This window comes from Cupressus sempervirens, chromosome 8 (genome assembly GCF_028749045.1).
Source record: "Cupressus sempervirens isolate cs-2001-9-10 chromosome 8, ASM2874904v1, whole genome shotgun sequence".
Taxonomy (NCBI): Eukaryota; Viridiplantae; Streptophyta; class Pinopsida; order Cupressales; family Cupressaceae; genus Cupressus; species Cupressus sempervirens.
In genome coordinates, this window is record NC_143125.1 from 10,366,002 (window position 1) to 10,438,090 (window position 72,089).

General features: G+C 35.4%; 2 protein-coding genes across 2 annotated transcripts; both read right to left on the bottom strand.

Moving 5' to 3' along the window:
• Positions 1 to 8,176: 8,176 nt before the first annotated feature.
• LOC149541320 (uncharacterized) lies at positions 8,177 to 9,125 on the bottom strand. The gene is made up of 3 exons (XM_089795592.1): positions 9,021 to 9,125; positions 8,590 to 8,779; positions 8,177 to 8,475 (listed from the first exon to the last, which is right to left on the bottom strand). The coding sequence occupies exons 1-3, from the start codon at positions 9,123 to 9,125 to the stop codon at positions 8,177 to 8,179; spliced, it is 594 nt and encodes a 197-aa protein (XP_089651718.1).
• Positions 9,126 to 10,354: 1,229 nt separating this feature from the next.
• On the bottom strand, positions 10,355 to 50,491 carry LOC149541321 (APO protein 1, chloroplastic-like). The gene is made up of 3 exons (XM_089796609.1): positions 50,253 to 50,491; positions 11,557 to 11,951; positions 10,355 to 11,373 (listed from the first exon to the last, which is right to left on the bottom strand). Exons 1-3 carry the CDS (start codon positions 50,334 to 50,336, stop codon positions 10,539 to 10,541), a joined length of 1,314 nt encoding a protein of 437 aa, XP_089652735.1. The 5' UTR covers positions 50,337 to 50,491; the 3' UTR covers positions 10,355 to 10,538.
• Positions 50,492 to 72,089: the final 21,598 nt, after the last annotated feature.

Here is a 72,089-nt window from a genome sequence, read left to right on the forward strand (position 1 = left end):
TCAAAATTGTCCAGATGACCCAGTGCTGCTGAAGAATTTGGTTTTCATTAAGCATCAACTAGGATTTCTTCATAGATATAAGATCCAAGGGCAAAGGATTCGAGAAAGAATGAATTGGCTTAGAGATGGTGATATAGGGTCCAATTTTTTTTAACATTTTAAGGGCAAAACAAAAGGCAGAGAAGATTGAGAATATTCAGATAGAGAGTGGTAAAACTAATGATTCAAAGGTTATTAAGGAAGCATTTTACAATTTTTATTCTGATGTGTGTGTGTGTGGAGCGGGGCTATTCGGTTGAAATGATGAAATAATATTGTCATTGCATGAGGTTGTTAGAAGAGTTGTGGAGAGATTGATAGGTTATTTTTACTTTGATTATGAATATATAGTTAGGGTAAATAGTTAAATCACCAAACTTTTTTTAATCTTTACTTGCCCTAGCCAATGTCCCTAAGAATCATATTATTATTGTTGCTCGGTCATTTTCAAACACAAAAGCCTTAAAGGCTTGGAACAAGTTGTTATGTGTATTGATGAGAATATGAGAATCCTTTTTCCTGAAGTATTCATGTAGGCGAATATTGAAAATTTGGAATAAATTGCAAGTTGCACATTTGTAGACCCATTGTGGTGTTTATCGCTATACTTATATTTGGATCTTTCATGTATAGTTAGTAGTTAATATTATACTTAGTTTCATTAGTAAACAATCAACTTTGAACTATCTTCATTGGCACTTGTGTTTATTTTTCCTCCACTTATGTTTTGTATTGCTAGATGATAAGGGATTACCATGGTAAAGACTTACAATAGTACTTTGAAATTTGATCCGGTTCTAATATAGTAAAATATGGTTATATTTAGAAAGCTTGAGCATTAGATAGATATTTTAATAAATAATCTTTTCAAGTTTACATCTATGGAAATAAGTGAAAAAGAATCATGTAGAACCAAAACTATAGGTGAAAAATATTTTGTTTTAAACATTAGCTCCTTTAGTAAGTGTATCTGGTTAGATTCAATTTAGCATGACAACTCATCCAATAAGCTCAATTGGTATATCTTTAAATTCCTTGCACATGATAAGGATATCATAGTAGTATTTATTTAAATTAAATTAAGAACATTGTTTAAATATTTTGTTTGACTCTTTGATAGATAATGGCATTTAAAGTAAAGACTATGATCTACTATTATTTTGTCCTCTATTAATCCCTTAACAAAAGATTTTAGCCTTGTGGTTGAAGGTGCAAATGCTCTTGGATCAGGAAGTCAGTTAATAATTGCACAAATATTATCAATATTGTCTTTGTAAAGAAGGGAAACCTTCATAGCCCTTTCATAGGGGTATTGTCTATGTAAAGAAGGGAAACCTTCTCAATTCTTTGGTAGGGTTATTGTTTAAAAACACATATAACATTTGTATAATAATATAAATAGAGGAATGCTTGCTAAAAGTCTCTATTTTTTCAATGGGTCGTCTATATTTTCTTGAACAATTTCCCCCCAATGCTGGCACTTTGAACAAAGTAAAAAAGTTGCAAAAGTTTTTTTTTTGAAGTAATAAAATAATAGGACCTCTCTCTCTCTCTCTCTCTCTCTCTCACACACACACACACACACACACACACACACACACTCATTTAGAGGGATTAAATGTTGATTTCAATGACAAGTATGTTATTTCCTTATACTTTATTTGTTTTCCATTTGTAGGAATTTTATAGGATACTTGTGGTGGATAATTATCATTGGAATAAATTAGTCTCATGTTGGGTTTTTTTTGGCTTTATTGGTAAAGGTGTACCATGTTTCTTCCTCAATAAACATTTCGTATTGACTGCAATTAGACCACTACAAGAACTTTAGTATTATTAGTCTAATGTTTATAATACTCTTCTTTTGTTGTAGGTGCTAGCTATTTGTAAACTAAAAGTTTGAAATTAATAATATACTAGAATAAATTGTTGACAAAATCATCAACTGAAGCTAATATGTGTTTATTTAGAAAAAATTAAAAAGAGCTTCGTAATAATACAATTATATAGGCCTTAAATTATGGGTCATTTCTTGTGCAATTGAAGAAAATAAAGTTTCCTTCTATTTGTGTCTAGGATAGAATGTATGTATGTCTTGGAAGGAATCTATACTAATTTGTACAATCTCTCGTCACATTTCCTAAGATGAATATAAAGAATATTTGATAAATATCAACATATTTGAAACATTGTAAACCTTGTAGTATTATTTCTTGCATACAATTTTGTATATTTCATCTCTAGATGATTAATTATGTGTTTTTTATGCGTACTCTTTGATACATTTATGGTTAAATCATGCTCCTATGTTTCCTATCTTTATTAATCCTCTCTTGTAAATTGTATAACTTTGTTATCTAATTCAATATGCATGATTCCTTGGGAGAAAATGATTTAATTATCGTTTAAATATCAAAATCATGATCTATTGCTTTGAAGTTGGTTTTTATATCTTTGAGTCATTATTCAATTACACAAAATAGGAGAAGTATTGTTGATGAATATTATTAATAGCAACATTTTGTGAATCATGTATGTGTGTAATGATCTTGCATATATTGCAATGATATTATTATTAGCATTTCCAAAAGGTTTATGTGCAATTGCCTTGTATTCAACCTATGAAATTTTTTGGAGTTGAAAACTTGCTCATGATATAACTGCAAAGGTACTTAATTATTTTAGCATTTTGCACTTTTAATACCATAAATCATCATTTCTAGGAATGTCATCTTTGAAGATGAGTTGAAAGCACAAGAGAGCTTATCAAGTCTCGCCCATTTTCTCTTAAACCTCCATAATTTGGATGAGCTTTAGTTTTACTTACACGTGAGAACCCTAGCTTTGACAATCAATTTGTGCTCTCTGAGTTTGGAGCAACTACTATGGGGCCAACATCTGCTTCGTGAATTCTAAACTTTGGTCCAAAACTTCTTTTTTGCCACATCTAACAGTCTATTCTAAGTTTTATGTTGTTTGAGGGTTGTTTCCTTGGTCATCGCCTCTATTCTAAGGCTTCCGCAATGTCTTCTCTGCCCATTGATTGATTTTGTGTTGCTTTATGTTAACAAATTTGTTGTGTCTAACCTTTGTGTACCTTTTAATGGCAATGGCTTGGTCTAGAGCTTATTAGCATGACACCCAAGTATGCTTATGTTTTGTTGATTACAGTTTATCCAAGTTATGGTGTCTATGTTGGTGTGGAGTATGACTTTCTAAGGTCAAGTATTTCTTTTTTTTTACTCTTTATTTGTGTTCAACCTAGAGCTTATGTGTAGAGGGTAATGTGGGATCTCTTGGTTGACCTTCCTTCATGTGGTAGTTGTAGTGACTTACACAAGATCTTATGTAACCATGGTCAACTTGAGGGCCCCCTTTCGTTAAGTTAGAAAAAGCAATGTAAAGGAAGTGCATTTTCGTGGTTGTATAGCCACGGGCCTTTTGTTATACGTGCCATTCACATCATGGAAAGGGCTTTGCTGCTTTCTTATTCTTGCTCTACACTTGTTGTGGCTTGTGGACAAGAGGTGGTTGAAATGAAATATTTTACACCCGTTGAAGTTCAATATGCAAATTTAGTAATTTTTGGCCTTCCGTACCAAACTTGCAGAAGAGGGTTTTGATGTTTTAGAGGCCTCTCACTATTGGTACTACTAAGTTTTTGCCTTGTGCTGAGGATCTCTTTATCACGCACTTCATTCTCCAAAGGACTTGGAGGTGGTGTTTACTGGCGGGGTGTGTCGTGGTAATAACAAGCCTCTCTCAAACCAATGTTTTGATCTTTCAACCCTACAAGTAAATCTTTCTAACCTGCCAATGGAACATAGAAACTTTGGCTGATTTGGTGCTGAACAAGTTGTAGGTTTGTGAGAATCACTCTCTTTCTACTAATCCTTGGACTATGTCCTTCAGCCCTCTTATTGAACCCCACAATGTGCGCTCAGCGTGGGTTTGTCTCTCCAACCTTCCGCTCCATTTTTGTGAGATTGTTTGCTTTGAGGCCATCAGAAACCCTATTGACAATTTCTTGAAGGCGAATGCAGCTGCAGCTTCAATGAGCCACTCTACCTTCGCTTACGTTTTAGTTCACATGGATATCTCCACACCACTTTCGCGGAATATCTCCACACCACGTTTTAGGCCTTATGAGAGCCTTCTTTTTTTATGTCAGCAATGCTTCTTTATTGGGTATATGGCTGAAGACTTTTCTTTTACATCGTAAAGGTGTTGCTACAGAATGCAAATGAAGATCATTTGATTATGTCGGCTTTTGAATCTCACATTGATTCTACCTCTGAGGACTCCTCATAAGTTGATGATGAGGATGGAGCTCATGTTTCATATCTGGGTGATGCGGATCAAGATTCAGTTGCTAATCTATGTCATGCTCCTGCCGCAAATTTACGTGATGCCCCTGCTACGATTGATGTGGCCCCCACTAGCTATGTGGACCATCCCTCACCTCTGTTTCTCCTCCTACTCAGCTCTAAGCTTCTACTGCCATTGTATAATTTCCTCAGCACTCTGGCTATTGTGCTAACAGCTGCAAAAAAGAAGTTTCTTTTGTTTGGGATCCTAAGGATAGCATCGCATGGAGAATTGTCCAATGAAAGAGAAAGAATTGTTCTTCAAACTTGTGCTCTTCTCCACTAGCGGTGAGAGAGGGTCCTTCCCACCCTTGAGGAAGGCTACTAGCCTTTGTGCTAAGTGTATTGTTTATTTTGTCTTTGGCAACATCCGTTACGTTGTTAATAAGTCATTGATGGCTTGTAAAATTCAGCACCCCTATCTCAGTGCTTTTGTTCTCTTTGACTCCTTTGGCCTCAGCTTGTGCAAGTGTCATCCCCCTTTTATCTGGCAAACACAACCATATCCAAGCTATGATATGACATTCTCAACCAATCCAACTATTATCCAAATTGGATTATCTTGAATTTTGGGATTCAGATCAATGTTAAATTTTTTAGGCAACAAACATCCCAATAGGAAGTGTTAGAAATGGAAAAAGAAATATGTAAATAAACAATACCAGGAAAGAATCTAAGTGAGTAAATGCATGAAAAGATATTACCATAAAATAGGAGAGAGAAAGCTTCAAGCTCCAACACCATGAGACAAGATATTTGGAAAGGGGAAAGCAAAGAAAACCCCTTGTGATATTATGAATGAGGCATCAAAAGCCTAAGAAGGAGGAGAGAGAGATAGAGAGCAATGCTCATACAATATTTGAGAAGAGGAAGAAACCTCATTGTTAAATGAGAGAAGAGGTTCATCTCTTAAATAGAGATGAGAGAGAGGAGTTAGAATGTAACTCCCATGTCTATGAATGCCACCATTCATAAGTGTGTGAGGCCAAGTGTGAGATTCCTCTTAAGGAGGAATAATCTAAACTTAGAAATTACAATATATATTTGTCCTCACATATTCCACTAGATGACAAAATAAGATGTAGTGGAAAAAGGACAAAAAAGAAATATATTAGGATACTTTGGCTTATATCCTAATTATTACAACAATAAAGAAAGGAGTTCTAACCTTGGTTTATAAATACACCAAGGAAAGATTACAACTTCTAACACCCCCCTTTAATCTTTATTTGGGGTAATTACATCAAAGGGAATTAAACCCATAATTTACAAAAATCTGCAACTTAATCTTCAATATGAAGTAATTTGATTGTCTTCAAGCCATATGGAACATTTGTAGATCCAAGAGAAGTACATGAGTCCTTTGAATGTGATCAAGTGGAAGCATAGACACATCTTCATATCTGGAAAACCAAGAAGGTTCCTTGATGGATCACCTAAAAAACAAAAAACAACAAGACAAATATCCACAAGTAGAATGCCATCATATATGCAAATTCGAAATCCTTTTGAATAAGGATAATAAAACTCTCATAGAGAAACAATGAGTAAAACATGTTACCACAAAACAATGGAGATAACCTGATATCAAGATAAAGTATATGCTCAAAAAATTGTCAAGAAGGACAAGTAAAGCTTGATCAATGCTCTCATGAAAAGAATATTATACTAATGCACAAATGACCACAGACAAGGCCAACTAATGATTCTTGCATCAATCTTGCATCAATCACGTGGATATAGACAGTCCACTTAATGAATCATCCCACTGCAAGCGAATGGGGGCGTCCCTCCATAACATGCATGACTCATGATCTAAGCAATAATGTATGCAAATCATTATCACATTAATATATGAAAATAACATAAAGGAGAGACATGTTGATCAAAGTAGAATTATCATGAGTTTTGTTAGGATAATCAAAAGAATGGATTATGATGATATAACAACATATTGCCTTCAAATTGGATCAAATCATCTGAATTTGGAGAGAAAACTCCAATAATAGCATCCTCTTCATTGAGGAACAGAAAATGGAACAACATGGAGGGAAACTCCATAAAAATATTATCCTATCAAAATGGAACAGATAGGATCAAATGGAGGGAAACTCCATATAAAATGAGTGCATACCAATATAAGATGGAGGAATACTCCATGGGCCAGATAAGAAAACTATGTATCAGTTATACTGAGGGGACCTACATAGTTATCCTTGAAAAAATTGGCTCCCTATGCAACTCAAAACAAATATCATATAAATCATGTATATCAATGGTATAACACCATAAGGTGCCAACATGGGCATAGAACAATGCTATAAAAGCATAAAACTGCAACCATGTGCAGATAGATCAATCAAATCATTAAATAATGAAGGCAATAGTGTAAGATTACTCATAATCCAATAAAATAAAATGATGTAAGGAAGATCAACTAAATATAGATATCAGGTATAAAACTCCATTAAGGGTAAACATGGGTATGAAAATTATAATAGCTTGTATATTTATCTTAGTATATATGTGTGCACCATATATATTTGAATAAATATACGAAAAGAGATTGGTTAAAGAAAATAATCACCTTTCCATACTTAATATTTTGGAAAGTCACAATTTATAACAAGTCACAATATTTACCTTGGTTCAAAAGAACATAAAGTCATGGGGCAAAAAGATCTCCCCATTTTTCTCATACTATGCCTTCAAGATTGGAAGTGATTCAAAAAGAATTTTTTTTTTTTGAATTAAAACATTAAGAAAGATATAACTAAAAAAAACTTAGTAATTAATAATAGAGGTCAGATCTGACAGATAAGAATATACTAAAAAGAGTTAAGAAACTTTTCTAAAAAAAGTTTGAATAAAAGCTTGTAATGTGTAAGAGAGATTTAAAATAGAATATTGCACTTGTCTGACAATGAATGATTACATGCCAAAAATAGGTTGACAAGAGGCAATAATAAAAGTAAATGATGCTCCTGTCAAGAGCTAAAAAAAGAAAAAGAATCCTGCATGGAAAGACAAGAAAATGTTACCTCTGGCGCCTCTGTCAAGAACTAAAAAAAGAAAAATAATCTTGCACAACAACCATCCTTTTGCCATTTAAGACTGCCCGGACAGGGGCAAGCTTTAACTTCACACCAAAATCTCTAATCTTTTGTGATGGCTCCATTCGCCAAAATGGCTCATCTGGGTGCAAATTTGGTGTTTTTGTTCAGTCTTTTGGCTGTGGCTTATTGTGAAGAGGTCGACTATGGTTACCGTCTTGTTTCAATCGGTAATGGTCCTGATGGGAGCTTGATTGGAAGCTTGGAACTCATAAAAAATAGCAATACATACGGTCCTGATATTCACACTCTTCGACTTTATGTCAAGCATGAAACGGGGGCTCGAGTAAGAGTTCAGATAACGGATGCAGAGAGGCAAATATAAACCCAAACGTAATTACTTGGGGTACAGTGATTGCAGGGCATGCTCAACACGAGAACAACAACGAAGCCCTAAATATTTTTCGTGATATGCAAATCGCTAATGTGAAACCGGTTTCTATGATAGTAGCAACTGTTTTGCCTTCCTGTGCGCACTTGGCAGCTCTGCACTCTGGCAAAGAGATTCATGGTTATGAAGTCAAAAGTCATTTGGAATCACATCGCCCTGAAAAAAAAAGTCATTTGGAGACATTTCATCTGTAAAGAAAACTTAGATTTACACAAGCAATTAATTGAGACAACATTACCAATGTTTCCCAAAATACAAGATATCTTTCAAGTCAATGAAAACTGCTTCCGAATGCTTGTCGAGGCCCCAACGGTCTGGAGGAACATGATGTGGGTGGATTTTTTTTTATGCCCTATTTGCAAGTCTAAAGTTGTAATGGGGACGGTGCTACTTTCATCCCGATCAAAGAATTGTGCACTTGATATTGAAGATGATCCCAGAAATTTCTGCAGACGCATCTGACCATCAGCATCAACAATCTTCTTATCCTCGTCAAAGAATTGAGAAGAAGATATGGATTTTGCACCTGCAAACTTCCGTTGTGCCTCACCAGTTTCTTCAATCTTCTATGGTCTAGGGCGGCTAGAACCTCCTGATTTACGGTTCCCTGACAGACCAAATTCAGAGAACAAGTCCATACTGGTGGATGGTGCTGGAACATGACTAGAAGAAGTCTAGCCATCATAATTAGTCAGTGATTGCTCTTCTGCATAAGTAAAACGTGAGGTTCGAGGAGGCTTTGACTCTGTTACTGAACTTGTTGCAACTGGTGTTACAATGGGGAGTTCATATGGCTTTTGATCATAGAGATTCTCATTTGGCTTAGCAGTTAGCTTCTTTACTCCTAAACCTCCTCCTGAGTTATATGACTGTTATATAGTGTCATGAAAAATACTCACTGGTAGACACTATCATGTGACGATATCTTGCAAATGGGCATGCTTGCTATTGTTTCCTAGCACATGCATGCTATTTTGTTGTTTTCGGATATTGCTAGGTCAAGACAAGGAAAGCCCACTTGAAAAAATATTGCTTGGGTAACAAGATCTTCAAGGGGTTTGGGTAGAATCGGTTTGATCCTTTGCTAAGAAGTAGAGGCGTGTTAAATACCTCTTGGAGACAGGAAGGCCAAGAAGCCAAGGAGAAGTTCTCCAACGAGAATCTACGAGCGAGGGTTTCATGGTTCGAAACCCGAAGACGTTTGATTCTTAACATCCTGAAAAACCATGGCTGATGGGTTGCCAACCTACATAGGCCCTGTGGGAGGCAGGAATGGGCCTGGATTAATCGAATTCAGAGGCTTCTTTTAAAAAAAATGTTACAACTGAATGTAAAAAAAATAGAGGAAAACTCAAGAACAATAGTTCTATAGCCTGCGAGCTTTGCAAGCACAGCCAACATTTTAGGCAAAGGAAAAATTGGAAAAAAAGATTTCTTTATCAACAATATATTAAAACAAGAGTAAAAAAAAATGATATCTAGATAGGAAAACCCTTTTGGCGGCAAGCCTGCCAAAGGGGGTTAGATGAAAACTAATAGAAAATAAGAAGTAACCTGCACAAATTAAAGCAAACAGGTTTGGCGGTAAACCAGCCAAACTAAAAAAAAATTCAATTTCTTCCATCTTAAGAAGATTAAAGAAGAAATTAGTGAAATCTCTCTCAAGAGTCTCCTTCGAATCGTACCTTCATGCAAACACTCAAAAAAAAGATTAAACTGCTCTGATACCATGTTAGAAATGGAAAAAAAAATCTGTATATAAACAATACCAGGAAAGAATCTAAGTGAGTAAATGCATGAAAAGATATTACCATAAAATAGGAGAGAGAAAGCTTCAAGCTCCAACACCATGAGACAAGATATTTGGAAAGGGGAAAGCAAAGAAAACCCCTTGTGATATTATGAATGAGGCATCAAAAGCCTAAGAAGGAGGAGAGAGAGAGATAGAGAGCAATGCTCATACAATATTTGAGAAGAGGAAGAAACCTCATTGTTAAATGAGAGAAGAGGTTCATCTCTTAAATAGAGATGAGAGAGAGGAGTTAGAATGTAACTCCCATGTCTATGAATGCCACCATTCATAAGTGTGTGAGGCCAAGTGTGAGATTCCTCTTAAGGAGGAATAATCTAAACTTAGAAATTACAATATATATTTGTCCTCACATATTCCACTAGATGACAAAATAAGATGTAGTGGAAAAAGGACAAAAAAGAAATATATTAGGATACCTTGGCTTATATCCTAATATATTACAACAATAAAGAAAGGAGTTCTAACCTTGGTTTATAAATACACCAAGGAAAGATTACAACTTCTAACAGGAAGAAATGGAAATGATGGTTCTAACATAATTTTGAATGTCATTAGCACAAGGAAAAAAATATGAAACATGAATGCCTATATAGTTTTTGTAAGAGAATGCAAAAGTACATGAGACGGATGATTTCAAAACGATATTGGACCACTAATAATTAATATTACATACAATGTCAGTCTATTTCATACATTTGGAGTCCATGGAGGTTAAGAATTTGGGTTGAATAAGACCTCTCTCTAACTTCCCATCTGTCCAGAATATACTAAAATTAAATGGAGGAGCCATACTTGACACCAAGCCACAACAAGAGTTAAGCAACCATTTCTGCTTCTTGCGAATCTGGAATTGCAATATCTACCCTCATCATAGGTTTGAATCTCTCAGGTATTGCTGCACCTGCTTGTACACAAAGCTCTACAATGGCAGGACCTTGACCATAAAATCTCCTCAGGTGATGCATAAGAGGAGGACCAGCCAAATCACGGACATGATAGACATATTGTGGAGGCATTAAATCATCAAGAGTTGCTTCTTGCCAGCCATGTTTGCCATCACGCCATTGATGCTTAAAAGCTCCACAAAGTCTGACCCTATGGCCCAAAGGGCCAACATGCACTTCTGAGCAATAGCCACATGCCTTAACAGGATATTTCTTTAAAAGTTTGCTCACACCACCCCTAATAGTATCAAATGCCTGAAGTGCTGTTTCTGCGATTAACAGAATTTCCTGTGAAGACAGAGACGGAGGACTGATTTGTGGACGAATTCCAGATGGATCCAATTCTTCACTTAGTCCTGCTTGGTTTGTGTGCTTGGGTTCATCCATAAATCCATTGGGATCTACTACTCTGTTTCCAATCATATGCACTGGTTTCTTTCGTCTTCTCGATGGATATTGTGGAAGATCAACACCCGCTTGGATGCAAAGCTCAACAACTGCCGGTATTCTATCTATAGTAAACCTGTCATCATGACTAATGCGCTTTCCTAGACGGTCAAAACGGTGGAAAGACTCAATAGGAACAAGAATATCATCAATGTAACCCTTTATCCACACATGTGATGAATTTCGAGCTCCACTCCCTGATCCTTGGCAATCTCTAATCTCATTGCCAATGGAACCAATATGCACATTTGAACAGTATCTGCATCAGAGTACCAATACCTTCAAACTTTAGAGATTACCGGAAGAGTAGCTACAATCTAATCACATCTTGTTTACGTGATAGATTTTTAATTTCATTGGCAACAATAGCTTTTGCATTAATATCTGACATGATTAGATAAAAATGAGACTAAACATGATAAACAATTTCACAGTATTTTACCTGCAAGCAAAAACAGGAATCACATCTAGCAGCTTCACAAGGTTCTTCACCAAGGTTTTTCTTGCTTCCAACACCTGATAAGCAACTGGTACCAAGTCAGGAACCAGTAATCCATTTTCTGGGGCTTCCAAAACTCTTTCTTCCATTTTCGCTTCCTCTAGCTTATTACTCTTTTTGACTATTCGTGCATCACGTATTATCTCCTTGAAAGGTCTGGGATATGGTTTCTTTTTCCGCTTTGGCAAGACAGGTGGAAGGTCCACATTCTGATCATATTTCACTGCGTTGATAACAATTCCAACTGACTGAACAGATCTTGAAGGAAGTAGATTACTTGGGATAGTTTTGGAGAGAGCCGAGATCAATTTTCCTTCATCCTTTGACATATGCTGACCCTGTAGCAACAAAAGTACCAGCAAGCACTGAAGCAAAACAATGGATATACAGGGCCACAAAAAAAAGGGAATAAGATCCTAAATTATAGTAAATCTATGTAAACATTTTCTTAAAAAATATAAGAGATCGTATCCATTAGTTCAGTTTTTCAAAGTTATGTGTCAAATGAAGACTCGAGGTATTTTTATTTCAGATTCAAGTTTAAGCCTCATTTTAATAAAAGAAACTATATCTAGAATTAAAGATTGCAATATCCAAGCTGTGTTCAGAACTACATAAGGTCTTCAGGGACTTGGATTCCACATTTATTCCATAGAGGCAAAATTAAATTTACAATAAAAATCATGAAAATTAATCTCGATTTAGCTGATTTTGTTATTCTTACCTAAGAAAGGATTGCCAATCCGTTGCCTCTGACAATGGACCAGACTTTTTAATATGCTAATATGATATTTACCAACCATCTCTCTCGTATCTGAATAATATTGCACTCAACCTATGCAAATATACCTTACTATAATCAAATGCCAATAATAACAAATAAATTAGACAAAAGGGATAGAAAGATAACTAGAACTAAATGTAATAAATATTTATAGATTCAATCAATTTTATAGAATGCACTGGCAGCTCCTGGAAATTGAGAATAAAGACTGTAAAGAAAAATATATTATATCAGCACCAAAATTTGATCCATTGATGAAGCAAGTCAAGGATATAAAAGTAGGATAAATGACCCCTTTGATAGTGAAGTGTAAATATAATAAGAAATTCTGAACATCTAATATGCTGTTTTTTATGGGTGTTTGTTTAACTGCGGGCAGTGGCATTGCCCTCCAACCATAGACAAACGGCTGTTGTCTCCCCCAAGCACTATAGAATCATAGATTAACATATTATTTGATTTTCTGTAGTATTGTGTATTTCAATTTCCAAGAAAGGAAGATATAATCTTCCTTTATAACTATAGGTGGTGCCCCTTCACCAAGGGTTACCACTCTTCACATGTGGCCCCATTAATATAATAAATGACTCTTAATTAATTATATAATTATATTATTACAATCGATATAATTATTATATTATCACGACCTTTATGTTATCTATGTCAGCTTGAAGGAATACAACCATAGCTACAATAACATTAACATTCCCTCTTAGCTAGGGAAGAATCCTCCTCGATATCTTAGTTATGTGGTGATATCCACCATGGCTACTCCGAGAGGGTGGGTCCATCATAGCTACTCCTGCGAATGGAAATGCAAATGAATACAAGTGCTCATCATAGAATCCGATGGAGGAGCATCCTTGGGCTGTTGGCAATCTTGCATCACCCAAAAAGATATTTGCTTTATTTTCTATTCTCCTGTTTCCTGTTTGACAATTTGAGTTGGCGATCACTTGATTTCCCATTTCAGATTCCGCAGGCTTAGCTTCTTATTGTGGACCTATCTTGGATAATTATCCTATTTTCGCATAAATTAATGTTAGAAATGTTTGGAGTTATGTTTCATCTTCTCGGGTGCTGATTTCCTATGTGGTTCTTCTAATGATGCATGGTATTTTGCTTCTTCGAGGTTCATCTCTTTCCGCAAGGTTTCATGACTTTGCATATAGTTTCTTGGATCATGTGAGGACCTATATCCAAGGTTGCGGATGTTCTTATAATGTGTTATGTATTTGGTCATTAATTCATTGTGGGTCAGTCCTATATTGTATAACATGTTTCCTATTTTAGGAGAATGTGAACTCAAGCAACTCGTGTATCAAGATGGCTATATATGTAATATATGTGTCTAGTAGGACAGGATGGTCAACATAGAGAAGGGAGTGGTAGTTGAGGCTCGAAGTATAGGAGTTGGTCTCTAATCTAAAATGTAATGCTCGTAACTGGGAAGGCCTCACAGCTCGACATGCATGGTGTCCATTTGATCTAATTCAAGATCTATTGATGATAAATTGGCTTGTTTTCAATTCTATCTTGTTGTACTTCTGTTGTGTTAAATTTGTTGGGGGTTACGATCATCTCCTTTGGGGATACACTAGCCTTGTACTGCATCAGATGGTATTAGAGCAAGATTGATCTAGTTGGTGACTTATCAGAGCGTGGTTGATCTTGGTGGACTTGTCAAGACCTAGACTTCTTGGGTGTGAGGTGGAAGGTCATGGTTCTGGCTCACAATTTCAGAGGAGTTGCACAAGTTGTTGGTAACCTGTTACATACTTGCTAGCTTCTTGTTGGTGAGCAAATCATTGAAGATTAAGGCAGTTGCACCTTGTTTTGATTCAATATGCCACCTAGAAGAATGAATCCTAGGAGGTTGAAACATATGTTTGAAGAATTTAACACAAAGATGAGAAATGAGATCCGTAATGTCTTGAATGGCTTTAGGAGAAATCCTGAAAACATAGTTACACTGCCCAAGGGGACAGGGGGACAACGGAACAAGGGGACAAGTTTTCGGGACAAGAGGACAGAGAGGCCTTAATTTGGGGATGGTGGGGGAACAGCAGGGTGTTGTATATACTATACATATGGTATTTAAAATGCTAGCTATGAAAAAATGTATTGCAATATAAGATATAAAGATGCAAAAGAGTAAATACTTTAACATTGAACATAAATAGTCAAAGCAGCAGATAGTCAACACTGAGATGTTCCCATCCTCGGCAGAGGTGGTGGAATTTGGTGGTGTCGCTAGGGACAGGGGGACGAAATCCACAAGTCACTGGTGCGTCCCTATCTTCGGGACGTGAGGCAAAAAGGGGGGGGAGGGGACACATCTCCATGTTACTATGCCTAAAATAGAAGATGAATATGTGGAACCTGCTGAAGATCTTGAAGTACCTGAAGTAGAGATCCCTACAAAATAGGAAAGATTACTAAGAGCTATGACACAAGTTGGCATGAGTCATAGAATGGAGGTGTGAAATTACTCTGGTTCATTAGATCCTAAGGAATTGATAGATTGGATTAATGAACTTGAGGATTATTTTGAGCTTGAGAATATTGTAGATTCACAGAGAGTTAGGTTAGCACAAACTAAGTTGAAGGGTCATGCTGCCTTATGGTGGAAAGAATTATAGAAAGATAGAAAAGATAATGATGAACCTAAGATTAGTAGATGGAAACCTGTGGTTTCTAGATTGATGGTTAAATTCATTCCTAAAGATTATGAACTTGAATTGTTTAAGAAGTTGTAGAATTTAAGACAAAAGGATATGACAGTGAAAGAATATACTAAAGAATTTTACAAGGTATAGATCAGATCTGGACATCGTGAATCTTCTAAGGAAAAAGTCGCAAGTTATGTTAATGGTTATAAATTTAATATTCAAGATAAGTATGTTGAAACTTAGTTCAGTTAAAGAAGCTTATCAATATGCATTGAAGGCAAAAAAATAACTTAGGAAGAAAGCAAGGAAAACAGTTGAGAAAAGTGGATAGGAGTAAGCAAATAATTTATGGTAAAAAATTTGTGTTCAAAGGTACTTGTTTTAAATGTGGTAAAGACAGACATTGAGCTTTTGAATGTCTTAGTAAAAAGATTGACAAACAAAACTTAGTAGTACAAGAAGATCAAAAGGAGGAAACACCTAATGTTGATTTGGCTACACCTGAAGTTGGAGAGTCTTTGTTGTTTATAAAGATCGTTTTGGCTAATCATGATGAGGAACCAACGCAGAGAAGAAACTTGTTTAGATCTATTTGCAAATTTGGAGATAAATGTTGAAAGGTTATTATGGATGGAGGTAGTACTAATAATCTTGGATCGGAGGAAATCATTACGAAGCTTGGATTGCAAAGGTTGAAACATCCTACCCCTTATGGTATTAGTTGGCTTTAAGATGATCATTGGGTACAATTTAGAGAACAATGCTTGGTTGATTTCAGTATTGGACCTTTAAGGATGAAGAATTATGTGATGTTGTTAACATGAGTGCTTGTCATGTTTTACTTGGGAGACCTTGGCAATTTGAAAGAGGAGCTATTCATGATTACAGAAAGAATATTGTTACAGTTGAGAAGTATGGCAAGAAGTTTATTTTGATTCCTTTGAAGGATGAGGAAGGAGGAAGGGCAAAGAATTTGAGTGTTTTTGAAATTTTTTAGTTTGAATACAACAAAGCATGAGATTCAAGTTACTATTGATGAAAGGCAGTCTAATATGAGAAAGTTATCTAATTTTGTGGTTAAGAACAGAGGCAAAGCAAAGAACATTTTTAATCAGATGAAGGTTGGCAATGAGTATGATTCATTTCATCCTAGTAGTAATAGATTTGAGATGTCCGATGGAACAGTTGGTTGTAGTAGTAAGTTTGGGCAAACTTTCTATGATGATTGATGAAGAGAATTTATGGGTTAAGAATGAGCATGAGATTTATGTGTTGAATCCTTTCAAATATTCATAATCCCTTATGGAACATCTTTTGTCACCTTGGGTGTCTGATACAAGAGCATCCTTGGGCTGTTGGCAAACTTGCATCACCCAAATTGATATTTGTTTTCTTTTCTATTTTACCGTTTCCTATTTGACAGTTTGAGTTGGCGATCACTTGATTTCTTGTTTCAGATTTTGCGGGCTTAGCTTCTTATTATGGACCTATCTTGGATCATTATCCTATGTTTGCAGAATTTAATGTTACCAATGTTTGGAGTTATGTTTCATCTTCTCAGGTGCTGATCTCCTATGTGGCTCTTCTAACAATGCACGAAATTTTGCTTCTGCAAGGTTCATCTCTTTCCATGAGGTTTCGTAGCTTTGCATATAGTTTCTTGGATCATGTGAGGACCTATATCTAAGGTTGTCGATGTTCTTATAATGTGTTATGTATTTGGTCATTAATTCATTGTGGGTCAGTCCTATATTGTATAACACGTTTCCTATTTTAGGAGAATGTGAACTCAAGCCAACCTTTGTATCAAGATGGCTAGATATGTAATGTATGTGCGTCTAGTAGGGCAGGATGGTCAATATAGAGAAGGCAGTGGTATCTAAGGCTCAAAGTATAGGAGTTGGTCTGTAATCTCGAATGTAATGGCCATAACCGAGAAGGCCTTACAGCCTGGCATGTATGGTGTTCATTTGATGTAATTCAAGATTCGTTGATAATGAATTGGCTTGTTTTCAATTGTATCTTGTTGTACTTTTGTTGTGTTATCTTTGCTTGGGTTTTTGGTCATTCTCCTTTGGGGATACACCATCCTTGTACTACATCAGAATCACTCAACATGATGTCGTTATCTCATCATGACGTTCACAATAGCTAGTCCTACAGGGTGAATGAACATAAGTGCAAAGTCATGGATTCTTTCACATGACATCCACCATGGCTACAGTCAGAGGATGGATCCTGTTGGAAATATTCAAGATATGACAGGTTACTAAGAGGGGAGGGGTGAATCAGTAACCTCAAAACTTTTAAATAATTCAGCACTTTAACCATATATACTATTCACCATTCATTCATCTAATCTACTGCATATATGAGAGATCAGACATTTATAACACATGTACACAGTGATTTGGTAACCCAGAAACCTTCCAAATAGAAAGTAAAAATAGAAGGCTTACATTGACCACTTCTGGTGATCTGCCCTATTAGGAGCACAAAGGACTGCTAGGTCCACCTTGTTAGAGGATTTACAAACATATAATGAAGTATGCACTCTGTTAGGAGATTTATACAAAGATTGTTAAGTCTACCCTGTTAAAGGATTTACAAAACTGATTCACCTGTTAGGATGAGACAGTTGATCTACTTACAACTTGATTGCTAATTAGATCCTTGAAGTATAGATCACCTCTTGTGACTGATGAATCTTTACTGCTCCTTGTAGACCTTGCTGAATACTCTGCTCTGATGCTGATTCGCTTTCATTCTTCTCAAAACATTACATGTCTATCTTGATACTCTCATGCATACATTGTAAATGATATAATACATTACATATATACCATTCCAATAATTACAATTGCAAGGTTGGCCAAAACACAAGTGAACAAAATATTACTGAGTCGGCCAAACAATAGAAAACTCGAGTTCTTCAAGCTGACTTGGTAACCTTCTGATACTCAGCATCCACTATATTACTTGGCATCGTCATGCACTCGGTAGAAGTAGAGGCTCGGTCCATACTAATCACACAACATAGCTTGGAACTCGGTAACCATTGGAGACTCGACAGATATAGTATCACTCGATAAAAACTGAATCCTTCGTTTACCTTGCTTTCACTCGGTAAACACTACACTTTCATTACTCGGTTGTAACAACTGGTTTTCCCGGGTCTAATTTTAACATCTATCATAAGCATAGAATACAGTTTTAACTTCGACTTCATAAGAAGGCAGTTACATCATTCATGTTCATGTGAAGAAGATTACCATTAAAATCAGTTAAACAAAATTTCTTAACTGAATACTTGAAATACCTGTTAATGAAATTACTTCAGAAATTGAGATCACATACCTCGAAAAAACTGAGACTGAAATTCTTCGAAGTATGCTTCTGCAACCACCCAGGTTAGTCCACAAATATACTATAACAATTTCTCAAATCAACTGCTAACTCAAAAATCATTTGATGAATACCACTAAATACCAATATAACTTAAATTAGGGCATCGCATAACATCTTACCAATTAGGGCATCAATTACCATCAGTTTATTTAGGGTTTTTGATACTGCTTTACCACTTAGGGCTTCCGCGATCACGGATTCAATTTAGGGCTTCCGCGACAACGGATTTATCTAGGGTTTTCGCGACGACGGATTCAATTTAGGGCTTCTGCAACCACGGATTCAACTAGGGTTTCCGATACCACGGATTCAGTTAGGGCTTCCAATACCACCATATCATTGAAAGTTCCAGCTGTCGCACAATCAATTAGGGCTTCGGATTTCTTTTCCTTCCGATTGTTTATCTGTGACAATTTCTCAAAATTAGATAATTACTTATATTCAATATTCATTTATATGAAGTAAAATGATGATAACAATGAAATACCTCAATTTAATCTTACCTTCTCATAAACAAAAATGATAATACCTGTTTCCGATAGACAATTGATTTCATGGCTTATCTCTGTTTGATGCATATCTGATATCTTGAGAGAGATGAAACATTGTCAGGAGCTTTACCACCCAACCTCAGACCACAACTTGTCCCCACATGATCTCTAACAAGAAAGGCCCTCCCTACCCAGAATTGACAGGGTACATCTTACCATCCACTGGACATCATGGTATACAACACGCCATACGACTTGGAGGTAGGAGATCACAGTAGCAAGAATGTGCATGAGCTATTAATTCATATTTAAATGATAACATTGAAATGTCATAACTAATTACTGTTTCATGTTGTTGTAGTTTTCCTTTCTCTCACCTCGTCATCCATTTTCTTAGCTACACAGTCGGGTGAGTCCCAGGTGTTTGGAATTCTCATACAACTAGTTCTACCAATTTTTACATGCTACTAGCATTTCACTAATTGTGATTACATAATTATGTTCTTTAAAGATCTCAATTTGAATGTCTTAATTAATTAATTCCACCACTTCATCATAACGCCTGGTGAATTTCATCGTGTTTGGGTTTATTGATAATATTTTCATCTTTGTATGGCATGAATGAATGTATAACTTCCTAAGCTAAATATAATTGCTCGCAGCTTACATTGCACTTCAATCTCTTATATGAATAACTGATACGCTTTTATGAATTAAGAATCATCTACGAAATAAGAACAATTTCCAATAACTAGAAATCAAATACCGTTCACCATATTTCAGTCTGTGTTTATATTAGTTCCATTACATTGGATTTTTCATGATTTCTTATTCATCACCAGATTGAGTATAAATGGAAGAATTTTAGATTCTAAACTTCATAGCATTATCATTCATCATTTTGAGACAGTTTATGGATTAAGGCACAATCAATGATATGAACCTATTTGGTGACCTAAAATCTTGTAACTGATATCCAACTGGATGTTTCAATAACATAGACTCACAATACTGTAGTTCATCCACAGAGCCAGAAAATACATGATACAGAATATAGAGAGAATTTCTAGCTTAAGATATTTAACACACAAAAATGATAATACACAGAAAATGACATACCTGCTCAGACACAGAGCAACATCTCTGAAACATTTCTACTCATCCAATACACTGGGCATCAACACGAGAATCATCTCAAGCTTGCACTAAAGTCTCAGGGATGGCATGGATACTGCCAGCGAACAGTGATGCCAAGAACCATGAAGCCAAGCAACAGATATTATGACACGCACGACACATGAAAAGGAACAGCCGCTGACACCTTTAAAATGACAACGGTCGACTCTAATGCGAGACTGGCAATCATAGTAATGAAACAAACCATTGACTCTGAGACTAGGTCCAATTCGTCGTTGCAATATCTGAGAAACCTTAGCTGCCGCTTGGTTGAGAATGATTTTCTCTCGCAGGTGACCAAAACTGAGATCGACTTGCACTTGATTAATTTTGCCAACTCCGCTATCAAACCCGCGGCATATGGAAAACATTTTAAGTTGAGAAAAGATAATTTTCTGAAAGAAGGTGATTGGTTGATGCATTTGAGCAAAGCTCCACCTCTCTGGTGATATCAAGTAATATATCCGGTTGCTAAGGAGAAGAAAAGGTCAAGAAATTTGAATGCCAAAAGACGATTAAGAAATCCATAATATAGAATAAGCTGACTCTCCAGCTTCATTAGTTACAAGAATCCTTTTGAATTCCTAAGATGACCATTGGAGTTCTAATTATTAAATTTACTATTGGAAAGAACTAGAAGATTAGAAAAAAAAAATTCGATATTATTATTATTATTTGAACATTATTATAATGTACAACTATTAAATTATCAAAAGATAATGGTGCCAAAACATTTAATATTTAAAAGCATGTAGTTAAATATTTATTAAAAATAACAATTTAATGAAGGATAAACTAAAATCTTTTAAGATACATTTTATTTTTAAACTCAATTATTTTATTTAAATTATTTATTTAAATAATTCATGCAATTCCACAGATGTATCCTATTTCAAATCGCTAGGTCCTTTACCCGTTTGCTAGTGATGGTGATGCCCTGCCAAATTCTTTTCTGACAATGCTTCTACCCCTTCGACATGCTCCCTGCAAGGAATTTCTCTATAATTAAATTATAAATTATAATAATCATATCAATTAACCTTTCATCTTAATTCCATGAATTAATGATCATCTAACATGTCATTTTCACTTGAAAATCATAATGACCAACTATCTTACCAATTCGCCAGATTATATCAACTTAAACTACCAACTGACTTCATGTGAACCTCAACGGCTATATTTCAAGCTAGGTCAAAAATTGGGATGTAACATCGGTAAACACTGGACTTCTATCACTCGGTAAACACTATGAAGCTCGGTGAACACTATATGCTCGGTAGATACTGCTGGGTTGCACACCCACTTGGTAGCTTCATGAATGCTCGGTATGAACTACTTGACTGCACACTCACTCGGTAGCTTCAGGAATGCTCGGTATGAACTACTTGACTGCACACTCACTCGGTAGCTTCAAGAATGCTCGGTATGAACTACTTCAGTGATGAACCACTGAATGCTCGGTATACACTGTAGACTGAGTGATGAACTTGGTAATCATTCAGAATCGAGTAAGTGTTGTCACTAATGACAAATACAATGTAATGCCAACAATCTCCCCCTTTGGCATTAGTGACAAAACACTTATAAGCCAAAACATATGTACATAACCTGACTAAATGAATTTTGGTTTTTCAAAATTAATCTTTGTAGAACTGCTGCATATACATTTCTATATATCTTCTTGATGACTTATAATGTATATATAAAGATACTTATGTACACATGCTAACTCTATTGAGTGCTAACTCCCCCTTTCACTTATAGTGAGAACTCTCCTCACTTATTATGTTGAATCTCTCCCCCTTTTTGACAATAATGCCAAAGGACTACATATATAGTTTATATGACTACACCAAAGTGAGATAGAAAATCTTGATGTACCTTAAGGATGGTGGCAAAAGTATTATCCCAAGTCTGCTGCAAAATTTGACAGGTGGAGAGAGCAATTTGAACTTCTGCTAATAATTGGATCATGTGATCAGCCACTGAGAAGTTCTGATCTTGGACCAATGTTTTGCAATGAGCAATATGTTTCTGCATTTTGTCCATGATAGGAAGGATCATGTTCTAGATTTCTATGAGTGTAGACCAGATCCTTGCTTCCTCTCTCAATAGTTCTGCCTGTAGATCTGCCAAATATCTGATTTTGGTGTGATGGGAGGTTGTGGAGGAAGAGTCCACCTTTAACTTGGATGCACTTGATTGCATATCAATGTCAATCTTATTTAGCTTATCCTTTATTTCTTTAGTAAAACCAGAAACATCACATAGTTTGGCAAAAAGTGATGCTGCATTATTAAAAGAATTTTCAAAACTACCCAAAAATGTTGACAATTCAACTTGCTTGATTGCTATCTTTTGAACAATATGCTCTAGCATCTTATTATCAAATTTCCTTTCAGCTTTTTCAATTAGTTTCTCTTGTCCGGAAGAATCTTCATTAAATTTTTGTACTGCCTCTTCTAACTGAATCAAAATGTGTTGAGTAGAATCTACTTCAACACCTATAGCATCTGTAATTATATCCTTGGCATTCTCAATTATTCTGTATCCCTTATCCCTTTCTGATCTTAACTGTTTCTGTGTAGCTTTCATCTCTATGAGTTGACTGGCTAACCTCATCTCTTCAATGGTAGCATTGTCATAGTCAATCTTTGGAATCACTATTTCTGTGTCTAAGTACATGTCTTCTCGAATTTCCTTTCCAGTGATCAGAAGTTTTAATGGATGCTTTTGTTTGACTTCTGTGATGACTAGTTTGACCTTAGGAACAAACACAATAGTGGAGATAGAAGGGCTAGCAATGAAAAATGGGATAGGACTCAAGGATTGAATACCAACAGAAGTACTAACCGGATCAAAAACTGAAACACTTCCCAAAAATGGTATCACACTCGGTAGAGTACCCATAGTAGTATCTGAACTGATTGGAGTTGAAGTGGATATAGATAATGCTAATGAGAACAAAACTGTAGAACTTACTGGAATTGATGGAGACAAAATTGTAGAACTTACTATTACACTCACTGATGGTGAAGGAGCTAAGGAAGTTGACTCGATAGCTGAAGAAGTGACAGACAGCTCGGTAGATGAAGTGCTTGGCACATTTGTTTCAGATACCTGGAGCTAGGAGGTGGCTGGTGAAGATTGAGCTATGGTAGAGACTGTTGTGCTCAAAATTTCACTTACAGAAGCTGTCTCTATAGTAGATTTAACTATCTTTGGTGGAGAGTGAGGAAGGGATCCAATAACTTCTGCTGCAATTTTTACTGGATCTTCTTCATCTTTTTCTTCCTCAAGTCCTTCTTCCTCCTTGTCTTCTTCCTCTTTTTCTTCCATTAGTGCATGTAGCTCTCCTGGAGTAACTGTGATGGATGGAGTGCTATCAAAATCATCATTGTCACTGCTATCATCATCCTTGATTTCAACAGGATCATCACTGTGCTTTTGCAGATGATAGATGTTCTTCCACATGTTTGTTGCATCTCTTACAACATGTTCAATGCCCTTAATTAAAATCAAACATGTGTGAAATCTAATCATCATTTTACCTTCATTATTCTTCATTGCTGCCTTTATTTCTGCTTCAGTAAGACTCGATAGAAGATTCTTCAGGGATTGCTCATGTATGTCCTTGGCCGTTTGGGTGGCTGACTCCCATCTTGGTTGCAATCTCTCCAACAACTCTTGGGAGATTTGAGGGGCAAGCTGGTCTGGGGAGTATTTCCATTTTCCCATCTTATTGAGTACCAATTCCTCAATCTGCATTTTCTCTGCATCAGTCCTTGTTTCAAATTTCAATGCCTTGAAATTTGTGATGCCAGCTCCCTCTTTCAATTGTTTTAGCCTTTCCTCAAATGTCAGTGGAGGCCTAACAAGTACAGTTTCCTGCTTGCCTTGTCTGGTTCTTCTAGAGAATATTGCAGTAGGCTGCTTCTTAGGTTTGGTGATAATCACCTTCCCTTTCTTCTTTGGCGGTTCCTCTTCTTTTTCAAATTCAAGTTTTTCACCTTCTTCTTCTTTTTCATCCTCACCTTTTCCTTCAGTAAGCATAAGAGGGCCAATTGCAATTTTCAACTTTGCTATCTTTCTCTTGCCTTTGCTTATAGCCTGGGGTAGCTTGATTTCAAGCTCAATTCTAGTCTTGGCTTCATCATAAGTGCCAAAGGCAGGAAGCTTAGGATCTACAGGTTCATTTACCAGTGCTTCAATAATGTCCCTGGCTTCATCAATATTCACCTCAGAAGGAAGAGGTTTCACCCATGCAACTCGGGGTCTGACTACCTGAATGTATACTCTATCACAGTCAACCATGAAGCATGCATCATCTTTGTAATCTTCAACTAGCTTTGGTGGAATTCGGAACCTATTATTCATCCTTTCCTTGAAATCTTCAAAATAATTATCCATAACCTTCTCAAAGTTTTCACCCATGTCAGCAATAAACTCATTAATCTGATATAAAATTGGAATATCTTTTCTCCATACAACTGAGCCCTTTGATGGAAAGAATTTTTGAATATAGAAAAATAAACAAATTAACAGGTAACCAAATTTGCAGGGATTATTCTTTGAAGTCCTTATACTGTCCATATTCTTGTTCAATTGTTTCAACAACAATTCTGACAAGTCAAATTCAAGATTTTTCTTCACAATTTTGAATGCCAAATCAACAGCCTCACAGGGCACACTGTTCAAATGACTGGAGCTATAAATTTTGTGGGCAATGACGTGAATGCCAAACCTTAATTCAACATCAGATACAGTGCTGACCTTCAAACCTCTACCGTCCCATTCAGCTAGGGTTTTCTTCTGTAACTCCTCCCGACCTAGGGTTTTGGTAGTTTTCGCTTTACTTAGCATGGGGAGACCGGTAATCTTATGAATGATCTTCTTGGTGATTAACACTGGCTGTTCTAACCATAGTTGCCCATTGTGAACACGACTGAGTATGTACCTGATCCACTTAATTTGAAAACTTCTTGGCATATGCGAGATATGGGTTAACCCTTTGGTCTCTAGATGCTTATGCTCGGGTTTCAAAGAGCCATCAACACTCATTTCTCCTAGGGCATTGTCCATCTCTAAGTTTCCAATCTCTTGAACAGAACATTTGAAATATGTGCGAATGTCGTTTATGAGAAGTACCTTTGGTGGAGTTTGCGATTGAGCTCCATTGGGGTCAAGTGATTCTGCAATTGCTAGAACTAGCTTGAAATTCGGCGCCTTCCACTCCACACCTTTAACTAGCATTTTTGAACCTCTTTTTGCCTTGGTGCTGCTGCTACTCCCGGATGCCATCGCTGCTCGGTAGGTGTAAGAAAATTTTGAACAAATTCTCCACTTGAAAATTGCTTGAAATCACTTGGAATTTGCTTTGGAATTGCTGGAAATTTCTTAGCTTTGTAATCACGATGAAGAATGAAATCAAATTCTGCCCTTTTGACCAAAATTTTGCCATAAATGCTTGGTACGAAGGTAGCTGAGATGACATAGTGCTTGATAGGTTGTCATTCACTTGCTCGGTAGGTGCTTACAACTCGGTGATTGAACATAACTTTAGTTACTCCCCACCTAGCTCGGTTGAGTCTGTGACTGACCTTGCTCGGCATGACCTGATTTCTTGTGACCCTTTGTATCTGGAAATACTGATTGGATCATTTACTTTCTTTCATTTTGAAACTGCTTGAGATATCACTAGAAGATGCAGTTCCATATCTTTGTTTATGGATCTTAACTGGAGATGGTGGAGTCACTCACTTCTTGAGTGACTTTTCCATCATTTGAACTATCTTGTTCGGTAGATTTAGGAATCCACTGTTGCCTCATCTGCTTCCTAATGTTATCAGCTTTAGCTTTCTTTTCATCTTCAACTCTTCCTATGTTCATGCAATTTTTAGCTATATGACCGAGTTCTGTGCATGTATAGCATCTTACAGTAGTGTCCTCCTTCCTTAGGTGATGTCTTGCACAATTTATACCAGTATGTCCATATTCTCCACAATAATGACATTTGCACCAGGTATTGTAGTCCCATCCAAATATTGCTTTAACAAGTTGTTCAGTTGGATTGAATGATTTGGATCTGCATTGGAATGCCTTGTGACCATGTTTCTTGCATTTGTGACAATTTCCTTCAAATTTTGGTTTCTCCTTGCATTCATTAGCTTTATGACCATGCTGACTGCAATTGTAGCATTTACCATTGAATTTACCTTTTCCATTGCTCCAACACTTGTTTGATGTGTGACCGAACTTACCACAGTGATTGCAAGTAGGTCTTTGATTCCTTTGGGTACCTTGTTTGGAGGTTTCACCTTCTTCCTTATAACCAAGACCAGCTTTACCTTTTTGTCTATGAAGCTTCTGCTCACTTTGTTGATTTAGTTGAGTCATGTCTGCTTGAGATTTCATTATCCTTTCATTGACTTGCTTTTCAGTGATTAAGTCATTTTCCAAACTTTCATTGATTTGTCTTTCAGATCTTAAGTAGCTTTATAAGCTTTCATTGATTTGTCTTTCAGAGATTAAATCATTCCTCAGGCTTTCATTTTCAAATCTCAGATTCATAATTTCTTCATTTGCATTAGATAGTTGATCTATAAGATCTTCATGCTAAAGGGATTGATGATTTCTTATCTCTAAGTCTTCATTTGCCTTGTCTCTTTGTTCCAAAACTTCGCATAGCCTGATTGATTGGATTTCTTGTTCTCTTTTAAGCTTTCTTACATCTTCCTACAGAGAGCCATTCTTTGCTAGAAGTTCCTTGATTGCCTCATTAGCTTCATCTGAACTACTTGATGGTAAAAGGTCTTCAATCTTTTCTTCAACATACTGATGGTCATTCATTTGTCTTGCAAGTTCCTTCCTTCTCTTCAGGGATTGAGAAAGATGCTCCTTTGCTTCTTTGAGTTGAGCCATGGCCATTTCTAGATCTAGCTTTTCATTTTCAATAGCTTTGTCAAGTCTGAATATCTCCATTGTCTTTGATCTTTGCTCAAGCTGTCAAACTTTATCCTGAGAACCAAAAAAGCTCTGATACCAATTGTTGGAAATATTCAAGATATGACAGGTTACTGAGAGGGGAGGGGTGAATCAGTAACCTCAAAACTTTTAAATAATTCAGCACTTTAACCATATATACTATTCACCAAGGTCACCGGGAGACGCGGAGACTTCGAGGTCTCTGGTACTGGTATTAGTACCAATACGGCAATTTTTCAAATAGGAGAGGGGTACTTGGAGACGGTAATTTCAAAAAAAATAAATAAATAAATAGTTTAAAGAGTCTAATACTAAAAGTAAATACAAAATTTGAAAATAGTAATACTGAAAGACTAAAGTAAATAATAATAGTAATGTCACATTAAAAATTAAAATAGACTCATAGAGTCAAAGATTTCAAAACTCACATGATCACAATATTGTATCTCATAGACATATTTGTTTTTCAAATATTGCATATGATCACCATCATATCAGATTGATAATCGCTAAGATTATCATTACATATTCAAATTTTAAATTCAAAAAAGTATAGTTTGATGTTGAATTACCGATATGCAAACAAAAATGAACACTTTGTACAATAAACAAAAAACAGAAATATATCTAGTATTAGTATGTCGATGGTACTATCATCTACTCCACAAGGTTGTGATCATCCATCTCAAGGTCTTCAGCTATCATGCTCTCCAAAAAACCATCTCTCCAAAAATATATATTAAATGATTTAATCATTTAAATTTTTGAATAAACATAATTTTTTAAAAGTGTTTCTAATGTTTTTAAAGTTTAATTTATTAAATAAAATATTTTAGATGATTTAATCATTTAAATTGTCGGTGGTCTTAATTTTTGTATTAAAAGCATTAAAATGAGGGCTAAAATATATGAAATTATTTAATATTATATTTTACATTTATCTTTTACCAGGAGACTTGGGGGAAACTTCACTTTTTGGATTAGGAGACAGGGAGACTTCAGGAGACTTCATCAAGAAATCTCCAACCTTTTTTGAGGTCTCCGGAGACGCGAAAAGTCTCCGAGATGCGACTTTTAGGGGGGAGACAGGTCTCCCGGTAACCATGCTATTCACCATTCATTCATCTAATCTACTGCATATATGAGAGATCAGACATTTATAACACATGTACACAGTGATTTGGTAACCCAGAAACCTTCCAAATAGAAAGTAAAACTGGGGTGGGGATGATACCCACAAAACTTCGTTACTGCAATATGAAGTTAGCCTGTTAAGGCTTACACTGACCACTTCTGGTGATCTACCCTGTTAGGAGCACAAAGGACTGCTAGGTCCACCTTGTTAGAAGATTTACAAACATACAATGAAGTATACACTCTGTTAGGAGATTTATACAAAGACTATTAAGTCTACCCTGTTAAAGGATTTACAAAACTAATTCACCTGTTAGGATGAGACAGTTGATCTACTTACAACTTGATTGCTAATTAGATCCTTGAAGTATAGATCACCTCTTGTGACTGATGAATCTTTACTGCTCCTTGTAGACCTTGCTGAATGCTCTGCTCTGCTACTGATTCGCTTTCATTCTTCTCAAAACATTACATGTCTATCTTGATACTCTCATGCATACATTGTAAATGATATAATACATTACATATATACCATTCCAATAATTACAATTGCAAGGTCGACCAAAACACAAGTGAACAAAATATTACTAAGTTGGCCAAACAGTAGAAAACTTGGGTTCTTCAAGCTGACTTGGTAACCTTCTGATACTCGGCATCCACTGTATTACTTGGCATCGTCATGCACTCGGTAGAAGTAGAGGCTCGGTCCATACTAATCACACAACGTAGCTTAGAACTCGGTAACCATTGGAGACTCGGCAGATATAGTATCACTCGGTAAAAACTGAATCTTTCGTTTACCTTATTTTCACTCGGTAAGCACTACGCTTTCATTACTCAGTAAACGCTGGACTTCCATCACTCGGTAAACACTATGAAGCTCGATGAACAATATATGCTCGGTATATATTGCTGGGCTGCACACCCACTCGGTAGCTTCATGAATGCTCGGTATGAACTGCTTGACTACACACTCACTCGGTAGCTTCAGGAATGCTCGGTATGAACTCCTTGACTGCACACTCACTCGGTAGCTTCAGGAATGCTCGGTATGAACTACTTAAGTGATGAACCTATAAGGTAACCACTGAATGCTCAGTATACACTGTAGACTGAGTGATGAACTTGGTAATCATTCAGAATCGAGTAAGTGTTGTCACTAATGATAAATACAATATAATGCCAACAGGATCCATCGTGCCTACTCCCATGTATAGAAAATGCGAATGCGCACAAGTGCCCAACACAAAATCAATCAGCATGATGTGGTCATGTCATCATGATGCTCACCATAGCCACTCCCAAAGGGTGAATAAACACAAGTGCTAATACATGTAGTCTCTCACATGGCACCCACCATGCCTACTCGTAGAGGGCGGAACAAGGTGTTTCACCTCAAGCTTATCTCTCACAAAGAAGAATGCATTAACAAGGGCTTGCACTTCAAGATTCTCCATCGTAGAGAAAAATGCATTAAGGGCATGCACTTTAAACTTCTCCCTTACAGAGAAGAATGCATTATCAAGGGCTTGCACCTCCAACTTCTCCATCACAGAGAAGAGTGCATTATAGTAGATCTTTAGAAATCACTGATGTTGAGACTCCCTCTCAACAAGGGTTTCATTCTTCACATATCCAAGGTTGTCTCGAAAATGCACAAAATTTACGTGTCAAGAAATACAAGGTTGGAATCTACATCACTCTTGGTGAATCCTAAGCTCACCAAATATCATGACCTAAGCGTCAACATAAAGGCCTTCCAGCCTAAAAACATGGAACTCCATCCCATGAATCATACTCCTCTGATTGCAGCAATTTCCTAATCACAAGAGAAATCATCTCGACAAGGTCTATTTCCTCCGAACCAATATGATCGAGATCCTCGAAAGTCAACTGAAGCAAATCCTCTAGCTACTCCCTCTATCACAAAAGCATACCCTACTCATACGGTCCCAATCTGAGAAAAGTTCAATCCATTGCACCCTTGTAGAGACCATTCTCCCATAAGATGAAGCTAGAAGCTTTCAACTTGAGAGTCCTTCGTTCCTTGTATGTCAAATGTGAGGGGCATTCTCCATAACTTAGATAGTAAGCCATATTAGAGTACTAGTCATCTGTAATGCTGACGAACAAAATTGTAGCAAGAGAAGAGGAATTCTCATCTTCCATTTGCAAAAGTTCATTTTCAGCCATAAGCTAACAAAGTCCTTTGCAGCAAAATAGCTTGGTCGGTCATACGTCCATATCATATTCTTGGATCTTGGCAATCCAGTTTCCTCTTTTCATACCAAACTCTTCTTGTGTCAAGATGGTCTTGACATTAGTACCCTGAACTAGAGCTATGATGTGAGAGTTCAGTATGTAGAATCTAAAATGTTCCACTGCTTTGACAATAGCATAAGCATGCTTCTCCATCTGGCTGTATTTCAACTAGACAACAATTGAATGAAATAGATGATTCAAAGCCTTCGTCATTTTTCTACATTAGGATAGCAGACAGAGTATGCTCAGAAGCATAATTATACATGACAAATCTTTTCGCGTAATCAGGACATACTAGCAAGGGGTGTGTATGCCATTGCATCTTTGATTTCTGTGAATGCTTTCCTCCATGATTCGAATGGAAAGCATCTTTCCCTTTCATCATATCAACAATGTGACAAGTCTTTTCAGCAAAGTCTGGTACAAACCTTCTCAAGAAATTCACCTTTCCAAAGAAAGAATGAACTACTATTTTGTTTGATGGAAAAGATAAACTTCGAATTGCTTGCACCCTCTATCGATCAATTTTTACCTTCTTTGGACACAATATGTCCCAACAACTTGCCTTCCATTAGACCAAAAACTGGCTTCTTGGTATTCAATGATATACCATGTTGTTTGCATCTCTCCAAGACTTGTCGAAGATGAAAAAAATGATCTAGACATGCTTTGGAGAAAACAATCAAATCATCCAAGTATACAACGATGCTTTCGTTGATGAGACCATCAAAAGCAAGGTCCATTGCTCGCTGAAAAGTTGCCTAAGCGTTGATGAGATCGAAAAGCATCCGGCGATGTGCAAATGCTCCCCATGGGGTAGTGAACGTTGTCATACTCATCATCCTCACGAACTTCAATTTGATTGTAGCCGAAGAAACCATCTAACATAGATAACATCTCTAAACTAGTAACATCTTGTAACACTTGGTCCATGACCAGCAGTGGATAATTATCTTTGAGAGATCATTGATTAAGATTGCGGAAATCCACACATATGCGAACTTCTCCATCCTTCATTCTGAAAGGAACTACGTTAGCTACCCATGATGAATGATGAATAGAAAAGATAATACCTGCTTCCAGCATCTTTTGAATTTCGGATAGCATTGTACTCGAAATCTTGGGATTGTATTGCCTCTGCTTCTGGCGGAAAGGAATTGCGCCAAACTTAAGAGGAATATCATGTTGAACTTCCTTAGGACGAAAAGACTTGAGATCTTCGTAAGAGTAAGCCAAAACATCTTTGTATTCATGAAGCAAAGTGATGAACTCTTCCTTTTCTTCATTTGTACACCAATTACCAATGTTAACCAACTTTGACTCATCTTCAGTTCCAATGTTGCATTTCTCATATTGTCTCGAAGAACTTGTCCTCATCTTTTGCTACTCTTTGACATACCTATCATGCTTGTCAAACAACTTCTCCAAATAAATTAGACCCTTGGGGATCTTGTTTCCTTTCAATTGAATAACCTCCTAACTAGTGTCAAGATCTTTATTAGAGACAACTTCATTAGGAGCGTTTTCGCTTCCTTCAAAGTACATATCATCAAAACCTTCCTTATATTCAAGAAAATTGATGATCTAAGTATCCTCATTGAATACTTGTCAATGCTCACAATTATCTGGGATGCTTGGTCGATAAACCAAGTGTATATCATATATGTCATCGTCAAAATCTTGGTGAGGAATGAGCAGAGTAGCCAAAATAGCAAGCAAATCAACCCTATCATTTAGCTCCCAAGGAATTACTGAGATATTGAAAGCATCAAATGTCTTGATGATATCATCCCACACTAGATCATGTTAATGTCTAAGCCGGTCATTTCTAGCTTGATAATGACTTTTGACTTGACGTACTACTAATTCAGCATCTCCTTTGACATGTACATTATGGATTCCTTTGATTTGCGCCATATTCATACCCAATATCAAGGCCTCATATTTAGTCGTGTTATTGGTATTGGGGAATTGCAACTTGTAAGAATAAGGAAAAAACTCCCCTTCCAGTGAAATCAGCACAACAATTGCACCAAATCCCATATAAGCACAACTTCTGTCAAACTCCATGATCCAAACGTCAGTAGAACTTCTCAAACTTGCTTCACAGTCCATGAGAATAATCTTTCCTTCAAGGGAATCAATAGAATTCCTTTCAAAAACATTTTCTTCTTCTTTAAAAAGATCCATAGGATCATCTTTAGAAATAATTTTTACTTCAACCGAGACTGGCGGTTGAACTAGAATGATAGCCTCTTCTAGATCTTCAGCAACATCAGCAAATCTTTTAGTGTCTGAAAGTAATAAAGAACTTTCAGAGTTTGTCCAGTCTTTTGCATATTCTTATACTTCATCAGCATGTAGGTAATAATTACTCATTCCAACTAATTCAAAAAGAATTTGAGCATGTGAATCATTAGATTTGACCACCACATACTTAGTTTCTCTCTCTCAAGATGCAACTTCTGCATAACACCTTTAACAGGTATTCTAGCTTCAATCATGTCCATATTGAGTTCTCCACCTACATCTTTACAGAATTACGGCCAAGTAACATGCCGTAAGAAGTAGCTACATCTACAACCAAGACAATCATCTTGTTCTTTTTATTCGAGAAGGACGCAAAGGCAAACTGAGCATCTTTGATTTGTCCTTCCAGGGATACTTGCTTATTCTCCATGGAATAGAAATTTCCAAAGGGCTTGGTTAAGGTTAACCCTAAAGCATCTGCAACCTTAGTGGCATAACACTGTCAGAAGCACCAGAATCTATGACACAATTGCTTAGCTTGAAACCATTAAATCAACAGGGAAAGGTAGAAAGGTTCAATCTTTCCTGAAACTGAGGATGGGATAGTAACCAGGTTATTGGGCATGCTTTTAGATTCAGGAGTAGCCAAATGAGGTTGAGTAGGTTGGGATTCCTCCAAAAATTTGGTGAACCTATCTAGCTATTCTGGATATGCTTGTAGGTATTCTACCTCCGCAAACATCTGGATTTTTGTCTTCTTAGCATGATCCATAATATCACAAGCTTGAAAAGAATTTTCTAGAGAAGAATTGAAACTTTCAACCTAGGGCTTAGCATTAGCATTAGGCACACTGGGCTTTGAAATACTAGATGGAGTAGGATGATCAACACTTACTTGGTTGTTAGTTGAGTCATTAGGCAAACTTGGCAGAGTTGTTCCCCTCTTTGCAATGGTGACAGGCATTTGAGGAGCATCCAACTTCTTTTCAGCCTCTTCTTGTTGTTGAGTCAGCTTGGTTTGCAAACGCGTCATGACTGCGTAAGCTTGTGCAAAATCAATCTCATGAGCCTCTCTAGTGGACTTTTGTCTTCTTAGCATGATCTATAATATCAAAAGCTTGAAAAGAATTTGCTAGAGAAGAATTGAAAATTTCAACCTAGGGCTTAGCATTAGCATTAGGCATACTGGGCTTTGAAATACTAGATGGAGTAGGATGATCAGCACTTACTTGGTTGTTAGTTGAGTCATTAGGAAAACTTCGCAGAGTTGTTCCCCTCTTTGCAATGGTGACAGGCATTTGAGGAGCATCCAACTTCTTTTCAACCTCTTCTTGTTGTTGAGTCAACTTGGTTTGTGAACGTGTCATGACTTCGTAAGCTTGTGCAAAATCAATCTCATGAGCCTCTCTGGTGGACTTTTGTCTTCTTAGCATGATTTATAATATCAAAAGCTTGAAAAGAATTTACTAGAGAAGAATTGAAACTTTCACTTGGGGTTTAGCATTAGCATTAGGTATACTAGGCTTTGAAATACTAGATGGAGTAGGATGATCAGCACTTACTTGGTTGTTAGTTGAGTCATTAAGAAAACTTGGCAGAGTTGTACCCCTCTTTGCAATGGTGACAGGCATTTGAGGAGCATCCAAATTCTTTTCAGCTTCTTCTTGTTGTTGAGTCAACTTGGTTTGCGAACACGTCATGACTGCATAAGCTTGTGCAAAATCAATCTCATGAGCCTCTCTGGTGGATTTTTGTCTTCTTCGCATGATCTATAATTTCAAAAGCTTGAAAAGAAATTGCTAGAGAAGAATTGAAACTTTCAAACTTGGGGCTTAGCATTAGCATTAGGCATACTAGGCTTTGAAATACTAGATGGAGTAGGATGATCAGCACTTACTTGGTTGTTAGTTGAGTCATTAGGCAAACTTGGCAAAGTTGTTCCCCTCTTTGCAATGGTGACAAGCATTTGAGGAGCATCCAACTTCTTTTCAGCCTCTTCTTGTTGTTGAGTCAGCTTGGTTTGTGAATGCGTCATGACTGGGTAAGCTTGTGCAAAATCAATCTCATGAACCTCACTGGTGGATTTTTGTCTTCTTAGCATGATCTATAATATCAAAAGCTTGAAAAGAATTTGCTAGAGAAGAATTGAAACTTTCAACCTGGAGCTTAGCATTAGGATTAGGCATACTGGGCTTTGAAATACTAGACGGAGTAGGATGATTAGCACTTACTATTAGCACTTACTAGGTTGTTAGTTGTCATTAGGCAAACTTGGCAGAGTTGTTTCCCTCTTTGCGATGGTCACAGGCATTTGAGGAGCATCAAACTTCATTTCAGCCTCTTCTTGTTGTTGAGTTAGGGTGGTTTGCGAACACGTCATGACTACGTAAGCTTGTGCAAAATCAATCTCATGATCCTCATCATTGTATTGGACGTACTCGATGGTAGAGTCACCAACAACTTGATGATCTTCATGATATTGAGCATTCATATCCTCAGAAAGATATTCTTCTAGATTATCACTAGTAGGATTAGCTTCACAATAACAATGGCTGAGTTACTTAGTGATGCTTCAAGTGCAAGCCTCTCTAGAGGCTGAGGAAGCTTGTTCTGACTCTTAGCTCCGTAATTTTTTGCAGCATTAGGATATGGCCGTCTTGGTATATCCTTGTATGGAGCAGCAAATGACCCTTTAGATATTTGCTTTTTGAGAGCAAGAAGTTCATTTGTCAATTTCTGAACCAATGGATTAGTTGAACCTAATGAAGAAGATTTTGAATAGGAATTGTTCTTGAATCTATTAGAACCCGTACGGATTGTTCCCACAAGTATCAGGTTATCTTCGATCTCTGTAGAATCTATGATCTCAAAGAATCCAAAAAATTTGATAAATCTTCTTAGTAGAATTTGTGGTTTCAAAGAATCCAGTCATTCTGAGACCTAGATGTTTAAGTTCATCTTTCAGATTTTTGAAAACAAAGAACCTATCTGTTGGGGAGAGCTCATAAGCACAACAGTGTGTGAACAGCTGATTCATGGGGGAACATCATCCTCATTCCACATGAATTCATACTTGGTCTACATTGTTACAACCATGGGGGCATTCTCGAGACTCTCCACCAAGGGAGATCGGTCTTTGGTTCCCATCCAGAATTGTTATGATCAACTTACACTGACACAGAGCAAGCATCACTACAAGAGAGTGTAGGATGCATTTTTTCAGCATTTCAAGTGCCTTTTCAACAAAGAGTTAGCGATCAGATGAGCCATGGAATAGGGTAAATAAATTCGGGTGCATTTTGCAATTTCCAACTTTTACCTACTTAAGAGTTGGTTATTTTCAAGGAGAACCATACACCCTGCTAAGATATCCTACTGATAGTATCATTCTCATGGAAATGGTCAAACAACTCATGGAAGTGCAAACATACCAATACAACCAGCACAGGCCAAGATTTGGCATTACCACTGCCAAAACCCTCCAAATCGGTCGATATACACTAAATTTGGTGTATAAGGTGAAAGCTATGGAATCCAAACTTTAACTCATCACCCTAAAGAAGTTCAAGGATCCAACTTTGACTACAGAGGAATGCATTCAAAGATTTAAAAAATGGCATTCACCCATGTTCATAGCATAGAGGATGTGTAGATTGACTTGCACACTAAGGTAGATATCATCAAGATGGACTACTATAGGCTTACATTGCTAGCAAATCATCAATCTCAACATGGTTGAGATTCCAGAAGGGTTTGAGATTGAAAATGATGGCGTACTCTTAGATCTTGAATATCACAATACTCAACTTGAAAAGTTTTCCCCCTTTCCTATTCAATGGCAACAAAAGAAGAAATTTCTATCTTTGATAGATTCCAAACTGTTTTCTTGAATAACAAGTGGCTGAAAAGCAAAGGTCTTAAAAGAGTACATCCAAAAGTTGGGATAGATGACAATCATTTCGAGGCCTATTGGAAGGAAGTCTAAGTAGAGATCAAGAAGAAAGATAGTTCATCCTATTACAATAATAGATAAAGTCGTCTATTATTAGTTAATGGTTATCTATTGTAAATATCTTAGCTTTAAGTTTGCTTTCATTTTTTTCTTTCTCTAGAATAGAATGTTTCTATTCTTTATGATCGTTTCCTAAGGAAACATCGTCTCATTCTTTTGTATATATTGACCTTTCGGTCTCTATTAATATCAAGCAAGTATAACCAATTACTTCGTAATATGGCATCACAGCTAATACTTAAATTTTTTCAAAAAAATTTGTAATTTCTTTGTGAAATTATTTCTTTAATTTTTTTCAAAATTATTTCCATAGATTTTCTCTCAAACCGACCTAGGGCTTTTGGTCTAGAGAAAATCCCGAATTCGGGTCTGTCTGCAAATCACAACAAATTAGGGGCACTCGTCTATAAAAAAAAAATGGCATCCGTTTTAAAAAAGGGGCGATTTCTCTGCTCGCAATTACCATTTGTGATTGGAGGTCTGTGCATGGTCAGTCTATGTCTGGACTTCACAAGCATCCTTCAAACATTCACAAAAACCTTGCCTTTTTTACAGCAAACTCGCCATTTTTTTTGGAGGTCCGACATCCGCAATTTTCATGGTCATTTTTTCTTGTTCGCGTGACCTCAAGGCATCAATTTTTTGAGCTTTTCTCCTCCATATTGCCTTGAACTCCTTCCAGCATTAGTCAACTATGAAAACCACCATTTTTTTTGCAAAATCGAACTTCATTGCTGTTAGCTAGGGTTTAGCCCGAAACCCTAATTTTGGGGTCGGAATTTTTTTTGATTGCAGATTCTTGGTGGGTTTTTCGAGAGCTCAACTAGGTTATCATCCATTTTTTTGGGTGCTTCATTTTTTGTGCCTCGATTTTCGAGCTAGCGGACCCAAAAAACGACAGCATTTTCCTTCTTGGTTTTTCGAGCTCTCTTCTAGGTCACTCTCTGATTCTTCTAGGTCTTCCAGATTTTTGCCTCAAAGAATGTGTCTTCACAGATTTTCACCGTTTTTCAATGAAAAACATGCCATGGCATCTCTGACAAATATTCTACTCCAACATAACTCCAAATTCAATGGTCGCAATTACAACACCTGGAAGATATGCATCATCACAATTTTTGAATATCAGAACACCGATCAACTTGTTATGGGTGTTACGAAGCGTCCGACTTCTCTAGGTCCTAATCAAGATACATGGGATCTGAATAATCAAGAGGCAGTAATGCTTCTCAAATTATCCGTGGCTGATGATCAACTTTCTCAGATTCCATCCAGCAAGATAGCTGCCAAAATCTGGACTTGAAAGGTCTCCATGAGACTTCCGACAAGAGCAGAGCCTTCTTTCTGAAAAACACTCTGTTTTCTATTGTCGGGGATGTGCGCACCACGCTCCAGGCACACCTGAATCCAACTCAAGAAATTCGTGATCAGTTACTTGCCATTGGTCACAACATGGAAGAAGAGGATATTGTGGTTATCACTCTTCAGAGTTTACCAAAATCCTATGAGCATTTTATCAAGACTCTCAACATCACATCTACTAGTGTTGATTTGAAGTTCACTGATCTCTGCACACTTCTGCTTCAGCAAGATCAATGGAAACAACAGTTCGGTAGCAGCTCCAGTTCCACCTCCACCGAGCAAGCCTTTGCTGTGAAATCCTTTCAGAAGGATAAGGGCAAGTTTCAACAACCATCTCAGTAGAAGTCTTCTACTCCAACATCAGATGGTTCCAGAAAGAAGAACATTCAATGCAACTACTGCCACAAGTATGGTTACATAAAGGTTGAATATCAGAAACGCTTGGCTTCCCAATCTAAGCAATCAGGTTCGCAGCCCAAAGCGAACAGTGCAGAGCACATTGAGCAAGCAAAATCTGCCTTTTACACCTTCATGGCTAAAAGACCTGTAGATCATGAGTATTCATCTGCCTGGTACATTGATTCAAGTGCCTCTCGTCATTTCACTCACCATCGAGACTGGTTTACCGACTACCAGCCTTATTCAAACTCTGTTATTTTTGGTGGCGGAGAAGAGTACACGGTTGTCAATAAAGACAACATTCAGATTATGTCTACTGGAAGGAATCTCATATTCCTTGATGTGTACTACGTTCCAAGGATGGAACTAAATCTACTCTTAGCCAATCAGCTGCTGCGACATTCTCCACACTTGGCAGTCACCTCCAATTCACATTAGTGCACTATTATTGATTGGGCGACTAAGTCTACTATTGCAGTAGGTCTTGAGGATCATGGTCTTTTCAGACTCTGATTCTGGTGATTCTCAAGACTTAGCTATGGCTGCTCGACAATCTTCTGTTAGCACCCTTTGGCATCAGCGATCTGGGCACTTAAATGTGATCTCTCACAGCTTGCTCGGGATGAGCTTGTTCTTGGTTTGCCAGAGATTCAAACTCAACACCTTGGAGTTTGTGACGCATGCCAGGCTGGGAAGCAACATCGCACAACTTTCACCAGTGGCAATTTTTCGCGAGCTTCTCAGGTACTTCAGCTTGTTCATGTTGATATCTACGACCCTATGGCCACTCCTTTTCTTGGGTCCAAGTATTTTTTGTTGTTTGTAGATGATTTCAGTAGAAAAATGTGGGTGTATTTCCTTAAAAAGAAATCAGATGCATTTACTATATTTCAGAAGTTTAAAATCTTAGTTGAAAAAGAGTCTAGGAAATTTATTATTACTCTTAAATCAAACAATGGGGGGAATTTTGTTCTAATGCTTTCTCCAACTTCTTGGATACACATGGCATCAAATGTCAGTTAACCACAGCCCAAACCCCACAACAGAACAGTGTAGTTGAATGTCGAAACAGGACAATCATCAAGATGGCTTGTTCGATGCTCGAACACAGACATGTTCCGAAGCAGTTTTGGGTAGAAGCAGTTAACGTTGTAGTTTATCTATTGAATCAGTCACCCACAGTGGCGGTCAAAGTTAAAACTCCAGAAGAGGCCTAGTCAGGTCGCAAGCCCAGAATCAGTTACCTGAAGGTTTTTGGCTCTCTTGCTTTTGTTTGGATCCCTGATGCTTCACACACCAAGTTGGATGCCAAGAGTCAGAAATTGATGCTTGCTGAATATAGCAGTCTTCACAAAGCCTACCGCCCAATTGATGTTGAGATGTCTCGTCTCATCTACAGTCACGACGTAGTCTTTGATGAACAACAAGGACCATTCATGCCTATTTCTCTTGTTCCTGATCTAGCAGACCAACCTATGATGACTCATGATTTGGGAGTACGGCTTCCATTAGGTCCACCTGATGGGAGGGCTCCAGTTGCTCCTATAGCACCAATTGTTCTAGTGATACTTGTACAGACACCTTCGGCTTCTCCTATAGGATCACCTCGCTTTGTAGATGATTCACCTGAGTTTGATCCAGCTTCTTTTGATAAGAATCCTGCTGATCAAGCATCTTCTAGCACTACTGTTGGTCATTCTCCCATCCAGCCTAAGTGATGGGCTAAGACATTTGCTGCTCTTCGTAATGATGAGCTCATTGATGGGAGAACTATTCAGGAAAAGAGCAAAACTACAGATTTTGTTAACTTTGCTCTTATGGCCAACATTCACAATGTGTTTGAACCTCAAATATATTCCGCGACTAAAGGAATTCCAAAGTGGGAATAAGCCATGACATTTGAACACCAGAGCCTGCTGAAGAACAACACCTGGGTCCTTTCTGATCTTCCACCAGGGAAGAAACCCATTGGCTGCAAATGGGTCTACAAAATCAAATACAAATAAGATGATACTTTGGACAAGTACAAAGCTCGTTTAGTGGCGAAGGGCTTTTCTCAGCGTCAAGGCATTGATTATGAGGGGACCTTTGCTCCTATTGCAAAGATGAGCACCATCAGATTAGTCCTAGCCATGGCAGCACAGTTTGGCTGGAAGGTCCATCAGATGGACGTAAAGAGTGCTTTCCTGAATGGCGATCTCCATAAAGAGGTCTACATGACACAGCCTCTTGGTTTCAAGGTTGCTGGTAAAGACCATCTCAGATTGGTAAAAGCTCTCTATGGCTTGAAGCAAGCCCCTTAGGCATGGTACATCAAGATTGATAAGTACCTCAGTGATCAAGGCTTCAAGAGGAGTTCTTCAGACTCAAATCTGTATATCAAGACTACTGACAATGACATCATCCTTCTGGTTATTTATGTGGATGATTTGATCATCACTGGCAATTCGACATCTTTGATTCAGGGAATCAAACAAAATTTATGCCAATCTTTTGATATGAATGACCTTGGGCTCATGCATTATTGCTTAGGTGTTGAAGTTTGGCAACAGTCTTCTGGTATATTCAACTCTCAATCCAAATATGCTAGGATCCTGTTAGACAAATTCCAAATGCAAGATTGCAAACCTGCATCTACACCTATGGAAAAAGGTCTCAAGTTATCAACAAAGTCTGATTCTCCTTTGGTTGATGATACTACACAAGCAACTTGTAGGCAGCTTCATCTACCTCTCTGCTACTAGGCCTGATATCAACTTCGCAGTCAGCTATATTTCACACTTTATAACAGCTCCTGAGGCTGATCATTGGATGGTAGCAAAGCGTGTGCTTCGTTATGTGAAGGGCACTTCCAATTATGGACTTCTATACTCTCGAAGTTCTAATCCTAAACTCAGTGGGTTCACAGATTCAAATTGGGCAGGTTCTATTGATGATAAAAAGTCAACATCTAGATACGTGTTCAGTTTGGGATCTGGTGCAGTCACATGGACCAGCAAGAAGCAATAGGTAGTTTCTCTCTCTGCTACAGAGGTTGAATACAGAGGGATTGTTAAGGTAGGATGTGAAGCTATTTGGCTTCGTCGGATGCTTGAGGATATGCAAATGTCACCAGCAAGACCGACTACTTTGTTTGTTGATAACGAAGGTGTTATCAAGTTAGCACGAAATCCAATCTTCCATGGATGTTCACTATCATTACATACAACAACTGGTTGAAGACGGAACTATAGATTTACAGTATGTTCCTACCATAAATTAGACTACAGATATTCTCACCAAGCCTCTTGGTCCTGATAAGTTTGTCAAATTCAGAGGACAGCTTGGTGTGCTAGATAGATTAACCATTAAGGGAGGGTATTACTAGAATAGATAAAGTCGTCTATTATTAGTTAATGGTTATCTATTGTAAATATCTTAGCTTTAAGTTTGCTTTCGTTTTTTGCTTTTTACGAAGGGAGGGTATTACTAGAATAGATAAAGTCGTCTATTATTAGTTAATGGTTATCTATTGTAAATATCTTAGCTTTAAGTTTGCTTTCGTTTTTTGCTTTTTACGATCGTTTCCTAAGGAAACATCGTCTCATTCTTTTGTATATATTGACCTTTCGGTTTCTGTTAATATCAAGCAAGTATTTACCAATTACTTCGTAATACATCCTCCTCAGGGCTAGCTAAAATTGTCAAGTTTAAGTTCAAAGGAGGAAAAATTGTAATTCCACCCTCGGATTCTTCTCAAGCACCCTTGCAAGCACAAGAATCAAATGAAGAAGATGAAGAGGAAGAGGGAGAGATAATGATCATATCTCCCCCAAGGCCACCAAACAACCAAGAGTCGTCTACTCAAGAGGAACCATTCTTGGATGCCATAAACAATGATGTGGATTCTTTCTCCACTATATTCACATCTACCATTTCGATCTCAGAGGAAAATATGTCAACACTCCCTATCTCTTCTACAACTCCTCCTATCCTCATAGCAGAGCAATGTGAGAACCTAGGAAATATATTTGATGATTTTCCAACTCTTGTAGAAGGATAAGTTTTCCAACTTGATACCTCAGCTATAGGATTTGACACGTTCATGATGGAGTCATCTCAAAGAACACTCATGGCTCTAGCTATGCAAATTGAAGCATGTACTATGAGAACAAAAGTACAATCAGGATCAATGTTCGTTGTACCCACTGTTCCAATTTCAATAGATGGAGGTTTCAGTCGGCCTGCATGGTTGGGAAACATCAACACAAAAAGGAGATAAATCGTATTACCCCAAATGATCTCCCTTCACAGAAAAACAAATCTATGCTCCCAAAGGCGAAGGTTGTCTCCAGAATACTCGTTGATTCTGAGAAGACCAAATATGCTAAGAATACAGAGCCTTTGGAGGATAAATCAGCTAAAGAGCTTAATCGCTTCGATTACAAGTTCAACAAAATTGAACTTGGTAAACAATCACCTCTAGGGTGTTTATAGGATGCCCAAGATGCGCTCTCAAATTTGTCAAAAAGCAATCACGAGCTCAAGGAGAAGAAAAATCAATTGAAGCAGGAGAATGCTCATCTTTACGAGGTCATTCACCAACAATCCTCGCAACCTGTGTCATCACATCACAAACAACTCAAGTGAATTGAAGAGTCGAGGCAGCAAAGGCTTGTTTCACGGAGGTTATCTCAGAAGGAGTTCAGTCGATTAAAGATATGCTCAAAGTCCTTTAATGTATTAGTAGTGTTGAAGAAAGACTCCATGACATGATTTTTTTTTTTTTCAATCAAGAGTCGAATACCTTGAAAGAAGATTTGGGTAATGGGATCAAATGGCAAAGGGTGATTTGGATGTCTTGATCTCATACAACATCATTCCATCCCTGGATATATTCTATGAATATCAAGGACTCATGGATCATAAGGCGCAGGTGGTGTAAAAGCTTTTGACAAAGATATAGGGAGCCCTAGAAAGCTACTAGGTGATAAAAAAATGGAGACCATGAGTGATCTAAGATAGATGGGATGTAGCATCCTTACAAAAGATGACAACTTCTTCACTGAAGAAAAAATGACTTTAGGGTACACTAGCAGAGTAAATGTTGATTTGATTCAAAAGATTTTGGATCGCATATGATGAACATGTTCGCCACATATAAGTTTGCGACAAAGCACTTGTGGGATTTCCTTATAGAGAATTACCAAGTTGTACTCAAGGTTGAAATCATTTTAAAGACAATGAAGATTTCAGATCTTTCCATATTTCATGACTGCATTGCCAAGTATAAGGCTTTTCTTGACAATCCTAAGTGTTCATTCAACTTTTTTCACCTTTTTCTTTTTAGTTTATAGCATTAAAGCTTTGTAGATGCAAAAGGTAGATTACATGTAATTACAATTGCATGTAATTCAATTACACGGACCTCTAGTACATGTAATCCAATATATCTTCTTTCTTAGTTTTACCGGGTCAAAGTGGTTGATTTGCTCCCACTTTTTCCTCCTTTCTCTCACTTCTTTTCCTATATAAGGAGTGCCCCCCTCATTGTAAAAATCATGGTTTATTTATGCAAAAGAGCTCAGACAAAATTGTGCAAACATAACTTTGGTTGTGTAGTATCAATTTGGAATAAATGTGAATACAAAGAAACAATTGGAGCTGAAACTTTGATTGAGAGCAATTGTGATAGCGCAAATTAGAAGCTTTAATTATAATCTGTGCCTATTGTGTTTGATTCATGTTATTATTGTGTGTTTAATAATAGGGCATAGTGAGTTAAGAAACAATCGAAACGAAAGCTTTGACTGGGAGTGATTGTGATAATACATAGACTAGAAGCTTTGACTATAGCTTATGTTATCGTCTCAAATTCACAAAAATAGTTAGAATTCCCCTACTCCTGGAAGTCTTTGTGACCCAATGGTAGAAGTTTTTCTTATAAAATAGATTATAACAGGACTTAGAGCCAAACTGGTATGCTTTCAATCAGCCTTTGAGTTAGTGTTGGTTTATCGGTATCATAGTTTCCAGCTATTAGATAGAAGTGTAGTTTAGAGATTTTATATTGCCTATTACTTGTTTTGCGGCTAAGTGGATTCTCTCCTGAAAGATAAGAGGAAAGTGTATTAGTAACACTTCTTACAAAATCTCTCAACTTCTTGCTTACCTTGAGTTGATCCAAGGAATGGTGAGAAGGGGGAGCCTTCCCTTTAAGGTAAAAGAGACTTGGTCATCCTATTTTGCAACTGAATTTGAACAAACTGTCAATTGCAAAATATCCACGCAACACCCTCAAACAATGATCATTAAGGACATATTCAAGATGACTCCCATTAGGAAGGGAACTAGGCTTTGAAACTTCCATGTTTCTGTTTATGAAAGTCTACCACATAATTCACTTCTGCTGTGCTACACTGATATTAACCAAGTCATTGAGAATTAACTCTTGTCCTCCTTTTCTCATCACTTGAAAAGGATAGATTTGACCAAACATTTGCACAATATCATGAATATCTCTTTGTGTTAAAGGGTGATCCTAACATATATTAAGATGAGGATTAGATGCATGACATACATCTAAAATCTTAAATGCAATATTCTTTACTAGAATGAATTTATATTTTTTGGTCCACTTTTGTCATATCTGATTAAAGTGTTTCTCTGCATTGATGATAGATCGTTCATGGAATAGTTATCCAAATATAGATTTGAATTGTTTGTGTGATAGCTGTACCTAAATAAAATTACTCTGAGGGAGGGTGTAACGATTGAGTTTGACTGTTCAATATGTATAAAGATACATGGTGACAAATCGCAGTGTATAATCCGGCTCTGTACTTTCTTAGGTTTCAATACCTGTTTTAATCTCGAACGCAATCTTAGTGATATTTCACTAGGTGTGAAGTGGTAAGCAGATCAAAAAGTGATAAGTACTGTTTGGAAAATGGAAGAGCTTCCTAAGCAAGGAATATCATGCATGAACTATGACTGTGCAGTGATGAACATATAATAGGCTAAATAATGTTTACTCCACCCTTGTACTTTGATCATGATTGGGCTACTAAGTTTCTTGCTCCATAACTTGTCGGATGATTATGTCTAAGTCAATGGCTATGAGATCTTATGACAATTTCAGGGAATCCTACAAGATGTTTGACAGGTCTAGAAGATGCTATGAAAAGTCAAGAATGATACTTATTGGATTTTATGTTGATATTTGGAATATGACTAAATTACCATCTGACTTGGAGAGTGAGACGTCTTGCTGTTGTTTTTCATGAACATATTGTGCATGGTTATTACTCTCAACATGTTTCCTTTGACAATTTATAGGCAGACTTCCTATACTCATTAAGTTCTTACACTGTCACTCTACGGTGTTAGAGTATGTGTATTATTCCTTCCCATCCTTGGGCATACCCTTACAGATTTGCATGCAATCATTTGTCCAGCAAGCCCTGGGTTATTTTTACTGAAGTCTTAGCAATTTTATTTCACATAAACGATGTACCTCATTTTAATTTGAGTGCAAGAATAAGTACACACAAAATTGACTTGCTGAAAACAAATCAGACATGTTCTGAAGCATATTCACAACATAAGTTATGTTTTAGGAAAGCTCATAGACACATGAAGTAATCATGGAGCAACTCATTTGATACAAACATATACATGATGTACGTACATAGATAAAAATAAGGCATGAATCATACAGATGAATACACATAAGGCATTGATTATACACAAAATTACACACGAGGCATGACATATACATCTGAATGTGTGAAGGGCATGAATCATGCACATGAATACACATAAGGCATGAGTCATACACATGAATACAAGTAAGGCATGAATCGTACACATGAATACATTTAAGGCATGAGTCCTACATATGAATACATTTAAGGCATGAATCTTACATATGAATACACGCAAGGCATGAAGTATACATGCAAGGCATGAAGCAATAAATACACGTCAAACACATAAAACATGACGCAATACACTTCAAATATGCATCACACATGTAAGACATGAAGCAATAAACAGATTCACAGCAAAAATGCAAGGCAGGAAGCAATACATCATTACATGTCAGACATGTAAGGCATGAATTAATACATAAATACATATCAAAATTTGAACAGGCTAGAATACAGAAGAATGGGATTTAGTTATATTGCAGTTAAACTAGACAGATTCTAGTTAGTTGGAGATCTTATCTCCTTATCTTTCACACTTTCGGGTTCAATTATCCCTTGCTCTGGATTGGATCACTTCCCAATTTACTTAGAAATAAATGTAATGTCCCTTCCTAATTTGACATAGAAATTGCCCTAAGTTACAATTGCAATAGACTAGGGTTAAGGTTTACCAAATAAATGGTTTCTTTAACTATGTGATAATGTGATCAGTAACTTGAAACATTAAACCTACATCCACCACATGAATAGAATACCAAAATATATTTATAGTGTTACAGTTAAATCATAATGCAAACATTATTCATAGATAGATTGAAGTTTAGAATAAAGAGAATATATCTCGACCATTAAGAAGTACTTAAATTGTATGTGAATTCCAATTACAGTAGATGTGGAGAAAAAAGGCATAGTAGGGTGCCCTAAACAAACAGTTCTCCCTCCATATGATCATCCTCCATTCTTGTATGGTTGGAATCAACTATGATTCACCAATAGTCACCCAATGTAGAAGTTGGAAAGTTACTTGTCATAGGGTGTCCTTGGAGGTTCTCCTTCTCATAGTGCAGTAGGGTGCGCTCATTGATGTTTTCCCTTGACTGCCATAGCAACTAGGTGCCCTTAGTAGTTATCTCTTAATTGCAGACTCTTTCCCACTCCCTTGTGACAGACTATCACAAGATTAAATTCATGTTTTAATGTGTATTAACACCAGACAGAGATGCATTATAAATTCATATAAAATATGCTAATCATTGTTTCTGCATTACCGATAATAGAATGATATAAACATTCTTGACTCTGGTCCGATTTCTGTATTCTATTCTTGGTACTGTAGAATCTATCTGCTTAAGGATCTATGTTATTTTTGTAACTCAATAATTGCTAATTCTTTCATTTGATACTCCCTATTGATTGATTGCAGCTCTATATAATTATTTTTTAACCGAATGCTTCCACTAAAGATTTGATGTAATATACAATTATTATATAATTTCGTCTGATCTCCTTATGTCAAATTCCACTTGTCAATCTCTATAATTGCATGATTATTTCTCCTCTTGATAGATGCCTTGCATCATATGGATATAATTCTTCTTCCTGTTCCATGCCCTCCACCAACGATGATTTAACCAATAATATTCCTTTGATCACACTTATAATGCAAGATGATTCTTATTTAATTAAACATTGATTTGATCATGCACATCTAGGATATGTCAGCATGGATTTAATTCCGATCTGCCGTCTTTATTTTCCACCTGCTTATGACCCCTCTTTCATTTCTATTGTTTCTCTTATGACTTAATAATCCCTGCTCCTCCTTGTAATAAGTCGGCTACCATTAATAAGGTTTTCTGAAAAGTGATTTCTGGGGACACAACAGTCCACCCTTCCCAAATTTGCTTGGCCACAAGCAGGACAAGCAATAGCTGAATGATCAAACTCTCCATCAAAATTTTCTGAAATGTGCCTCTTAAGAATCAAACTCTCCATCAGAAATTTCACTAGATAATAGATACACACTCCTTGTCTTTTCCTTTCATCAAAATTTTGAAGGCTGCCTGCCTTTTGGATGAAGAATCGAAGTTTGTCTTCATCTTATAGGCAGTTAGGATATCATAAAGCTCATCAACAGTCAACTTATCAAGTTCCTTCATCTCTTCAATTGCTGTAACCTTTGCATCAAAACAGAAAAGAAGAGACCTTAAAATATTCTAAGCTACAATGAACTCGTTAACCTTTGAGTTAACAACTTCATCTACTTGCAGAAGATAAGCAGCAACATTTTCTTCTTCCTACATCTCGAGACTTTCAAATATTATTCTGAATCTGAAGTTTTGCCTTCTTAACTTTATCATCTCCTATTAGGTTTTCTAAAATTTCTCCTAAATCTGCAAACCATAGCTTTCACAAATTCTCTCTCTGACAAACCACATAAGATTGCATTCATGGCCTTTGCATTATTTTTAAAAGCCTCCTTCCCCTTAGCATCCGTTGGAATTGGAGGAATTATGTAGATAAATACGTATTTGAATACTAAAGGTGGAACCTGCGCAAGACACTAAAGAGCGAAAAACTTGAGTCGTTCCAGTTGACTTGTTGGACTCCGACGTGTGTTCTAGAACTGCCTAAAGACCGAGAAATGATCCGCAAGGCTTCTAAATGATCAAGGCAAAGCAAATATCGGATGGGAGTCAACATTTGGGCAACATTGTCTCATCTGTCTAATATTAAAATATTATTAACAGAAACGGAGCTAAACTTTTATGTGCACATTGATGGCAATGCAAACAGCAAACTAAAACACGTAGCCTACCAAGGGGGACACTTAATTATTCTTTTGCAAACACCTTTGTATACTTTACGTTTTAGTTGGCTATTTAGCCAATACCCACATTGATAATGTATATTCAAAACTCAAATGATTTGACACTGAAATGTTATTAATCAGATTTATATGAATTCTCAATTCAACTCAGATGATCTAATATTTTTTAAATGCAAGACCCTAAAAAATGGCCTCTTATCCCAGCTGTCCTGAAAATGTGTCCTACTGTCTGCTGTTGCCCCCAGCGAGGAAACTGAGCAAAACATACCGTGACAACAATTATATGATACAGTTTCTCAATTCAGTCTGAATTGAGAACAATTATACCCCTTTTTCTATTTTTGCCATTTTTGCTTTTTCCTTCTTCTAATTACGCTAATTCCCTATTCTTTAGGACAGTTAGACGTCGCCTGCCATTTCTGAACTGAACCAGGAAGTTTGTAGGGGGCTTTTCCTACCCCCTTGGCATCCTCAATACAGGACAGATGGAGATACCAAGGGGACGCGTCCCTGAGGAAAGATTTGAAAACAGTTTTCAAGCAGAGCATAAGTAAATATAAGCTAGTTGTAGTTCAAGTGTAGTTTGTGGCAAATTACAGAACAAAGAAAGATCTACAAGGAGAACAAATCCAATTAGCTCGTCAAACCACTTTTTAACTTCCATATTGGGCCAAAGGTCGATGTCTCGGAAACATTTTTGGACTCTGGTTACGGAGTTTAAGCTTAGGATACCCTATGTCACTCCACAAAACTGATTGAAACGTTTCTTCTACTCCAATATAGTTTATGATCATGTCTTGAATTTCCTTGTGTACAATATCCAGTACCTTTCGTATAACAGGGTGGACCCCTGCTAAGCAATTCATTAGCTGTGTGCAATACTTCTGGATGTTGATTGTGTTTGAGTTTATGTTCTGATGATGGATTACAGAGTGTCATATATTCAAACACAATCGAATAGAGTGTGATTCCAAATGTTGATTTAAAAAACTCAAACACAATCGAACATCTAGAAACATTGCACAAATTTAGATGGATTGCGAAAATCTATTAACATTAACTCATTAGCTTTTGCCAAATGGGTTTGCTCCCTCTGTCATGGAACATAGGATTCTCAATTTCTACACTACGCTACAAATGCACAGGTACTTCTCGTCGAGGAAAGAGAAGAAAATGAGTACCTTCGAATTAAAGCGAGCGAAAAATGAACAGTCCCTGGAAAGAGGGAAAGAGAGGGACGGACAAGCAGCCATCACTGTTGCCATTGCAATAACTGTTACCACAGGTTTTCACCTTTCTCTCCCCTTCCCTTGAACATTTGTCCTAGCAAAATAAATTCCAGATATGTGCTTTCTTCCTCTATTTTTTTCTTCAGAAATGAGCCGGAAAAAATCTTCCCTCTGCTTTCTGACTTTTAGTTGATAAGCCTTTTTCGATTTTGCAATTTAAATGGCAAAATCTGCCGGGAAATTTGCCTCAGGCCGGGAAATTTTGTAGTCGGCAAAATTAAACACCGACTGATGATGAGTTTAGGCCTTTTTAAAGCCGTGAAACTCATAAAAGGAACTAGGGGAAGCATAATATCTTAATTTCATGTAAATGTAGAATCTGAATTGTACTTTTAATTATCTTCAAAAATAAAAAATAAAATAAATGTTGTCTTATTATGTGAGTTAATACCACCAAAAATATTTATTAGTTTCTGTCATGGCAGGGAATTTATGCATTCGTTAAAAGCGAATGATCTTATTAGTTTGTCCAATCAGGAGCTTTTATTTATTTTTATTCATTTTCCACTATAGACATATCTTTTTCTTGACATTTTTGCAAACTTAGTAAAACTTATTTTCATGCAATTTGATTGGTCTATGTGTGCTACAGTCATGAGTTTGAAAGTTTTTTTTTCATTATTGTTTTGTGCATACAAAATAATTTTTTATTTTTTCAAACTTTAGATATCAATACTAGTATTGTCAAATATTTATAGATTGTGGTTATAGTTGTATTTAATTTCTCAAAAATTAATAGAAACAAACAAAACAAGACAACATGATAAGGATTTATAGAGATGACATTTCTTGTCGTTTATTATTGTTGTGGTTACAGTTGTATTCCATTTCTAAGAAATCAACACAAACAAACAAAACAATACGACATGATAAGCAATTAGAGAGATGACATATCTTGTCGTCTATGATTGTAGTGTTGCATAAGTTTCTTTGGAAAAGATGTTTCTTTATAGTTGTGGCTTATAAATTATTTGTAGGTCAACATTTGTCCTGTGAGCATTGATTATGGATGTCAGGGAATATATTTCTTTATAGTTGTGGCTTATACATAAGTTTCCTTAGAAAAGATGTTTCTTTATAGTTGTGGCTTATAAATTATTTTTCAGTCAACATTTGTCCTGTGAGCATTGATTATGGATGACAGATAATATATTTCTTTATAGTTGTGGCTTATAAATGATTTTTAAATCAACATTTGTCATGTGTGAGCATTGATTATGGAATCTTCTAGAATTGTTATTTGCTTATTTATAGCATTGGTTGATTACTTTTAATTCACATTTCTAAAAGCTTGGCTTTCGTCTCTTTCTACTAGAGTACAAGGTATGTCAGAGATTTCTCTATTCTTTTTATTTGAGATTATATTGTGTTTTAGTTGTATTGTTTTATGTGATGATCATGTTTACATGGAATCTTGTCCAAATCTATTATTTAGAACATATTGTGTTGTAGTTGTATTGTTTTTTCTGATCATCATATTTATATAAAATTTATCAATGGAAGCTTGTCCTAGTCTATTGTTTAGAATCGATTTTTTGTAAAAAAATTGAGTTTTTTGTTTGAAAATTTGAGATCCATTGGTCAAAACTTGAAATCGATGATCTATTGTGTAGAATCAAATTTGTTGTAAAAAATTGAGTTTTTTTTGCGAAGATCTATGCAGATATGTTGGATCACAATACTTTTGTGCATGAAATGTTATTAGATTTTTATGTTTGATGGTGTTTTTGTAACTTTGTTGTGTTGGTAGAAAAAGCCTTGAAGCTTTTGAAATATCTGAGCTTGGCTACTATAGAATGAACCTTGGTAATCTTCAGATGCATATTCCCAATAATTTCTATAATTTAATCTACAAAATGGTTCAAGAGTTTACCAAAACACAATCACAAAACATGGATCTTGTCAAATTGTTGGGGAAAGTCCCCTGAGAAAGGGTGTAAAGCCAAACTCAATGAACTAATATAGCATCACTAGTAGTTTAGTGTGATTCCAACTTTCATCCCAACTTTCACCTGCAACCTACTTACAGATAAATTAGATACTGGCGAGAAAGGATCCCAACTGAATCCTCCATTTTCAATTTCAATTATTGTTCCACTTGTTCAACTACTTGATATGTTTGCACAATTAAAATAATTGTGTATCAATGTGCTCTGCACATTGATAGAGAGCCACGATCCTGGCCCTTTGTGATAGGGAGCGAATAAAATATATCATCGACTTTAGAGCAGAAGGCAACCAAATTTGGTAAGTAGACGCAAGTAATTAAATGTTCGACAAGTATACTAGATAAGCTAGGTCAAAAGTTTAATGATATGATCCTTCAAATGTTCATAGAGTAGATCATTTTGTAGAGGATAGAGAAGTGATACAGGCATGTCTATAGAGTTTTGTACTCAAATAAATATGAAATACATGATTTTTTATATAAAATACATAAATAAATAAAAAATGAGGAATAAAATTGAAATTAGAAATGAATTTTAGAACCTTTAAACATAAAATGGTTTAAATATGACATAATGTTCTATTTGTTTTAAAAAAAAAATTGGATTATGTATTTTGAAGTATGAATTTTTATTTTTATTCAAATAAGAGATTTTCAAGTAAAAGGTGATAATAATATATTATATTATGTAATATATTATTACTTTTATTTTGATTCAAATAAGAGATTTTCAAATAAAAGGTGATAATAATATATTATATTATTTAATATAGTATTACTTTCGATTACTCATTAAGTTTTTTCAATGTTTTATTATATTCATATATTTAATCTATTATTGTTGATGACATCACAATTATAGCAAAAGAACCAAGCTATGACTTTCCAATAGTAACATTCTACATTCCACTACTTAATGTTTGTTTCATTAAAATATGTTGACTTGAGAATAGACAGATGCTACATTCCACTACTAGTATAACAAATAAATGAGAATCAATGGTTGTGAATACATCATGACTAGAAAAGTAGTGCGATTACTCATTAAGATTTTTCAATGTTTTATTAGATTCATATATTTAATCTATTATTGTTGATGACATCACAATTATAGCAAAAGAACCAAGCTATGACTTGCCAATAGTAACATTCTACATTCCACTACTTAATGTTTGTTCCATTAAAATATGTTGACTTGAGAATAGACAGATTCTACATTCCACTACTAGTATAACAAACAAATGAGAACATATGGTTGTGGATACATCATGACTAGAAGAGTAGTGCGGTTTAAGTGTGACCTATAGTGAAGGTCGCTTTTAAAAGAGGACTTTATGCAATTGAAAATCGAGTACATTGCTTATTGACTCATTCCCAACAAATTCTCCCTTCTTCATTTTCCTCTCCAATATCCAATAGTAAGATTCTACATTCCACTACTTAATGTTAGTTCCATTAAAATATGTTGACTTGAGAATAGACAGATTCTACATTCCACTACTAGTATAGCAAACAAATGAGAACCAATGGTTGTGGATACATCATGACTAGAAGAGTAGTGCTCCATAAGTGTGACCTATAATGAAGATCACTTTTAAAAGAGGGCTTTACAATGGTTCTAAATACATCATGACTAGAAGAGTAATGTGCCTTAAGTGTGACCTATAATGAAGATCACCTTTAAAAGAGGGCTTTATGCAATTGAAAACCTTATACGTTGTTTATTGAGTCCTTCCCAACAAGTTCTCCCTTCTTTATTTGTCTCTCTAATATTTCTTGTAAGTCCATAACTTTTTTTGCTTTCAAAATAAATTTAGTTATTGCTTTTGTTTCTTTGATAGTTGGGAAAAGCGTGAAGTATAGATTGAGTGGAGGTTCTTTGTTTTGAGGTTAGAAATTTTTAGGTGGATAAGACTTTGGGGAGTTTGTTTAGCAAAGGGTTTATAGGGTTCAAATATACTTGTGGTGAGTAATTTTATGGGTATCAGTAATTTTTACATAATGTTAGGTGTATTATGCTTCTGTTTTGTTAGTGTTTGGCATATGCTTTACACTTGGATGTTTTTTCAATCTTTTGATAAATCTAGAATTGAATTTTTTTATACTAGTTGTATCTGCTGTCGAGAACCTCTCTTTAATTTTGACCTCAAGATATATTCATGTTCAGAAAGTAAACTTGCTTTTAGTTTTTTATTAAAATGGATTCCTTTTCATCATAACTTGATTTTTGTTTTAATTTCACCACTTTGAATTTTTTTGTAAAATTATATTATATATTCATGAAGGTTTCTGGTTGGGTAGTGTTTGGCTAATATTCTACACTTGGATGCTTCTTTATAATTTATTCCCTGAGATGAATATAAACTGATCTATTTTTTTGGGACCGGTACCCAATTTGTTTATATAAACTCCTATCCAATGCCTCCCATAAATGATTCAGAATGCCTTCTTATATCTTTTATCTGGAGTGATGAATCCTGTCATATAATTCATGACTCTCCTTAATCACTTATCTTTAGTTAAATGTATTGTTTCATGACAATATTACTAATCGTTGCATATGTAATCCAGGTGGGTTTATTATCTCGATTACCATGCTTCATACCTTTTTATTTATTATCTCTATCAATTACCATGCTTCATACCTTTTCATTTATTATCTCTATCAATTACCATGCTTCATAACTTTTCATAATTCAATAGGTAAATAATAAACTCTCATTGATAGGTTGAGCTGTAGCTGTCACTCATGGTATTATTAATCGATTTATCGCATATCTCTTTAACTGTCAATTAGCTAGTCATCTCCACTAAAATTAATAGCCTTCTTCTATCCATAAGATCTTCGATATTTGCTATATACAAAACACAGCTCTAGTAAGATCGATACTGCTGTTAAGTAGTTCGCTTCTATTTCAAGCCTTTAGAATGGCAATGGCAGCTTTATATATTTTCCATCTTTGCTATGCAATTTATATTGTTTCCTTAAGACTATATAGTCAATGCTAATATTCTTCCACAACAACCATAGGTTTTAACATTTTCTTAAAATTCTCTAAAGCTATGGAGTTTCGTGTTTGCAAAATACTCAAAAGGTTTTAAAACCAATGAATAATTGTGTTTAAATTAAATAAATAATGAAAGATAGAAAATGTATTAGATCAATTCCAAAAATTAAAGCTTCATTTGTGCTTGGGCTCAACATCCATAACCATATACCCTGGTGGATATTTTTAAATATAAACCAGCTATACACTCATTCATAGAATCATATACAAACAATACATCCATATTGGAATTTGAAGACAAGGATCTAAATTATATATATTGATCGATGTGCCTAATATCTTCCTTTAAGTGATTGATGTTGATTGGTCTTGTACAAAGCTTGACGGATGTTCTGTTTGCTTGTTTGATAGAATATCTTTTACAGTGACTATGTTCAATGATGGTCTTATCCAAAATCTACTATGTTTGTTTCAAACATATTATTCAATGTTTTTGTGAGGATTAGATCACTAATCATTATTTTCTTTGACTTCTATTTGTGCATGCTCGCCGTGTTTGTTTCAGATGGAGAGTCGACTTTTATCTTTTATTGTTGCTTTTATCTTTTGGATTTTACTGTCAATGCTTTTAATTCTCTATTCAAAGCCACCTTTCATTTATGATCTGGACAGTGGTAGATAAATATATATATCTCTGTTTGCTGCTCCAAGTATTCCGTGCATGACAAACATGTCTCTGTATCCTCTGTATCACCATTGCCGCTGCAGTGAACCAAAATTTTATCTTATTGCTGCATAGATATTGAAGTTTTTGTTTAATGAATTTTATCACCGTAAACTATGAGTATGATAATCTACTTTTATTCAATGTTGTGTATCGCTGTGATTGAGCCACTGTGCATAGATTCGATACTGCCACTAAATAGTCATATGTCTTCAGTGAAAAATCATTGTTCTTAAATGCACGCTGCTATCATTACTGTGTAGGTCTGAATGGTGAAACCACTCCTCATTGTCTTCTAGTAATTTTTCAAATCTCATTGCTGCCTTTTCACCATCTCTAATGAATTAGTTTCATTGTAATATGGATTCATGACTTCCATGTCATAGCTTGTTCAATGATAATATGTCTAAGACTTTATCTTCTCTGATTTCACCTTGGTCACTCATTTATATAACATTTCTGTTGACAAATATCTTATCATTAAGCTTGCTAAGATACCTTTTATTGTACCTTAGACATTGATGATAACATCTCCATCATTTGATATCAGATAATTCTATATAGTGCCGAAATGCATGCATATATGGACCAACTTCATAAATTAAGGTACTATATTAATATGATACTTTTTAACTAGTCATATTATTTATAGAATACATAGATTATTATTTTATTTTTAGGAAAACAAAAATATAGGTCTGTGTCTAAGTTTGTGTTTATAATTACATTAAAATATATTTTCAAATGATCTTTATTATATAATTATAATATAGTCAATTCATCATATTTAACTAAAGACTATAAAATATGATATCTTTAATTAATATCAAATTTAAATATTCATAAAAATAAATATTATGACTGATATCATAATATCATTAAGGAAGTCATCTAATAATCTTATATTGAAGCACAAGTAATAATGAATTTTTATGGTAATCAATAGTTAGTTTTAGCCAAAATCTTCAACCTATATTAAAAAAAAAAACAATTTTGAATAGGCAAAGTTAAATTTAGAAGAAAAATAGGACTAAAAAAATTGCCAACCTCGATTGCAAATATTGTTAAACTGGGTGTTACATTGAGTGCCTTTTTATTTATTAGTGATGTTAGAATTGTTGAAAGAAAGACTACTTAAAATTCAAGACATTTAATCCATTTCTTATAAGGGAGGTGTCTCCTGTTTGGTGCGATGTGCCTGCTCAGAAGAGGCAGAATAATATAATGCTGAATTATTGAATATAGCACATAACCATTGCTAATTAAGTATTCGTCATATAAGTTATTGCCCAACAAGCCATGATGTGGTTAGTTTGTCGATAGCACTGAAGGGTCATTGACGTGGCCTCTCAAACTGTGACAACATATTATAATAATGCTTTGCTTGGTATCCATGCCAGCAGTCTACCTTTTCCTATCCACTTGTATTGGTAGACTTGCTCATCTGATTATTTACTTAATTCATTTATCAATCATTCGCGAAGCTTGTTAAATAATTAGTTTATTTAGTTTTATGGACTTTCATGTACTGCATCTTGAATGTTAATTGATTGCTATAATAAATAAAACAAAAGAAAATAACACAAAAGGAATATTATGTGCATCTTGTTGATTTTTCTTTTCGATCAAGAAAACTTGTGTTGTAGACAATACTTGTGACATATTTTTCAAAATCTTGAGCAATCACTTTTGCAACTAGAAGAATTATACTAATGGCAAATATAACTAGCTTTAGAAATTTAAAAGACTATAGAATCTGACAATTGGAAAGTTGATAACAGACTTTACAACTTGAAAATGGATAACCAAGTCTACATTCCAAGGCCGTTGTGGGATTGTCCCATTATAGGACCAGTTGAATCAACCACAATGCAACATGTCTTCATATTTGACTGTTCATGTGTCGAACAATCTTTAAGGACAGTGATAGGCAAGGACTTTCTGAAAAATACTTCAGGAAAAATCTTCTATGCTGATATTGTTTCACGATTCTTGTTGAATTGTATGGACTTTGTACAAGAAGCAAGAATTTGTGAGAAACTAGCACATGCTTATGTACGAGAGTACTTTGTGCCACCAACAGGATACCATGAAGCAATTTGTGCATATCGAACAACGCAAGATGCACCTATTGCTGGTAGCCTCTTTTCCCATAAAGCAGTTGAAGAGTGTGAGGTTGCATCATGCATTTATAGTGCTGTGCGTCTGGCTATTACTAATGAATGTGATCTTGTTCTAGTTCATGCGTTAAATGCACACGCTATTCATTTGGGTGAACGTCTTGTGACAAGAGTGACAAATTTGTACAATGTATTCATGTCTTTGTACACAAATCTACCCAAGGAAACTAGTGTTCCATGTGAACAGAAGCATCCAAGTGACAAACAACTCCTAGCTAAAGCAAATCTCATTGCTCCAACTATAGATTTGACTGCTCCAACTCCTTCAACTGCAAGCTCTTCATGCACTGTTTGATTGTCTAGTAGTACTATAAACTAACTTTTGCTCATAAATTGGAAGTACTAATGTCAAAGATCAATTACCACATCGTCCTTGTCCTATGGTTAAATGTATGTATGAAGTGTGAAAAATAACACATAGACTATTGTGCTTTGCGTATTGTTACATGTATCTACAAAGTATGGAGAATACTACAGAGACTAGGTGCTCTATCTAGGTACTTTATGCTATGAATGAACAAGTATGTACAAGTAATGTGAATATTGTATCGATATATGAATAAAAAGATTATTAAAGTAATGTCTCTTCGAGCTTTGTTATGAATATAATTGGTTGTAAACTTATGATACTATTATTACTATAGTGAAGTTTAGAACTTGAATACTAATTATACTATTAAGATGCAATGAATAGTGGAATTTATTGATGAAAAATTAAACATTGTAATTGATAGTCATCAGTTGCACATTTATTGAAAAGTATACTGTTAACATGCAATGAATAGTGGAAACCATTGATGGAAAATGAAACATTGTAATTGATAGTCATCTGTTGCACATTATTTCAATAGTATGTATGGAATTGTTTATATTAATGATATTTGTATGATTATTGCCATAAAAAGTATATCCATGAAAGAATGACACTAAGTGAAACATATATCTTAGAACTAACTGATACTCGATAAATTCTAAGAAATGTTCCTCATTGAAAACAGGTTTTTCATCTCCATATTACACAAGAATGGATTTTCTTGATGCATTTGTTTCATTGGAACGTGATACATATTACCTCTCTGAAAGTCCAGTATCTAGTATTCTTGAAAAAAATCTAGAACTTCCAAAGGAATGCCAAAGGAAAATATTGGAAAGATATCTTTATGATAAGCATGTTGTCATGTTCAGATATGATGGATGGGGAGACATTCAGCCAATACCACACACTAATCAAATTCGTGTTCTATCCCCATTCATGACTAATGGTGAATTGATTTACTTAAAACATCTGGTGCGGCAATATAGGGAAGCTCATATCATAGTTCATTGTGAAGATATCATAAGACATTTCCCTCCTGGAAATCACACTGCACAAGAATTAACAACCATTTTCAATCCAGCATGCAAGACACTATTCTGTGAACTATCACCATTTAGCACAGTTGCTAAAGATGAAACACTTTTGCCCATAATAAACCTTGTGGTAACATATCCAATGTTTTCACTTGAATGGATTATAAGACATGACAACACAAAAATTATTGGGCAATGGTATGATAATGATACAGGAGTGTTGGCAGCTAAGACCATAAAGCATCATTACTCATGTCATTTTTTGTTTGTATTTGAGAATAGTTTTGAGCCACTTGGCATTCATCTTGTAGCAGATATTGGGAGATGACGCTTTCTTTATTGATGAACTAATGATTGCAAGATGACAATTACCACAAGAATATAGTGATGATGTATAAGTTTATGCTTACTATGAATGAAAGTTCACAACTTGCATGTAAAAGTTATAATATTTTTTACTATGATATAGTATAATATGTATCTAGTAATTTCAGTGTCATTTGCTTCTTAGTGAAGTATCCCTTGAGGCTTCAAAAACTATATTACAATATGTATCTAGTAACTTCCATCTCACTTTATAATATATTAGCAATTGTTTTGAACTTTGATTGTTGCAAACATGCAGATAGCTTTATTTAGCTAATCATTTTTTTGCAAAGTTGACTACGAACTAGTAAAAGTTTGATCTACTATGTTTAATTTGTGCACAATGATTATGCCACACAATACATCATTTTTCACATATGTAGAATAAGAACTAGTGACCTAATTAATTACATCTAATGTTGTGAAGGTTTGATTATGCTTTTCTTAATACGAAATTTTGATTGCAAAGCAGGAAAATCAACAAGGACCAAATACACAAGCTTGGCAGTTGAGTGAAGAAAAAAATAGTAAGTAAAGTTATACATTTGATTAGAATCTAGAAATTTCAAAGTTACAAGTTTCCAAAATTTGCTTGTTTCTTTGTGTATTATTCCCTTAAGATCCATGTTAGCATTTCATAAGATCTCTATTGGCATAAGTTTCTGTCTTCAAAGTAATGATTGTCAACAAAAGAAGTCAAAGACACAGTGTGCTTGAATAGATCTCAAAGATGCAAAATTACTAATTGTATTGTCTTCTTGACTACAAAATATATAATCAGAACCTCATAGAATAGATTAAAATGCATATATTCATTTTTAAGTTGAGACCAACCACAGTCAAACAATTTGTTTTCCACTTTTTGAACAATGTCTCTGGATTGCTGACCCCCTTGCAGTGAATGGAGCATATCCACAGAACATGATGACTAAGTTGGCTGAGAACAAAATTGAGCATGTGCCTATCTATGAAGAACTTGTAATAAAAGCATGGATGACACTAATCTTGATAACATTAGTAGGTTTTACACTATTCTTCACAGTGGACAATACTCCATGGTTTGTAACGTTAATTGTACTATGTACGGTAGCCATATTGTATGCATTTGGTATGTAACCAAGAAACATACAATAATAGTAATGTCACTAGTCATGACAGTAGTAATGACAATTAGTATTTATCGGCTGGTAGTGTTCTAATTGATCATAGTATGGAAATAATGTTTATAATGGAGATAAGCTACAAGTAACTACTGACAAAATATGATTATGAACAATATTACAACAGTCATTTTTGACCTACTATTTTTTGGAATTGCATATCGTTTTTATTTCTTTATAATTGAAATTGTTGTTTGAGAGGATTGGTCATTTGTAGTGTAATGTAAACATGTGTGTATTGAGACATGTCTTAGCAAAAGTTTAATTGTGCCATAGAAACACAAAAGAAGAAATGGAGAGGACATACAGGGGTATTCGTAAGAAAGCATCTGGTCGATTTTTAGCAAAGATAACATTGCCCAAGCTATGAAGACAAAAATGGCTAGGAACATTTGACACGGCAGAACAAGCAGCCTTTGCCTATGATATGGCCAGCATGTCAATGAGAGGCAGTAATGCATACACCAACTTTTGCCATGTCAACTATACACCTCATAATCAATCTTCCAATGTGCAGAGCACTCAGATCTCAAATGTAATGAGATCAAATAGGAAGAAAACTAAATACATGAAATTGTCTGAATTGCAAGAACGTTCTAAAAAAGTTGAAGAAAAAAAAGGACATATGTCATTTTGCAATGGATCTAAAATCTATTCAAAAGAAAAGTCATATCGAGGTGTATGGAAACGTTCAAGTGGTCGTTATGTTGCACAAGTGTGGAATCCTATACAACAAAAGCAAAAATGGCTAGGAACATTTGATACCAAAGAGGAAGCTGCTATTGCATATGATCTGGATGCAATATCCTTCAAAGGATACAAAGCCATTACAAATATTGTGCATCCAGATACAGAGATACATGAAACAAAAAGTATCTCTCACTTAGAGAAAGATCAACTTCAATTGATCGTTCAAGTTGAACAATGGTCTATACAAATGATCATTTTGGTCAAACAATACCCATCACTGAGAACTAGCACTATCTAACCATGATGCACATGATACCTAACATTCTTGAAAGTTTTCATAGAAATCTAGTACAAGATCTTCCATCGAAAGAACATATCAATTCCATATATGCTACTAGCATAGATAACATGTATTCTTCAGAAAGTGACACAAAAATTCACTATCCATTATTTCAATCAACCTATCCTACTGCATTTCGACCACCCAATTTTGAAACAAGTTATCAGAATATACATCCCTCAAATTTGATAAACGCATGCCCATTGCAACAACTGGAACAAGTTGTTTCCCCCATGCACCTGTCTCATGAAAAATGGAATTCTGCAATTCTCAACATGGATCCAATTATAGAAAAATATGATAGTAATGTTCCCATTGAAAATGTTCCTTCATTTCTAGACAATCTTGTTGCCAATCCTAACAATATAGACATGCGTGGTGTTAACCATGACACATTTGACTTCTCCAGTTTCCATGTGACATCAGAGAATAATGTCATTGAGCTTCACCATTTAATTTATGATTCAAATGGTACAGACATAGAGCAATCTCAACATTATTTCTATTGCTTGATGATATAGTCAACATATCATATTTGATGTGGAGATGTGAAGAGAAGGTGGAAAAAGGAAAAAGATAATATGGAGGCATGATTGAAGAAAAGCATAGTAGCAATTTGTGTATTCGCTACTTGTGTTTTGTATTAGCATTTTTCTTTACTTCATCAATGACTATTTAATATTGAGGTCGCAATGTGAAGAGGAAACATGAAAAAGAACATAAAGATAACATGGAGACATGACCAAAAAACAAGAGTATCAATGTTTGTATTTGCTACTTGTGTTTTCTATTAGCATTATGTTTTTTGAATATTTCATCAAGGAATTCTAATGATGCAATATGTTATGTGTGTTTTAGTCTAGTATCATAATATATCTTTTTCTAATATGCTATAGTAGAAGAGATAAGAAGTATAAGTTTTTGTACTACGTAGTCTTCAAGTTACATTTATCATTGTGAAATAGTGCATGCAATTATTCCTCTATAAAAATATTAGCATGTTGTTTTTTGAATATTTCATCAAGGAATTCTAATGATGCAACATGTTATGTGTTTTCTGTTCTAGTATCATAATATATCTTTTTAAACTATGCAATAGTAGAAAGAAGTACAAGTTTTTGTATGGCCTACATGTCTTCAAGTTACATTTATCATTGTGAGATAGTGTATGAAATTATTCGTCTATAAAAATATCAATGTGGAAGTACACTTTATTGTCATGACAACCATAGTGCAAATCTAAATCATTCTATGAAAGTTGAATTGTTCCATACTAGATACTTCTAAAAAAATGGGACTACATATTGCAATGTATAGTATAGTTTCTTATGGCAAGTGTAATTTTAAAGAATAGAAAAATCAAAGTAAATAATCCAAGATAACTAAAAATAGTATATTGAAAAGATGCATCTTGTCATGCAGGAAAGCAATATCCGCATGTAGAAAAGAATCATAGTGTAAGTATACAAGTGACAAGAAAACCAAGGTGGTACTAGTCCTTCTTGAAACATAAAATGATACAAAATCAAATAGAAATTATAGACCTAGAGCATTACAAGCCAACACGTCAAGATAGAACTTGCAATATTGACATTGCACTAGAGAATGAAGGACTATGCAGAGTACCAACATTCAAGTACAACATAGGAGACTGCTTATTTGACGCCTTGGAATTCCTACTAAATTATAGATATACATCACTTGAGCTAAGAAATGGAACCATTGATTACTTCTTACAATGCAAACAAGAAGGTGAATCAGAAGCATTGCATTCGTATAGTACAGAAATCCATCCACAAACTCTATATGAATTGCACCGAGTACATGATCCAGGAACATATTTGTGTAGAATGCGACTTTTTGCAAAGCAAAACATACACAATGGAGAAGTTGGACTATGGGGAGATATATTCTGCATTCACTAGTTATTGAAGTGGTTAAAAATACAAATATGCATTTGGTCAACAACAACAACAAGAAAGTACTTACACTTCAATGAATCAATAGAAGAAGAAGCATACTCAATCCTCTTTCATGATACAAATCCTACTGTTGGTCACTTTGAACCACTACTAAGATTACAGTCAGAAAGAGTCATTCATCGAGCACAAATGCGACACAACAAACTGAAGAGATTTATAAAAGAGCATAACACACAACACATTGTATAAGTTGCAAACAAAAATAATATAGGACACAACAAGGTGCACATTAAAAATATCAAACTAGAGAGCCCTAATAGAAAGCATGTACTTCGACTATGTCACCTCAAGAGATTTATCAGAGATTCTCCAAGTAATACTAGAAAAAATACAACAAATGCACTTCGACTATGTCATCTTAAGAAATTTATTAGAGATACGCAAAATAATACAACGAATAATGCAAATCGGAGCAAGAACACTCAAAATAAGTCAACATGCACATCTAGAATCCAAAGAACAAAAAAAAGAGGCAGGATAGTGTCATCTGGTAAAAAAATAAAAACTGGATTGTCACCAATAGAGATATTTGAAACAACAGTCCAAGATACACCAAAACACACATGCTCAATTTGTCAACTATTGTGTTTCATGAAAGACATCAGACCAATGAAACAAAAGGAAAAGAACAACTATTATACTTTGACGCAAATAAAATATGAAGCGCCAAATAATTTCATCTGTCAAACATGCTTGTTTGCATTGAAACACTTCAAGCTCCCAACATATAGTACACCAAAAAATATTAAATTAATGAACCAATAGAAGATGTGCAAATATTGTCACAACTAGAAGAACGACTAGTGTTAGTGAGAATTGCATTTTCTCAAATATGGGAATTAGGATACAAAAGATCACAAGTGGGATTGACAGGTTCTATTATCAATGTTCCTGTGAACATGAATATCATACAAAATGCACTACCACAAACAACCAATAGCACAACAACTATTGTCGTTGCTCTCAAAAGGTGACTAGAATACAAAAATGCATTTCAAATAGGAATGGTGTGGCCAAATGTAGTGATGCAAGCGCTCTCAAAACTCACAAGTACACCACTATACATAATGGAAAATGTTAAAATAAAAGAAGATTGGAAAGAAGCTCTTGAGATTAATGTTGAGAATGAAAGGACATATGCAATTTGTGAAGATAAACATCCTCTCCATTCAGTGAAAATGCAACACAGTCAGACGATGACGAAGAACATAATGAGCTTTCAGAAACCTTTGATCTAATTAGGATCTAGGACTATTACAGAGGAATGCTTAACATTATTTCATAAAGTAAAATTTCAAAGTGTTAATTAGCAAATTAACACAACTTAAATGCTGAAATGAACAAAGCATAAAAAGGTAATGACTGAAAGAAAGAGAGTAGAGAGACATAAGACAAAACACGATTGATAACGGAGTTCATCCGCAGGTCGGACTACATCTTCGGGTCCTGCTCCAATAGAGGGACCGATCCGATTTGCTCCAAAATCAATTACAAGTGTTCAAGATCTTCCCTTCAAGCACAATTGCAGCATTACTCTCCAATGTGCAGGAATAATCATCAAGTCTCCAAGATCATAATCTCCTTCTCATCACCTGGATGCCTTTCCAAAGCCTATTACCCCCATTTTATACATCAAATTTAGCCAAAAATGGGCTAAAACAATTAACCAACATAATCCCCCATTTTGGTTACATATTTCGAATTTACCCCTTTTACCATTATTTTGTTATGATCTCACACCAAAATTAAGGGTTTGGTTTCAACAAATACCCTTATTTAGATAAGATTGGGCGGATTTGTTATGGATAGATAACAACTCTTCCCTTAATATTCTATATGCCATAAATAGCCCGTTGGTTGGCCTTAATTTTAGGAGGCCAATGGTTAGGAGTTCAACTCCCATTATCTCATTCCTTTAATTCGAATTAAATAGCTATTTTAATTCGAATTTGAATGTTTTCCCTCTCTTTATGATTTCGTGATGTCATGCTGACGTCATCAAAATCCATACTTTTGCTTGAATTTGAAACCATCATAACTTTTATATCCGATATCCGTTCTTGATGAAACGAATGCCATTGGAAAGCTTTTGACGAGCTCTTCCATTTGAAATCCATTGTCAAATACTTTGAGATGATTTTTTTTTCACCCTTTTATGGCCTCTGGTCCCAGTTTGACCAAACTTTGAACAGTCATACTTTTTGCACCTGAACTCCAAGTTTGCTCGTTCAAGTTATGTTGGACTCAAAATTGTGAACACTTTGTAATGATGTTGACTCTTGGAGCATTGGGACATTTTACTTTTCAGTAATTTTTTATCCCCTGGATCAACCTTGGTACATGGATTCATTGAATCTAGATCGATACATAAAATGCAAGACAAAATAATTGGTGTCACACCTGCACAAGAGCACCACCCAATTGGAATATTCAAAGACAAATATGCTGAGGAAATGAATTTTCCCACATTATTCTTTGGTAAACCATGTGAAGAAGACATCATTCAAAGATTTTCTTACCAAAAGATTGCACGATGGGAACTCCTACAATCAAAAAGGTACTTTGCATACCACACAACAAATATATTCTTCAAGACTATCAAGATATTGGTGCAACAAGTACTCTCTACAATGTGGATAAGAATATGAAAGGGACAATTGAAAGGACACAAATTACAAGCAAAAGATGTTAAGCAAAAACCCAACTTGGAAAGAATTCTCAAATTAGACATTGTATACGTTGACTTCAAAAGAATAAGAATATCACCAGACTACGTACACCAACTTAAGAAAAATGTTTTTGCAATGATACGCCAACTAGGGCCTCCAACTTTTTTTGTTACTTTTACTAGTGCAAAACAAAATTGGGATCCACTATTAACTGCACTCGAACAATTGCACAATGTGCATCAATCAAAAATTGAACAACAAAAAGAGTATGAAACAAAAGGTGACAAATTCAATCTGATAAAGAAAGACCCAGTGACTTATGCACGATACTATAGGCATAGAATAGATGCAATGAAGAAATTAATTTTAACTGATGAATCGTTCTTTGGAAATGTTGTGGATTACTTCTCTGTAACTAAATTCCAAAATCGAGGAAATGAACATGATCATTTCCTACTTTGGGTAAAAAATGCACCAATATATGGAACAGATAGCAATACATCCATCATAGACTTTATTAACAAGTACATTACTTGTGCAACTGAACATATAGAACCTAGTCTTCGTACAATTCACAAGCACCACCACACAAAGCAATGTAGAAGACTAAGAAAGATTTCATGCAGATATAATTTTCCTTTTCCACCCCTCCAAAGGACAGTAATACTTGAACCATTGTCAGAGAAGAATGAAGCAATAAGTTCAAAAACAACAAGTATCTTTGCAATATTAGAAAAGGCAAACTATGACCTATCATACACATTTCAAATGTTCTTAGATGAAATTGGAACGAATGAAGAAGAATATATCTTGGCTCTAAGATCAACTCTACAACAATCAACGCTCTTTTTGTGACAAAAGCCATCAAAAATTTGGAACAACAACTTTGCGAAGATAATTCCACAACTATGGAGAGCCAATACTGATGCACAAATTGTATTGAACGCATATGTTGCAGCAATGTATTGTAGCTCATACATGACAAAAGTGGACAAAACAATGACAAATACATTTAAAAGAATACGTAATGACCACAAACAAGATAGTGTTGATGCAATACGAATGATAACAAAGCTAGGAAATGCGCTACTAAATTTACAACAAATGTCATCACAACAAGCAGTACACATAGTTCTATCACTGCCACTAAATCATAGCTCAAGAAAGTGCATATTCATAAACACAAGAGATGATCACAATCGCACATTTATACTGAAAAGCAATAAAGAATTACTTAAAGAAACTGATGAGTCAAAAAATTTCCTCTCAAAATCCTTAGTGGACTACTATTTAAGTCGATCTCCAATCCTTCATAGCATATGCCTTGCAGAATTTGTCTCCAAGTATAGCAAAAAGGGCACAAAATACACACAAAAAGCAAAACTGAGTATAATACGATTTATCAACTTCAGCAAACACATGGACCTAGAAAATTATTGTAGAGAACAATTAATACTCTATGTTCCATTTACAATCAATGAGAGCACATTGAAACAAAGTTTTACATCATGGGAACAAGCACATTTATACTATCAACAAATAATCATAATGAATCAAGCAAAGTTTAACCATAACACAGCTCCTGCATGGGGTGACATGGAAAAAGCAATCAAGGATCTAGATACTGAAAATGACAAAATGGATAGCCAAACCCTCACTGTCAACAAACACGAGAAAATTGAGCAATATGACATACAAAAAGACATCCAACACAAGGTACAGAAGATACAAAGCAACATACGTTATAACACTTTTGAAATAAGCCACCATCCACAAATTATGGACAACGATGAGTACTACAAATTGAGGCAAATGCTAAATAGAGAACAACAAGCAATCATCAAAGATATTGTTAAAAAAAAATTAAAAACAACAAGAACCCATTGCATCTATTCTTGACAGGCGAAGCTGGAACTGGAAAGACTTTCACTACAAAAGTTATATACCAAGCTCTCCTCCAGATCTACAATAAGTACATCGACAGTGATCCCAACAAACCAAAAGGCCTAATAACAGCTTACACAAGAAAGGTGGCACACAATGTAGGTGAAGTCACATTACATTCAGCATTCCACGTACCTTTTATCACATTTGACTTCTTGCCACTCAATAGCGACATACTAGATGCAATGTCAAAGCACTATGATCAGTTACGTGTACTTCTCATTAATGAGATATCATTAGTTGGTGCAACATTCCTACATTACATTGACAAATGATTGCGTGAGATAATGCAAATGCCTACCATACACTTTGGAAATGTCGATATAATTTTTTGTGGAGACTTGTACCAAGCACAACCAGTACTTGATGTAGTCATATTTGAAAATAAAGCAACTATGTCAGAATTGATGCCTTACAAATTTTGGATAGACAACGTTAAATGGTATTTGTTAACACGTACAGTAAGGAAAAACGATGAAAAATTCATTAATATTCTCAACAAAATAAGAATAGGCATGCAAACAAATGAAGATTTGCACTATATCAATGAGCAATGCATGAGAAAACCACCATTGGACCCAACACTGCCATTCCTTTTCTATAGAAGAATCGATGTCGATGCTCATAATACAAAAATGCTTGCAATAGTTCCTAGTGAAATGACTGTCCTCAATGCCATTGATGAACATGATGAAAATAACAATGCATTACACCTACACACACGAACAATTTCACTCCCACATCAAATTCATCTCAAACCAAATATTTTGGTACAACTATATGCAGGAAACTACAACACAAAAGATGGTCTAGTAAATGGATCAGATGGAATATTCAAATCATACACAAAATATAATGATTTTGACATAGTTTGGATAAGATTTAACGACAATACAATTGGACAACAACAACGCAAGAAACTCGTACAATGCTATACAGAAAAAATTGAAAATCACTAGGTACCGATACTACGCATTACTCGACCTATCCAAAAGGCATCGGTAAAAAATAAAATTATTGTACGAAAATAATTCCCTATACAAATAGCATGTGCAAGAACAATACATAGGTCACAAGGACTTACAATGGAGGCAATGGCTTTCGACCCCACAGGCGTTAGACAACATGGATTAACATACATAGCACTATCACGAACTAAAACAATTGACTCATTATTCCTTTTAAAACCTCTAACACCAAAAAAATTTAAAATCAAAGAGAGAATACATCTCGAAATGTCCTGCCTGGAATCAAGTGCAAAATGGCAATTCGAGAATGATGATACATGTTGTCATAACACACCATCCATGCTATTATGCACACTAAACACACGTAGTTTAAAGCCTCACATAAATGATATAACTAATGACTATGATTTAATGTCATCTTACATCATGTGCATTCAAGAAGTACACATGCAAATCCCTAAAATAAATGATGAATTCCAACATTTCAACAACTTCAATGCCTACCACATACATGGTATAATGACACTAGACAACAAAACCCTAGTCATTTCAAAGATAAAGCAATATAACACAACAAATATAGAATCTATTACAATAACAACTTTGATCAAAAGCAATGAACTAAATATATGTAATGTTTATGCAAGACCTAACACACCCATTGAAGAATATGCCACTATTATTCAACAAGTCACCACATAAGTCAAACCAATGACTAATATATACATTGTAGGTGATTTCAATATTGATATGTCAACAAGAAATGCTAAGAAAGAAAATCTTCAAAAATATATGCAATACCACAACATGAATTACATCACAGAAAAAATACAAAATGTATACAATCCATCAATTGATCACATCTGGACAAACTCAAGTAATATATGTTGTTGTTACAAAGCAGAAGCATACTAGACTGATCACCTTGCTACATTCATAAGGTTCCATACTCCACTCTAGATTGCTAATACATAGACAACCAAACACAAAATTAAATAGAAGAACACATACAAGAATGCAAATACATCTTACACCTAACAGTTTTATGTATCAAACACAATAACTCTAATATAATGGTATATATTTCAATGTTCTACATTTTTGTGTAGCACAATAATGGAAGGAAGCAAAAGAACAGGAAAGGGAACACATGTCAAGCAAGAGCAAACAACAAAAAGGTACTGAGCTTTTCTCATTTCCAATAACATGAATTCCCACATGAAAAATAACAAATCAATACATGAATTTCTAGTATTTGAAGAAATGTTAAATATCAAACCACTACAATACTAGACTATCACCATAATACTTTGTGCAGGTCAAAACTAGGAAACCCCAATGCAATATCAATTGAAGACTTGAATGCAAGAAAAGAAAGAAACATTTTTGAAGGAGACATACTTGTCGTATATACAACAACACTGGATAGAGAAAACAAAACACGAGAGGTGCAGACTTGACAGATTCTAAAGGAGAAATGACAATAACTTTGAATGTGACAGGGAACTTAGTACAAGAGTACAAACACAAGATAGTTCCAGGAACATCCATTATAGTGTCAGGATTTCAACTAGGACACAAAACAAACTTTGACCGTGGAGATTTAGATTGCATCTTGAAGCTCCAAGATTCAAGCACAATTGAAACTATACCACGACTTTGCCAAGAATATAAATTCATACCAAGCTTCACAATCAAACAGCTACTCACAAGCACAAGTACCTATGCCATTGGTACAATAGGTGCATTAGTAGTTGCAGGACGACAGACTGGCTCCCAATATGTTGTTGACATAAAAGATGGAAATAATGATGATGACAAAGTACAGGTAAAAAATACACTAAATACTTCTTTTTATGCAACATGTATAGTAGTCATGTTTCTATTAAGTACAGAGTTCTAAATGTAGAAAATAAAATTGTTTTGTCAATTACTAGCTACAAATCAACTCTGCATTCCAAGAAGAATCCATGCAAATAGCAATCCAATTACAAAGAGGTGAGACTCCTACAATGTTGTTTAGAAACATTGTATGACGAAATGACATGGATAGAACATTTCGCACAGGGGTTGCTACATACATCTGTACACTAAAAGACAAGAGAACATTGGATGCCTTGAATGCATTGCTACAAACAACACTACAGGTAAGAAAACTCAGATAATTCAACACTTCAACTATTAATTAATTCTTACACAAGCTACATCAATATCAAAACATATCTTGCAAGTTGATGGAGTTCTCAAAGTAGCCAACGCATTCACAAATCCATTTCATGCATTTTGTTCCCAATGCAACTTAAAATTTGAGGATTATGGAATGTTAGAAGACAAAATAGCTCATTGCAATAGATGCAATCAAGAGGTTCCATATGTATATTCATTATACCTAAAGACTAT

Bases quoted from the DNA above. Each gene is read 5' to 3' on its own strand.
- LOC149541320 (XM_089795592.1), bottom strand. From the start codon at position 9,125: ATGTTAAGAATCAAACGTCTTCGGGTTTCGAACCATGAAACCCTCGCT. The intron at 8,780-9,020 runs GTATTTAACACG...ACTATATAACAG, and splicing joins GGCCTTCCTGTCTCCAAGAG to TCATATAACTCAGGAGGAGG. The intron at 8,476-8,589 runs GCTAGACTTCTT...CTAGACCATAGA, and splicing joins ATCACTGACTAATTATGATG to AGATTGAAGAAACTGGTGAG.
- LOC149541321 (XM_089796609.1), bottom strand. From the start codon at position 50,336: ATGGCAACAGTGATGGCTGCTTGTCCGTCCCTCTCTTTCCCTCTTTCC. The intron at 11,952-50,252 runs GTACTCATTTTC...TTGTTGCTACAG, and splicing joins TCGCTCGCTTTAATTCGAAG to GGTCAGCATATGTCAAAGGA. The intron at 11,374-11,556 runs GTAAAATACTGT...ACTCTGATGCAG, and splicing joins ATTCCTGTTTTTGCTTGCAG to ATACTGTTCAAATGTGCATA.